We start from the raw sequence: 72,089 nt of genomic DNA, 5'->3' as shown, positions 1-72,089 counted from the left end.
ATAACAATGTACCACAGTCTGAGAAACCTGAAACAATATTTATTATGTCACATCTCTAGAGGACAAACATCCAAAAGCATGTGGATTCTGTGAACTAGAGTCTGGCACTTTTCATCAGCCTCTACATGGATTAAATCATGATCCACTGCAATTACCTCCTGACCAGAAACATCCCCTGAGTAGAGCTCAGGGTGGAGGTTAGGAGTGAGGCACTCTGTTCTATGGGAAAACTGGAAGAACAGGTCTTCAAATAGGTATTTTTAAGAGAAGGTTTTTATGAGCCCGCTTCTTGAATTTCCTTATATGTAGAAAAATACTAAAATCCTCCATGGAGATGTCTGCTCCTAATGACTAGTAGTAACCTTCACAAGACCAGAAGCAAACTTTTGTAAAATGTGTGCACAGCTGCATGCAGCTCCTCCTTCACTTTATCACGTATACACTGATATTCCCCGCCCCCCGCTTTGGTATTTCAGAGCTATATCCCTGCCTGCCTGGGCTATTCTTTTTAAAAATAAAAAGATGTCACAGTCATTTGTGAATGAAGCCACTCACAAGGGTGAGGTGGTGAGCCCTGAGGAAACTCAGGAAAGATACAAATACTGGCTCCAAACAGCTGAGGTTCACATTAAAGGAGTGATTCTAGTAAGCCCAGACCTTTGCATCTTCCCATAGAAATGCTCTGAATTCCTTAACTTGAGATATTTGGTTTTCTGTAATCTTTTAAATCCTACTCCTACTACCTGCTCTTTGTTGAAAAAAAAAAAAAATCCTATATATCCTAGCTCTCCGTTTGCTTCCTCAGAGTAGTTTTCTCAGGGCTACCTGAGATGCTATCTCCTGGGCTCAAGTCTTAAATTTGCCCCAAATGAAACTTAACTCTCAACTTTCAGGTTGTGCATATGTTTTAAGCCAACATTTCCTTATGACGGCTCTGAGGAAGAATCTCTTCCATGCCTCCATCCTAGTTTCTGGTGATGGTCAGAAATCCTTGGAGTTTTTGGCTTTTAGATGCATTACTCTAATCTGGCCTCCATCTCCCTTTATCTCTGTGTGTTCACATCCTGTCTCCTTATAAAGACATTTGGTGTGTTGGAGACAATTTTAACTAATTACCTGCAACCCCCCTATTTCTAAATATGGTCATATCAGTTAAGACTTCAGTTTAAATTTTTGGTGAGGAGAAGGCACAATTCAACCCATAACACTTTCCAATACTCTAAATTACATCCATAATACCTCTCTTATTATCACTTCAAAAGACAGCAAATGCAAACTGTGTGAACCATATCACAGTGACATCTTTAGAACATTGGTTAAGGTTGAGCATTGTGCTGCTCATTCAAATGAGGGGACATTAAGGGTTTTCCAGGAGTAGAATTCAACTCTGCAGGAACATTAGCTTCCTAGAATTGTTTATACAGAGGTCAGATCACTACTGTCTTGTTATGCAAGAAAACCATACGGTGGGTTGTTGGCTATACTGGATGATCTTTTCCTTCTTATAATAGGGGTCTTTCTCCTTCAAGACAGTGTTTTCTAATTGCATTTTTAGAGCCTTAGTTTTCCACCAAGTAACTGCCAGGGTAGAACTAGCTTAGCCCCAGCTCCAGTTCAAGCTGAGTAGCTCCATCCTTACCCGTTCTATATATTAGATTTCTAGATCAACAATTTTTAACAGACATGTTCCAAAGAAGTATACTTTAGAAGTATACTTTCTTATGAGAATGCCCTGGTGAACAGTACATAACACAGGTTTTTTTCGTCCATATTATAAGCAGGGTTAGTGTTTGTGTGTGAGCCTTTACCCTTTACTTCAACAAGTAGTAGCTCGAAACACAGATACTGTGCTGGATGTGGGAATTTGACTGGAACAAATCAATATAACCTCTGGCACTTGGCAATTGCATATGCACATTAACAAAGGAACTTAAAAGCAGTTTTCATTTGCATAGGAATACAATAGTCCATTTTTCTGTCAAGCTTTGGGGCTATGTTAACCCTCTTCATAAAAATATAGTCCAAAGGAAATTTAACATTTTGAGATTCTGTAGAACATCATAGTGATCAACTCTAGTGATGACATCTTGCTAACTAGACATGGAGAGCAGCAGTCGATAGGTAGTCTAATACCTCAGAAGACAGCACTTGCGCCGGAGCATAGGAGACAAAAATCTGTGAGGTTTCAGAGTGAGGTTTAGAAGATTAGGTTATTTCAGGGCATGTTAACCTGTTCATTCTAAGAGTAAGAATGCATTGTTCCCCTTTTATCCTCCACCATCAATAAAGAGGCATAGCATTTGGATTTTTAAGACAGTAAACACTACCTTGCATATGGTGATATTTTTCTTGTTCATCACAATGTAGATGACAACTAGTTTTGAATCTAGACAGTGGTGTGAGTTTCGGTGTTGAGTAGGCCATACAACAAACACATAGTGGGAAAGGATGCTGTGTGGAGTCTCTGACAAGTTCTAATAAAAGAGCCAGAGCAGAGATCTGGAGCAAGGTTACATATTTTACAGTGTAATCTAGTCATCATTTGAAAAACAACTCCAAGTGTGAGATTGGGTCTTAGTGGAGACTGAGTGCCTGGATGTGGGACACCAAATATGTGTAATACCTGAGGTTCCTGCTGAGTCATACTTTTTGAGGAGTAGGGTACAATAGCAATCCCTTGTACTATGAATTCATAGTTGGGCCTGAAAAATACAAAAGATACAATAAACTACATATGCAGTGACCTAGGCTCCAATGGCATTTATGAAGTTGTAATGACATCTCTCCGTCAGTTCCCATCTATGACTTTCTGGAAGTTTCCTAAGAGTCACTGATAGATAAAGAAAAAACTAGGTCTTGGTTCACAGCTAGTCATAAATCTAGTGCTGCCCCATTACAGCCCCACTGAGAGGTGACCCCAAAAGACATGGTAAAAGGAAATCCTCCCAGAGGGCAGAATGCTGGAAACAAAATAAAATTCAAACACGTATTTAGTTTCATTTATTTTGAAAAGTTACTATTAACACATATTTAGTTCCCATTACTTTGTAATGTCACCAATAAGTTCGTACAGTGACATGATTGAGATCTATATATGTAATTTTTTTTTTCTGCTTTTTAGGGCTGCACCCATGGTGTTTGGAAGTTTCCAGGCTAGGGGTCCAATCAGAGCTACAGCTGCCAGCCTACGCCATAGCCACAGAAATGCTGGATCCTTAACCCACTGAGTGAGGCCAGGGATCGAACCCATGTCCTCATGGATCCTAGTCAGGTTCTTTAACAGCTGAGCCACAAAGGAGACTCCCTATGTATATAAATTTCATTATGGTACTTTAATGGTATTGATTTCATAGACAGAAAGTGGCTAAAACTTTACCTGAGGTAACTGTGAACTCAAGAACTGATGGCCAAAAAAACCCCAAAAATACTCATTCAAAAAGATACATGCAACACAATGCTCATAGCAGCATTATTCACAGTAGCCAAGATATAGAAGCAACCTGTGTCCATCAACAGATGAAGTGACAAAGAAGATGAGGTACATATGTGATAATGGAATATTACTCAGATATAAAAAAGGATGAAATTTTGCCACTTGCAACAGCATAGATGGACATGTAGGGTATAAATTAGAGAAAGATAAATACTGCATATTATCACTTACATGTAGACTCTAAAAAAAAAGAGTACATATAACAAAATATAAACAGACTTAAAGGTATAGAGAACAAACTAGTAGTTACAAGTGGGGAAAGGAAAGGAGGAAATTGTAAGATAGGGGTTGGGGATTAAGAGACACAAACTACTATGTACAGGAGTTCCTGGTGGCCATGTGGTTAAGAAGCTGACATTGTTACTGTCATAGCAGGCTCCATCCCTGGCCTAGGAACTTCTATATGCCACCAGCATGGCATATGGAAATAAAAAGAAAAAGACAAACCACTATGTATAAAATAAATAAGCTACAAGGATATATTGTATACCACAGGAAATACAGCCAATATTTTATAATGAATTTAAATGTAGCATAATCTATAAAATATTAGGTAACAATTTTATATGCCTAAAACTAATATAATATTGTAAATCCACTGTATTTCAATTAAAAAATGATAGCCAAAGGGAAGCAAAGTACCATGTGGTTAGTATTGAATTTTCAACTTACTAATTTCATTCAACCGTGCTTTGATTAGGTAGTTTGTAATTGAAGACCCAAGGGACATTTCCTTCATTTTATTTACTTATTTGCTTTGGGACCCTGTTGGTTGGAGACATGTCATAATCTTGAGATTTCACTTTAGGTTCTGCTATGCAGGTCACTCGCTGTGTGACTTCAGACAAATTATAGAGGCTTTCTGAGCCCACGTTTCTAAAGTGAGCACTAAATGACTACTCACATCAGAGCGTTGCCACGAATACTAAATCATGCATGTAAAATTACTTAGAGAAGTGCCAACCACCTCTAAGTCACAGTGATTCTTCTACTTCTGAGGAAAACCGGGGGTCTCTATAGCGTGAAGTGCATGTTACAGATTGAAAAGTCACATTTCCGATGTCTATCCTTTGTCTGCATTATTCATCTTTGTCCCATTGGGAGAGCAATGCCAACCAACTGTGCATGGTCTTACACCTCACTAGCACTGCTGCAAAAAATGAACTTAATGTAAGCTGAAACATGTGCTGGGAAATAAATGGGATGTGACAAGGAAAATGCCAGTTCTGCTTTGATCCTAGGGAAACCAAAATGAGACAGCGATGCCTGTAAATGAGGCCAGATGAAGGGTTAACACGGAAGGAAGCCCCCAGAACTGGGAACTTCCCTGGGACTACTTCAGTCCATACTCTAGAAATTTACAAAAGTACTGAAAAGGATGCAAAGGATATTAAACATTCAAGAATGTAAAGAAATTAATTTTTCTCTATGGTCAAATAGCTTTGGATCCAAAGTGTGTTGCCTCTGCTCATGCTTAAATTGTATATGTAATGGTTTATACCAAGGGTATGTAGGATTTCAAGCCAAAGCAGGGTAAAATAGAGAGCAATCACTCGGGTGAGTCTATTGGGTAAAAATACAAATGGAAAAAGGGAAAACATAGTAATGAAACATAATAGGAAAGAACAGTCCATTATGTTTACCACTAATTTGGAAGCTAACACACCATATTAGTTAACCTGTCATTTATTTACTTCCATAAAAGCTATCTTTCCCACTGAGCAATTTTTTCATTCATTCATTAATCCATCAAAAATGTTGAAATTCTTATATATTCCATTTATAGATCTGTAATCTGAGGCATATGCTGCCAATTGAATTTTCACATTATTTTCAACAGGTCCAATAATTCTGTTTTACCTCTAAAGAATCTGACATGTAAATAGCATGTCAATCGTAATATATTCATGAAGAGATAAACAGGATTTGCACTTTTTTCCATTTAAAAATCAAATTTCCCTTCACTGACTTTCTGCCCTGTATTTTGTTACACTAACAAAAAAAAATTTTTAGAAATTTCTTAAAAGCCTCTGAAAATTGAAGGTGTCAAAATATAGTGATTACATGTATCTCTATTTTTTAACCTGAATGAGGGAGGGGGGTTAATAGGAAATTTGGTCTTCCCATTTTTGCCCTCGAGAAGTATTTTGTTAAATTATATATGGCTCTTCCTGCCAGTTGGAGATAGACTTTGTATACTCTTTAAACTCATGTTTACCTCCTAAACCACACTTTATAAATCCCATTTGAGTTATCTTGGTGTCTTTTTAAAATAAAGCTTTCTAGGTCACTCCAGGCTGTATCAGAATCTCTAGGGTTGGGCTAGAGAAGCTACATTTTTAAGAGGCAGACGTATACATTCTGACACATGCCCAAGTTTGAGAACCACTATTCTAGATGACCTGTACACAAACCTGTACACAGTGGTTGGTGGCAGAAGAGCTGGCCCTCTCAGAACCTGCAGAAGTCAGTTAACTTCTGAAATTCATACTAAGTCAAGCCCTTTGACCAACCACATCACAGGAAGTGACATCAAAGCACATCTTTCTTTTTTTTTTTTTTTTTATTATTTTCCCACTGTACAGCAAGGGGGTCAGGTCATCCTTAGATGTATACATTGCAGTTACAGTTTTTTCCCCCACCCTTTCTTCTGTTGCAACATGAGTATCTAGACATAGTTCTCAATGCTATTCAGCAGGATCTCCTTAAAAATCTATTCTAGGTTGTGTCTGATAAGCCCAAGCTCCTGATCCCTCCCACTCCCTCCCCCTCCCATCAGGCAACCACAAGTCTCTTCTCCAAGTCCATGATTTTCTTTTCTGAGGAGATGTTCATTTGTGCTGGATATTAGATTCCAGTTATAAGGGATATCATGTGGTATTTGTCTTTGTCTTTCTGGCTCATTTCACTCAGTATGAGATTCTCTAGTTCCATCCATGTTGCTGCAAATGGCATGATGTCATCCTTTTTTATGGCTGAGTAGTATTCCATCGTGTATATATACCACATCTTCCGAATCCAATCCTCTGTCGATGGACATTTGGATTGTTTCCATGTCCTGGCTATTGTGAATAGGGCTGCAATGAACATGCGGGTGCATGTGTCTCTTTTAAGTAGAGCTTTGTCCGGATAGATGCCCAAGAGTGGAATTGCAGGGTCATATGGAAGTTCTATGTATAGATTTCTAAGGTATCTCCAAACTGTTCTCCATAGTGGCTGTACCAGTTTACATTCCCACCAGCAGTGCAGGAGGGTTCCCTTTTCTCCACAGCCCCTCCAGCACTTGTTATTTGCAAAGCACATCTTTCTTGATCACATTCCATGATTCCCAGTTCACCCAAGTCCCTACTCTGGTCCTGAGTCTAGGCTTCCGTGGACATTGGAAATCCTGGCATTTTTCTCACCATGCCTTAATTGGAGCTGTGGTTTCTGCTTCCTTCTTTCCATATCCAGTCCTGTGCTATGTTCTTGACACTGGGCCTAGACTTTTCCCTGTTTTACCTCATACCACCTCTCCACCAGAAATCTCTTACCCCAGAATGAATAAAATCATCTTTTGATCTTAATTTAGGGACTAAAATTACACATGTAAAATATTTCTTTACTTGGCTAATGATGACTTAATGCCTTGCAAGAGTCTGGACTAATTTTTGTCTATTAGATGTGGTTATCACAATGACTCTGCTAATAGAAAGTATGATCAGGTGAAATCAGTGATCAAGTTGAATTTTGCTTATTAGAAGTTTCTGGCTTTTATATTTGAATGACTTGATTGTATGGTCAGGCCCCATAATATGGCTACCCTCTTGTTCTCTGTACATCTCCTGCCCAACTCAGCCCTGCTTTACCCTTACCTTATGGACATGCATGTTTGCCTCTCTCTCCAAAGCTGAAGTTTAATTAGTAACTACCAAACCACCAGCTAACTATTGTTCTAGCTCTGGAACCACAATGGCTCCAGTACGTTGTACCATCATAGAATACAGCGGCCAACACAATAGTAGCTAACCAAAAGAGCTAGTGGGGGAAGGAGGCCATTCCAATGCATCCCTCAGAAATCAGGGAGCCTTTCTGATGTCATGCTCCCTGCAACCAATAGCTTCCTCCTTGCCTGTGCAGAGAAAATTGCTACTGTGCCCTGCCTGCCATTAGCAGTACATGGCGGGAAGTTGTTCTAGGACTTTGGCCTCTGACTTGTAAATCCCTTGTTCAATAAATCATTGATGTCTCTGTTGCTGACCCTGGGTTCTTTCTTTGGTCTCATGGCTGGGCAGTTGCAAAGATGGCATGACTGTGGGGTACATTCCAACGATGAGATACCACCACTCCACAGACAAAAATGCCTAGATGCTTCCCTGCAAGACATAGGATGAGTCCAGGAAAATCATTTGCACTAGCTAAGAAAAAGGTAATAAAACTTTCTCTTAAAACATCTACTATTTCATGAGAAATAAAGCAATCTTAAAAATTAACCTTTTGGAACCAAAGCTTTTAGTACTGCATTCATAAAATACACAATATTAACGGAGACATTTCCCTGCTTTTTAATATACTTTGAATGATAAAAGGTATTGTGAGCAACAGGAAAACTGAAGGTAAATGAAACCACCTAGGTTTTCCTCCTTGTGTCAGAAGCTACCTTTACTGCCCAGTAGCTCTCAGGGGAAGTTCAGCAGTTATAAAAGCTCTTTTTTCCCCCCTCCCTCTGGAAGTGAGAGGTTGTTTTTACTCGTCTCTTTTTGTTTCAATCTGTATTTTGCTCCCAATAGAAACAGTAAGGCTGGTAAAATATGTCCTAAAGGATCAAAGTGGTCAGGCGGTGTTGACTCTAACCTCACTTCTGAAAGATGGGAAAACAGTGTTTATCCCTCAACCATTCTAGTACGGTACTTTGACAAAGGTAGAATAAGCACAAATTTTTGGTTAAAATTGGATTTGAGTCTTTTTTTTTTTTTTTTTTTTTTTTTTTTGCTTTTTCAGATGCACCCGTGGCATATGGAAATTCCCAGTTCCCAGGCCAGGGATAGAATCTGAGTCACAGCTATAAACTACACAGCAGCAGAGGCAATGCAAATCCTTTGAAAATTGTCCTTGTCTGGGGATGGAACCTGAACCTCTGCAGTGACCTGAGCCACTGCAGTTGGATTCTTAACCCACTACACCACTGCAGGAACTCCTGGGTTTGAGTCTTGACTCAAATATTTACAAACTATCAGATTGGGAAAAGTGATTAAACTTTGGGTTCCAATCTCATTTTTACCTGGTGATTTCTCAGTGAACTACTCTTGCCTTCCTTCTTTGACCTGACTCTTTGAAGAGGGCAGGTATTCTTCATGCTTTAAGAATCAACTAAGCTGACCTGTCTTGCTGACTTTCTTCTACCTCTAGTTATATTAAGTTAGTACTTCTCAAAATAATGTGGTGAAGAATTAGTCATTTTCTTTGTTTAAATCCCAGTCTATCCTGGACCAAAACTTTTGTAAAATAGAATAAGAATGAACCATCCCAATTATCAGAATGAGCTCAAAAGTGATGAGGTTTTTGGATATCATTTCAATATTGAATTGCTGTAAAAGTTTCCTTATGCTTAATCACAATGTCTGTACTTAATTTAGACATTGTGTACTTAATTTAGACATTTAGATCACTTCACAGTTTGCAGATTGTCCTAGTCTAAGGAGCACATGTTTATTGAGATGCTTACTGGATTAGAAGACACTCCTTTCCTTTGTTTCATCCTTCTCATTGTCTTCTCAGATGTCTCTCTGTCTTTTTGCTATAAACATATTGAGGGCCTGTTTCCTTTTTCATCCATGCATTACAAGTGGGCAACTCTCAATGAGTCATAGAGTAGAGGCTTACAAAAAATATATTTTGGATGAACAGCTCTGCAAATATAGAAAGAAATATTTGATCAAAATATTTGATTCTAAAGCTCGAAGAGATGATATTTGTGAAGTTACTGGTACATAACTGGGGCTCAAAAAATGGTAACTTGATTCTCCCCAGGATCCCCCTGACTTCTCTCCCCAACTCTGCTCCCATCACCAGTTGCATAAGTCAATTCTATCTGGTATTTCTCTGAGCATTACACCACTTTTGGAAATGCTATCTAGTGAAATCATTATTTCATCATCTGAGAATTTAGAGTCTATTTGGAGGAATAGCATTTCCAGAGATGCTGCATGTTTAGTTTCAATTGAAGAAGATGCCTCATGAGATGCAATATAGCTTTTGTCACTCTGAGATGGGTGAATATGCGAGCTGGAAGTCTTTTAATCCTCTTTCAGGGCAAACTAACCAACTTGTCAGGATCTAAAAATGAAGCTGTGCTCCTTTTGTGGGTGCGCCCCTTCCTTCATATCTTGGGTCATTTCTTACAGGGCAACATATATATGGGATGAAAATGATCCACGTAATCTGGATATTTACTCCGCAGGGTGGAGGGATGAGTATGCAAGGTTGTAATTGCAGACATCTTTATCAAACAAGAGGATAACACATCTCCATCAGTAAGTATGAAAGAGACTGGTATACACAGTGCATTTTATTTTCAAATGATGATGACAGACAGAGCACTTATCAACATTATTTTTATAGCCCTGGGAACTATATCTAGTCACTTATGATGGAACATGATGAAGGATAATGTGAGAAAAAGAAAGTATATATGTATGGGTGACTGGGTCTCTTTGTGTACTGTAGAAAATTGACGAAACACTGTAATCACCTATAATGGGAAAAAATCATTTAAAACAAAAGAATTCATCCAAAGTTTGCAATTTAGGGAAATTCTTTTTTATATAAGACATTATATGTGGTGAATATCTCTCCCAAGATCTTCTAATAGAATATATTAATAGAATATAGAGAGAGTGAAGTTAAACTGCAGACATATTGCTCTATCCAGGACTGGGTTCATAATCAAACCCAATTAGCAGGGTATTCTGGCAGATTTTTTTAGTCAGTGGAGGCTCCCAGGTTCATTATCCCTAATCAGTCACAACGTAGACAACACAAGTACATAGGTTATTTTGGAAACTAGTCTTTATAAATTTGGTAATATATAATTCCAATACATGCTGTGAAAAACAATTGCCAAAGAATGAAGTAAAATTGAAACAATGCTTTTGTTATATTTAAGGCAACTTCTCCAGATTTAGAAGATTTGAAGGATTTTGTACAGTACATGATACAACCACTGATGAGTTGTCTATGCTGACAGAGCCTAAGACAATATCAGAAAAGAAGGAAGTACATGACCTTAATTTGAGTCCAACAGGCTTGAGTTCTATGGTTAACTATGGAAGGTATAATAGTCTTTATGAAAAGTCAATGAAGCATGTCATTGCAAGATGTGTTTTGTTTCCAATAGTCAAGTAGGGAAAATGAGCCCCCTTAAATAAGGACCAACTTTGCTTCAATTGTCTAACACCCTCCTTGAAGTTAAATATCTGGAAATGAAATGCTTGCCACAGTTTCTTGCTGTGGCCTGGCTCTGCGATGTTAGAGGCTGAATGCCCAAGAGAATCAACTCAAGTTGAGAGTCAGCTTTCTCTGGGGTGAACAGAAGGGTCAGAGGTAAAGCATTTCATGTTTCACAGGAATATCTCACCAAGGACACTGGTTTCATTCTTCACAGGCCGTTTTTTCAGAGGTCTTCAGTTTATGTAATAGGAATGTTGTGGCATCAACACTGACTGGCTGAGAAAATAAATAAAATGCACTTCTTTAAGAGCAGAAAAAGGATTTTAAAAAGCTGTAAGAAAATGCTTTCTCAATCTTTGAACTATGTCAGATGAGTGTTTGTATTCTCAGGAAAAATATAAATCATTAGAAGCATAAAAGGGGTTTGTTTGTTTGTTTCCCCCATATTGTCATCTATTCAAAACATTTGTTCTTTTTGTTTCAAAATCCTCAGCTAAAAATGGTTTTTGAAAATAAGTATAAACAATAAAAAAAATAGCTGATTGATAAAAAGTATTAAAATTTGAATAGCATTTTCTGCACACTGTGGTAAGTAGAATGATTTGAACTGCTATATAGCACAGGGAACTCTACCCAATATTCTGTGAAAATCTATATGAGAAAAGAATCTGAAAAATGAATTGATGTATGTATATGCATAACAGATTCATTTTGTTGTACAGCAGAAATGATCACAACATTATAAATCAACTATACTTCAATAAAATACAATTATCTTACTTAAAAATAAAAATAGAGACAAAAATTGATTGCTTTTTCTGATCAATTTTGATTAAATCATAATTTTCTAGTTTTAGATAATTACCTTGTGGTCTTTTTTTTTGTTTTCTTTTTGGCTTTTTTAGGGCCACACCCACTATATCTGGAAGTTCACAGGCTAGGGATCGAATCAGAGCTGTATCTGCCACCTTACACCACAGCCACAGCAACATGGGATCTAAGCCGCCTCTGTGACCTGCATCAGAGCTCACAGCAATGCCAGATCCTTAACCCACTTAGTGAGGCCAGAGATCAAACCCATTTCCTCATGGATCCTAGTCAGGTTCATTACCATAGAGTCAAGACAAGAACTCCCAGCTTGTGTTATTTTATTTAAGTAAAATAACAATATGTTACAAGTAAATTTGAAATATTTTGTCTTTTATTTATTTTTTCCTTTACATATATTTATAATATAATGGTCCATGTTTATATATCTGGATATATAAATATATGTATATATAGTTTATCATGAGGTTTTTATGGATACTGTAAAGTTTTATATATATCACTATATTTAAGAAAGATGATGTTGAAAATTGAATTAACTTTTTTCTAGTAGTAACATTTAAAAATATATTTCTAATTATACTTTTAGAGATGATAAAATCTTATAAAATGCAATATATAACATTATAATAGCATTATAACTGTTTTCTAGAGACTTCAATTAATAAGGGAAAGAGACTCATGGTCACATGTTGATCAAATTACAGTATCAGTTTCATTACATTGGAATCCAGGCTGCCTAGTGTAAATATAAGAGAAAAATAATTTGTTCTAAAGCTAAAATGAGGCTTTCTTTTTTTTTTTAATTTATTTTTTTCCCACTGTACAGCAAGGGGATCAAGTTAATTCTCCCCAAACCCCACTCAAAAAAGTTTTTAATCTTCCTTATATGTTCAGTTTTGACTTTCTTTTAGAGAAGATATTGATTCTTCATTATTATGTCAATATTTAGGACTTATGAAAATAAGTACATAATGCAAATACATAGATCAGGTCTGTAATACAAATTATAGAATAGAGTTGTTATAAGATGATATCAATTGAAATTAAAACTATGTTGATTTTCAGATATATTTCACATGGAAATATTTAGGGAAAAAGCTAAGCAGCTTATTCAATGATATATTTATACATAAGTGACCACCAAACTTGTGGTTTAATTGGAGTTTATACAAGATCTTGATAAATAATATTTGAAATGAATCAGATTTTTAGTTTTTAAAATTACAAAAAAATATAATTTATATTTTAAAATCTGTAAATTTTCATAATTTGCTCCTATGAAGACAGAACAATTTGAAGGATTTTAGTGTTTTATAAATGTCCACAGTAAAAGCTTTTATAAAATTAAATATTAATGCTTTTTTGTGAACATAGTGCTTTTGAAAAGCACAGAAGCATTTCTCGTTGTCCTATACATAAGAGTCCTAGGGAATTTCATTGTATAGATGATTTCATTTCACAAAAAATTATAGAATCATAGATATTGGTAAAAACAAAGGCCCAAAATGTGATTTAGTTCATTATTATTTAAAACTTTATATCTTAAAGTTCTTCAGCTAATTCTTTTTGAATATCATAAATGGCACTGTTTTTATTGATTTTTATTTATTTTTTGAAATGATTTTTATTTTTTCCATTATAGTTGTTTTACAGTGTATGGAAAAGTGACCCAGTCACACACACACACACATTCTTTTTCTCACATTATCCTTCATCATGTTCCATCCCAAGTGACTAGATGTAGTCCCCTGTGCTATACAGCAAGATCTCATTGCTTATCCACTCCAAAAGCAAAGAAAAACTTCAAAATCTTTTATGGATTTAGTTATTTTACATACTATGATAGTGAATCATGCAATACTATACAAATACTTACAGTATTATACTTACTAAAATAAACCTGAGGACATGGAAATGGCAGAGCAATACTTGCTAGTCACCATTAAAAGAGTGTATGTTTAATACAACTGTTTATAGTAGGTATTGTAGAATTAAAGATACATTTTTTCAAAAAAGCAAATAGCATATCATGTTATCAATTTAAAATAAATATAATATGAAAGTTAATTAAAAATTTTTATATTACTGTTAAGAAGTTGGAGACTTTAAAATAAAAATCACAAGACACAGATTCAACAATCTAATAAATAGGAGTTCCCATTGTGGTGCAGTGGTGAAGAATCTGACTCGTATCCATGAGGATGCAGGCTCAATCCCTGGCCTCACTCAGTGGGTCAGGGATCTGGCATTGCCATAAGCTGTGGTATAGGTCACAGATGTGGCAGATACCACGTTGCTGTGGCTGTGGTGTAGGCCAGCAGCTGTAGCTCTGATTCTACCCCCTTATCCTGGGAACTTCCATATGCCTATGCTTTGGGTGTGGCCCTAAAAAGCAAAAAAAAAAAAAAAAAAAAAAAATCTAATAAGTAAAAATGAATAAATAAATTCCTTCTAAAAAAATTAGAACAGGAGTTCTATACCACTTGAAAATACAATAAGCAATATGTATTTTTAAAGACAGAGTGGTAAAATCACACATTTGTCAAGATGGGAAGGGCTTTCTAGACCTAAACCATCTTGACAAATTTTTTTTTTTTTTTTTTGCCATTTCTTGGGCCGCTCCCATGGCATATGGAGTTTCCCAGGCTAGGGGCTAGCCTACGCCAGAGCCACAGCAAGTCAGGATCCGAGCCGCGTCTGCAACCTACACCACAGCTCACGGCAACGCTGGATCATTAACCCACTGAGAAAGGGCAGGGATCGAACCTGCAACCTCATGGTTCCTAGTCGGATTCGTTAACCACTGTGCCACAATGGGAACTCCCAAAATGTTATTTAATAGATATTTACCTAGCATCTACAATATTCTAGGAATAGCCCTATACACCAGGGGTGCAATGAATAACAACTACAGAGTAAGGATGAGTGAAATGAAACGACACTTGATCAGTAGGAAGTAGCCTCAAAGAACAAATGCTGCCAGGACATTAGCAGTGGGAAAATATCGATGGGTTTTAAACATGAGGGACATTATATCACTCGGACCACAAGATGGACAAATGATAGGCAAGGGTGCCAGGATGGCTTTGGCCAAAGCACTCAGAAGGCCATCACAGAGTTCCAGGTGAGATCACAGTTGGACTAGAGAGGGTATTGGTGGAAATGGAAAAAGTTAGAGTGGCTAGAGAAATATTCAAGTGACAAAATCAACAGAACTTGATACCAGAGGGAGAGATAGAATGTAAAGCTTAGCATTTAAATTTCTGGTTTATGTAAATGGATAGGTGAAGTTGCCATTCCCTGAAATAGAAAACACTGGATGAGTAACATTTTGAGAGGTGGTTGGAAAGCGGATGAACATAGGAGAAGGTGGAGATCATTTGTTCACTTTTGAACATGTTTGTTCCAGTGCATTTACCAGTGTCACCAGCTTGAATAACTCCAGGGTTCACCTTTCACATTGAACATAATATGTTTCTACAGCTGGGTTTTCACTGAAGACTACTGCAGACATTAGAGTGGAAATAATGAATAGCTATATGCGTGTGGGTATCAGAAAAGGGATTTACAAAAATTAGATATATTTGAGCAAGTTGAAGAAACCACAAACTTAAGATATACATTATTCATGTCGCTGAGTAAGAATAAACTGTCAATCAAAATGTGAAATTCCATCTTTTGTAAGACACATCTTCTAAGATATATGTTAAAATGTGAAAATAAAGTTTGTCTTAGAATTGGTTAAACACTAAGTAGCTTTAGCCATATACATCATTTAGATTGCTATAGATAGAGCTTAGGTGAAGAGTAAAAAACAGCCTACGAAATAGCAGAAGAAAATCCAACATTTAATGATCTGAATAAAAGTGAATGATTCTATAAAGAGATAGCTCTTTTTAGAGCTAGGTAGTGGTTTGTTATAGAGAATTCCAGAAACAGGAAAAAAAAAAGTTTTCTTAGAAAGTAGAAATCAGCATTACTATGTTTGACTGAAATATTTATAGACTATCAACATGGAAAACTTTGGTTACCTTAGAAAGAAATTCTTGGGAGTTTCCTATTGTGGCTCAGCAGTTAATGAGCCCAACTCATGAGGACTTTCGTTCCATCCTTGGCCTCACTCAGTGTGTTAAGGATCCAGCATTGCTGTGAACTGTGGTGTAGGACACAGATACAGCTCAGACCCTACATTGCTGTGGCTGTGGCATAGGCTGGCGGCTATAGCTCCAATTAGACCTCTAGCCTGGGAACCTCCATATGCCATGAATATGGCCCTAAAAAGACAAAAAGATCAAAAAAAAAAAAAAAAAAAAAGAAAAGAACAACTTTTGTTGAATGGTAGGAATAGAATCACATGGAGTGAGTTGAGGAATTAGGGTTGAATGGAGATGTGGACATAAAAGAAGAAACCAAACATTTAAAAAAATTTGGTCATGAAGGGAAGAGAAATATAGAATAGTAGCTGGGAAATGAATGATTGTGGGAAATTTTATTTTGTTAAGATGAGCAGTTTGTGAGCACGTCAAGAATTAAAAAAAGGGAGTTTCTGTTATGGTTCAGTGGTTAACGAATCCGACTAGGAACTATGAGGTTGTGGGTTTGATCCCTGGCCTCGCTCAGTGGGTTAAAAATCTGGGTGTTGCCGAGAGCTGTGGTGTAGGTCGAAGACGCGGCTCAAATCCCATGTTGCTGTGGCTCTGGTGTAGGCTGTTGGCTACAACTTCAATTGGACCCCTAGCCTGGAAACTTGCATATGCTGCAGGTGCTGCCCTAGGAGGGGAAAAAAAAAAAAAAAAAGAAGCACAACTGAATGTCCTAAAATGAAATATAAATAAATTTGAAGACAGAAATGTTAAAAAAAAGAATTAAAAAAGGAAAATTTGATTGACAGTGTAAGATTTCTTAGAAGATAAATTCTGATGGGATCCAGAACACAAGTGCAGAGATTGGTGTTTGAAAGTGGGAGGGATAACTTCCAGTTTTCACTGGAGGCACAGGGAAAGCCTGACCATCTGGGACTGGATCTTTCCAGATGACTGAAAAAAAAAGATATAGAGGATAGAGAGTTTAACCTAGTTTTATCCAAATGGTGGTCCAAAAATGTGTTCATTCACAAATGCATTGTTACCAGCATATAGCAAGAAAAGTAAAGAAAATGGGGTAAAAGTTAATGTTATTGAAAATTGATATTTTATCTGTGGAAACTAATCATATCAAATCAATGGGTTGTATCTTGTATGTTTTCGGGGATTTTTAATTTAATTTTTTAATAATTCCTCTTTATTTTATTTTATAAAATATTGGCCCACAATGCATTACAAACAACACAATATCACCATCAACAACTGCAATGTCTTTTATCACAGATCATTTGATAAGCACTACTTCATTGTGATTTGCTGGCATCTTATTGCAATCATGAACCATAGGATCTAAGTTAATGGTAGAATAAACAAAAGAGAGAATTGAGGAGGGGAGTGACAACAGTCAGAAGGCTTAGTGGACCAGAGGTTCTTAAGAGAATAATGGGTCTTGAAAGTGACATTTTGGAGCACATAGACTTCATGAATCTGTGAGAATCCAGTAATGAAGACCTAGCTGGCGTGTGGTCTGGACCTCATGGGAATTTGATGACCTTTTTGTCCTTTCTCCCTAAAGATGATGGAGGACGTGCTCCACTTAAAATTTTTCCTGGTCTTGCTCATTTGATACCCACACTGAAAAACAGAAATAAGCCCACATAGAAAGTGAACTTGTGACTTCCATTTACTCTTCTCTTTAAGAGTTTTATAGTCAATTACAGTGGTTTTATTGTGAGCCCTTGAGAATTTTTTTTTCCCTTGATTTATCCAAGAGATTTTTTTTTTTTTCCCTTCTTAAGTAAGGTAGGAGGAAAGTAACTGCTGTGGCTGAGAAGTAAATGAAAGTCAGAATCTTGAGCTTTCCTGAGGAAGGATTGGGTCACCAAATGGGGTTTAAAATTAGCCAGTCTTTCAGATTTAAGTATTTTGAGAAACTTTGAGTTTTGCAGAGCATTTATTATTTATTAAATCACCTGTAAGATGAGATGCAAAATGATTTTTCTGAGATTTACCTTGGATGAATAATTTAGGGGATTTGGTAATACTTAGCTCATTTTAGCTTCAACAGCCTGGCATTCAGGGGGTTGCTGATCATCACCCCTTTACCTGCACCCCAATATTATATTTTCTATGTAATTAGCAGATATTTTGAGATGAAAAAGCTAAATTGAGTGTGGCACCATTAAATCTCTTTAGGAGATGATGTCTGAAATGTATTTTTGTTTTATTTCCTCTTCTGATGATATTTATGTTCACTTTCCCATAAGAAATTGTATTGTGGCTATTTCATAGGTATGCATGTGGATTCATGTACTACTTTTGTTTGTTATTTCATTATCATATTGTTCTTTGGGTCTCAACCAGGGGCAGCTGGCCCCACCAGGAATGTTTCACAATGTCAAGAGAAAAATCAGTTTGTTAGAATTGGACTGGGTAGGATGTGTGTATTGCCACATAGTGAAAAGAAGCCAGAGATGCTGCTAAACATACTACAATGTACAGGACATGCAATGAAGAATTACCAACACCAAAATATCAACCACTCTGAGGTTGAGAAACCTTGCACAAGTTGAACCAAATACTATCTTAATGCTTTTGCACAAAGACCAAATAATCCCAGTCTTGCTCTATTATTGCAATGAATAAACATTTTTCAGTAAGGTATTTCTAAGTTTTCGATATTTCACCTCCAATTCCCAAGCTCTCTGATGTTGGCATAACCATTAAATCTTTCTGAACATAATCTCCCTTCCGCAAAAATGGAACTAGCACTACCTTCATCCAATGGTTGCTAGAATGATTAAATTACATGCATATGAAGCATTTAGCAGTGTGTTTAAGATCTATTAGATGCTCGATAGTGTTCTCTCCATCTCCCGTGACGTTATAAGACATTTCGGCAATTTCAAAAGATTACCTTTTTTCAAACATTTCAGTCAGAAGAGGGAATACCTATGGATTTTTAATCAAGGTAATAGTAAAGAAAGGTGTTATTTAGTGCTAGATTAATGTCTCCATTTTCTTTTGTACTTTAAACCATACATAATATACTTTAGGAGGAATTGTGTTAGTACTTTATTCCTAGAGGATTTTGGAAACTGTAGATTGGGTCAAGAAGTAACTCTACATACTTCTTTTCATTATCTTTAGGAAACTATTTTAATAAAAGTTTTAATTTTAAGGTAATTATTTTTTTAAAAAGGGTATGCGTGTTCATACACATAAATTCCATATATTTAAACATACCTCAGGATATTCTATGAAGTATCTTTAAAACATAAAGCACAGTGAGCTTTTTTAGCAAGATTTTTGTATCTGTTTTTCTCCCCAATATAAGGAACAAAATATTCTGGCTGAGATTTACTACAAATATGATATGGAAAACTGGAATCATTTAGAAATTCATGCTTGCATATTGATGGAAATGCAGTCAAATGAGTGAATGCCTAAATTCCAGGTAGTCATACAGAATGTAATCTTGAATCCTGATTTTTTTTTTTTTTTTGGCAAGGAAGAGATCAAATGTTTTCATGCGATTCAGGCATTTCAATATGCATACCCTTCCCTTTCATTTCTTTCCTTTCCCCAGGCAAGCACACAACTTTAAAATAAAATTGCCTGTTTAGTAGTTTTCATTTCTTTCTAGAATCCTTCAGAAAATGTTAAAAGTTTCTCTGACAAGGTTAGCTATTTTTCAGCAAACATTATAAATCCAGGTTTTAAGTAGTCATCGACTTTTACGATGCATATAAAAACAGGCTTACCTTGAATTTATGGATTTTCTATGCCGTGAAATACTTGAGAGTTAATAAAATTTTTCTTTTTTTTATCACAATGTGTGAACCAAATTTACACGAGGATGAGATATCTGTGTGTTCCTTTGAGGGAGTTAAAAGGCGTGGTAACAATGTGAGGCAGACTCAAGTTTGTGCAAGATTATCCACTGAGGTGCAGGCATAAAACTATAGCACTTCTAATTTTACATATATATATGTATATATATATATATGTATATATATATATATTTTTTAGGGTTACACCTGCAGCATATGGAGGTTCCCAGGCTAGGTGTCGAATCGGAGCTGTAGCCACTGGTCTATGCCACAGCCACAGCAATGCCAGATCTGAGCCATGTTTTTGACCTACACCAGAATGCACGGCAAAGCCAGATCCTTAACCCAGTGAGGGAGGCTAGGGATTGAACCCATGTCCTCATGGATGCAAGTCAGATTCATTTCCAGTGAGCCACGATGGGAACTCCCTAATTATATTTTTATTTTAAAGCTAAAAAAAGGCTAAGCTTCTGAATATAAGACGTAAGAACTTACCAAGTCCCACACGCAGTAGTAAGGTGCTGGTTGGGACACGCAACATGCCTGAGAACTCTGAGACAGCTTTAAGATCACAGGCTTCCTCAGAGTTGCTTTCACTTTTCATTTGCTTTCACAGTAATGCTGCAAACTACAATTTCCCTTTGCCTCTTTAAGTAAAAATGTCTAGTTTTGAGTGCAGTATTCTTCCTAAATGTACAAATCCTTAAAATATTCCCCAGTGGAAACTGTAGTTCAGAATTAATAGTAACATAACAGAAGTGAGCCCCAAGAAGATGGCAGAACTAGCTCTACGCCTATTACGAGTAGGAGATCTTTCGAGGCACCCCTGGAAGAAAGACAAGGATGGCTTAATGAGACATGGCAAGACACTAAAAATTAATATCATCATCTAATTGAAATATGAATTTTTATCCACTGCTATAACAATGAACCATCCCCTAAGTGTATGTACGTGTGTGTGTGTGTCAGTGTGTATGTAATAAATACTGTACATTTTTTAAGGTATCTTTTAATTTATTTTAGTTTTTTTTGGCCCCACTGGCAGCAAACAGATGTTCCCAGGCCAGGGATCGAACTCATGGTACAACAGACTCAAGCTATAGAAGTGACAATGCCAGATCCTCAACCTGCTAGGCACCAGGGAACTATAATAAGATATCTATTTTAAAAATTTCACATCCAAAAACAATTATGTTAAACAAAACCAAATTTAGAACCAGGCTTTTAAATATCTGTGTCCTAAATTGCTAAGGCAAATTTTTAGAGAGAAAAATATCCATAACATAAATCCCACTATTATTAATATACTAATAAATACGTGTAATATAGTATTAATAATATTGTACATAATTATACTTATCATCCTATTATATAAAATTCTATTATATAATAGTCAAACTTTTAGCAATATGTTAGAACAAAAATTTAATCTATCCCTAATAAAGAAAATAAAAATTTTTAAATTTTATTTAATTTTTTTTTCTAATGGCTGCACCTGCAGCATATAGAAGTTCCCAAGCCGGGGATTGAATCTGAGCCACAGCTGCAACAATGCTGAATCCTTTAACCCACTTCACAAGGCCAGGGATTGACCATGTGCCTCTACAGTAGCCCCAGGCACTGCAGTCAGATTCTTAACCCATTGTACCATAGAGGGAACTCCAACTTTTCTTAAATTTTTATATCATCTATTTTAAATGCATTATTAAATTTTAATTTATTATTAAATATATACTATATGTAATAACACAATATATAAATATCTGTATATACATATATATGCATATGCACATATCCACACATAAATGGTGAAGTTTAATTTTTTTTACTAATGGAAATGCACTAACAAACATGTTATGTTAAGAATGGAAAATTAATATGTTATTTTCCTTCAAAGAATTTATAAATAATAAAAATGATAAAATAAATAATAATATTTTATTATCATTTAACAATGTAAAAATAAGTCAAATAGAGCTGTTGATTATAAAGCATGAAGCATATATTTGTTCAAAGTATTATGCAAAATTTTAAGACATAACTCAAATAATAACATGCACAGTTATGTAATCTACCCTTTGTTTTAGAATTTTAAAGAAAATTATTAAAATGATCAGTATTTTATGCAATGCCTTATTTCTCACTACATTTGACAGCAAAAACTCTTGCAGGTTTTCTATTTACCTCTCAGGCTTTTCTGCTAGGCTTGCTCAATGTATTAATTGGCACAGAGAGATAAACTTTAGCTTACATTTTAAATCTCAAAGTTTATTTGATAAACAGAGTGAAAATTGTGAAGAAGTACTAAACTGCACAAAATACATCAATTTTCCCTACCCCTTCATTTTAAAGACTCTTATTAAGACCTCAAAAATGCTGGAATGGAGATAGTGCTCATATGAAGTTCTCTTCCAAAGTACAACACATAACCCATTAGATAACCTTCACCCAAAGAAATCACATGCTATATAGACGTCGTTCTAGAAAGTAGTTATGTATAACTGACTATATTACTAATTTTATACCTGCTTTAGAGTCTCTGGTTATTATGGGTCTTATGAGTGACTCTAATTGCTGAAAACTAGAGAAGAATAGATCATTCTGGGACACCAACTATAGTGCCAACTTCCTTGTCCCTTAGAAGTCTAATTCAAGGCTCATTTCCAAGATTTAGAAACTTTTCTTAAAGTGATTAGACTAAGAATGCCTGCATTTACATAAATCAAATTCTACTCTGTAAAGTAAATTTTTCATGATCCCATGGTGACTCACCATTTGTTAGGTTAGGAATTACAAATAACACTCAATTAGAAGCTAGAAGTCTAATACAGTCTGTACAACTGGGTTTCTGCTCAATTATCTATCCTTCAGTTAATTAATGAGCTTTTCATAATAAATTACTGTACAGTTTAATACAATTCTAAGAACAGAAAGAATTTGGAAAATAAAGTTTTGAATAATTTGGAGGCAAAAAACACATACATATATATATAAAGCTACAGTAATCAACCATAAATAAGATGTGTATATATATATATTTCAAGAGTGTGCAAACTTTTCCTAAGATTACTTCAAAATTGTGCACACTTACCTTGTCCTGGTCATATCCTACTTGTACCTGTCATCTGTCACATCAAATATTCAATATTTTCTTAAAACTTTCTATCCTTACACTAATTAGATTGATGTTGGTAACAAAATACAGATGTAAAGATGAGTAATCCAGGCTGTTTCAATGTATATAAAAGTCAGTGTAATAGTTAGTTGCATTGTTTAAAAAAATACACATAGGAGGAAAAAATGAGCTCCTTTGTCTAATTAGCCACAAGCCTTTAGAGAAAGCACCTGTTACAGAGCAAGATCGATGAATGTGTATAGGTTTGTGTGTGTAGAATGTGCACATGATATCCAACTTTAAATAAAACAAATTTTCACTTGAAATATATTTATGCTTAGTCAACTCTACTGTGTGAGATGTAGCATTTTGTGATTTGAAGTTATGGATGGTGCAGGAAATTTAAGTATCTGTTGCAGAGGAGCTCATATATTCTGTATTCTTTTCAAATTGTGAGTATTAAGATCTTTATTTATTTATTTACTTATTTATTTATTTTGTCTTTTTAGGGGTGCACACATGGCACATGGAGGTTCCCAGGTTAGGGGTCTAAACGGAGCGGTAGCCGCTGGCCTACGCCAGAGCCACAGCATTACGGGATCTGAGCCTGTGACCTACACCACAGCTTAAGGCAACACTGGATCCTTAACCACTGAGCAAGGCCAGGGATCGAACCCACAACCTCCTGGTTCTTAGTCAGATTCGTTAACCATGGAGCTACGACAGGAACTCCAGGATCTTTTAAATTTTGTTGCATGTGATTATTATAAACTCCCATAGAAGTGGACACACTGATGACTTGAGAAGTTGTGGGGTTTAGTCAGAAGTGGGCGGAAAGGAGAGCTGGGCTAAACTGAGGATTTTTTTTTTTTTCCTGGCCCATTCACCTATCCTGTATGGCAAAAATGCACATTTTTCACCTACCTTCCTAACATAGTTTTATTCTCCTCATCCTCTTCTCACTACTTAAAAGCAATACAACTTAATGTAGGCAGTTTCTCTCAAGGATATTTTTCATGAGGGGCAGTTTTGGAATTTTGCAAGACTAATTCTTTTGCTTTTGGGGTGGTTGGAAGGTCTCTAGTTCCACCAAGTGTGTTGCTAAATGATCCAGGCTTGTAATGTAGACTTCTTTGCATCTATGAAGACAGGCATGGGAGGTTTTTCTAGTAAGTGCAATTTTAAGAAAGTAGTTGCCTGGGGAAAAAGATTTACTTTATCTTCTCAGCATCCTCTTAATGCTGAGGAATGTAGTTCTTGATGCAATAAGAACAACAACAAAAAAACAGCCTACATAACATTCAAACAGTCACATGAAGATGAAAAAGTTTCAATAATAAAATAGACTGTAGATAACTTAATTTTTTCATATTTAATACAAAGTACTTTTAATAAGCTTTTACTTAAGATGAAAACCTGTAAAAGAGACTTTAGTTCTACTTATCTATTAATGAATTCAGTTTTTTCATTTAGTCTTAATACAAGAACATACACACATTGTTTTCTAGGATTTGCCTTCCATGAGGAAATTGCTCTGATCTGCATATTTTGAAAGTGCACTGGGAGTTAGAAAGTCTGGGTGGCATTCCTAGATTCACAATGAGAGCATTGTCATGGACAAGGAAAATCTGAAGTCTACATAAATATTAAAGCATTACCTAGGGCATACGCTACTGTCCTCCTTAAAGAATTATGCTAATTGAGGTCAAAAATCTATTCTCACATATTTATAGTGCCTCTAGAGTACCTGGCAGAATGCTAGACACTTGGTATATTTTAATAAATATTTGTTAAACAAAAATGAGAGATTTGATACTGTGAACTGGCATTTGCCATCAGCCTCTACATGGAGTAAAACATGAGCCACTGCAGCTACAAACACATAGCACACCCTGAGAGGGTCTCAGGGTGGAGACCAGGAGTGAGGCGCTCTGTGCTTTGGGGAAACTGGAAGAACGGGCCTTCAGAGAGTCAGATATTTTTAGGAGAAGTTGTCATGTGCCCACTTCTTGCATCTCTTCATATCTAGGAAAACGCAAAAATCCTTCAGGCGATATCTGCTCCTTGTGACTGGTAGTAACCTTCAGGAGATCAGCAACAAACTTTTGTAAAAGCTGTGTGTGCTGCATGCACCTCCCGCTCCCCTGTATCATATCCTGATATTCCCCTTTTTCCTCCTTGGGTGGTATTTCAGCCAGCTCTGTAGTTAAGGATAAAAACTGTCTCCAAGGGTGAGAGTCCTGCAGGCCCTGAAAACTCAGGATACTGGCTTGAGAGCAGAGGTGCATCTCAAAGGAAAGATTTCAGTGAGCCCAGGCTTCTTTTGTTCCTGCTCCCCTCCCTTTGTTGCAAAAACTTCTCTAGATCCTAGCTCATCCCTCACTGCCTGGAAGGGATTCTCAGGGCCACCTGAGATGTTGTCTCCCAGGCTTAAGTCCTAACTTTGCCCCAAACAAAACTTAACTTTCACCTTTCAGGTTGTGTATTTTTTTTTTTGTCTTTTCTAGGGCCACTTCTGCGGCATATGGAGGTTCCCAGGCTAGGGGTCTAATCGGAGCTGTAGCCCCTGGTCTACACCAGGGCCACAGCAACACTGGATCTGAGCAGTGTCTGCGACCTACACCACAGCTCATGGCAACACCAGATCCTTAACCCACTGAGCAAGGCCAGGGATCGAACCCGCAACCTCATGTTGCCTAGTCGGATTCGTTAACCACTGAACCACGACAGGAACTCCCAGGTTGTGTATTTTTTTAGTCAACAATACCATCAAAGCCAGCAGTTCATTTAAGATCCTTTATTAGATTTAAGTTTTTTGGGTAACCAAACACCTATAACTTAGGGTTTTAAAACTACAGTCATTGTCTTCTGTCTCATGAGGCATCTGTGGAGAATTCTTCAGCTCTAGGTCATCCTCAGCTATCTTGGTGCTTAGGGAGTGAGTCAGGTGGGGGCTAGCTGGTCTAAGACTGACTCAGGGTGGGTCAGCACTACTCATGGTACTCTCTCATCCTGCAGCTGTCTAGTCCAAATTATTCTCAAGGTAAGTGGGCAGAGTTCTAGGACAGTGGTAGCAGGAAAGAGCTTCCGAGCACCCTACACGGAACACTATACTACGACTGCCCTGTACTCTATTGGCCAAATTAAGTCATAAGGGCAGCTCTGATTCCAGGGGTAGAGAAAGCAAGTTCGCTTCTAATTGGGAAGAGCTGCAATATGCATATAGGAAGGGATGGAAAATAGGGGTTCTTTTTGCCACCAATATCTGAAATATTGAAGCAAACCAGAAAGAAATCAGAACATGTTCAAGGCTCAAAATTCCTCCATGATGAATTTGTTAGTAGCCACATTTTTTTCCCTGTCAGCAACTCTAAATGACAAGGAAAAAATCCGCAATTGATGGCAGCAGAATAAGCTTTTCAGATGAATTATGTTATTTGTCAAAACAGAGTAGTTATTCACACAAACAACCTAGCTGTGGATTTGTCAAAGCACTGATTTTCATGATCAGAACATTGCTATTTATAGTACAATGCTTTTACTAGACAAGATTTTTGGTTCCTCTGCTTTATTTATTTATTTTTTTTTACCTTTTCTGCCATATTTCCTATTTAAATTTATATCAGTTGCTACAAAAATCCCTTTGTATTACAAAGAATGATTGGTTTAGTTACTCTGATAATACTTCTTTTTCTCCAAAGTGATGCCCCAAACAGCAAAAGCTTTTGAGAAATACACGTTGGAGGATTATTTATCTTTTTTTAATTGTTACACTTCATTTTTTTACAACAGTTTTAAGTTCATAGAAGAACAGAGCAGAAAGGACAGAATTGCCTACACACCCCTCCCCGCAAACACACACCCTCCCTCATTATCAACATCCCCTTCTAGAGCAGTATATTTGCTTACAATTAATGAACCTATGCTGACACAACATAATCACCCAAAGTCCATAGTTTACATTGGGGTTTGCTCTTATTATTATAGATTTTATGGGTTTGAACAATTGTAGAAAATAATTTCCCCATCATTAAGTATTATACATTGTTACTACCTTAAAATTTTTCTGCTCTGCCTATTGATCCCTCCCCTGCCCCACCCCCGACAACTGCTGCTCTTTTCACTGCTTCCAGTTTTGTCTTTTCCAGAATATTATACAGTTGCAATAATAGTGTATAGCCTTTTCAGGCTGCCTTCTTTTACTTAGCAAGGTGCATTTCACATTCTATGTCTTTTTGTTTTGCTTTGTTTTTGCCTGCACCTGCAGCATGCAGAAGCTCCTGCCTAGGGACTGAAATTGTACCACAGCAGCAACCACAGTCACACCAGTGACAATGCTGGATCCTCAACCCACTGAGCCACCAGCGAACTCCCCTCTTCTGTGTCTTTTAATTGCTTGATAACTCATTTCTTTTTAGCTCTGCCTAATATTCTATTGTCTAGGTTACCATAGTTTGTTTATCCTGCCACCCACTGAAGAATATCTTGGTTGTTTTCAAGTTTTGACAATTGTGAATAAAGCTCATACAAATATTCAACTGCAGGTTTTTGTGTGGACATACCTTTTCAATTCATTTGTGTAAATATCAAGAAATAAAGTTGCTGGATGGCATGGTAAGGTATGTTCAGTGTTGTACAAAACTGCCAAGCTTTTCCAAAGTACCATTTGTATTCCCACCAGCAATGGATGAGCATCCCTTGGAGAGCTGTTTCATATTCTCACCAGTCTTTTGTGTCCTTGGTGCTTTGCATTATGGCATTGTTAGTTTTTAAATATTATATTTTTAAATTCTTATGTCTCTTTATATTTTTGACCTTTTACTTGTAAAATAGTTTAATATTTATTTAGTTATAATTTATATAAAACTTTAGAGCATATACTTTTTTATAACATTGATCATATATAAAATCTGATTTTCTTCTTTTGCCAGAGTCAATATATTTATTGTTATAAAATATCCGTATGACAGATATTAACCTTAATGGAAACACTTTGAGAATAAAAGAGGCAGTGAGCCACAATAAGAACCTGATGCTCCATTTTTGGGGACTCTTAGGGTCAAGGGTGAAACAGACTTCAAGAGACTTGGCAAGGGGCTGAGTCCTCCAGTGTCCTGCTCTAGCTCGGGCCTGACCTACCTAGAAGAATGAGATCCTTATTTATTCTTCTTAGGACCTTGCTGCCGGCTGTGTTTCTGGAATGGAGTGTCCAAATCTATTTCCAGGAACTCTCTGTGACAAAGAGCAGGCCAGAATTTTGAGTTAAAATCAACAACACATTTCTTGCATCTCTGTCTTCCTTCTCTCCTCTCTCCCTCTCCCCCTTTTCGTCTTCCCCCTCCTCTTTTTCCTCTTCCTCTCTCTCCTCCTCCTCTTTCTTCTTTATCTTCTTCTTCTTCCTGCTCCTTATGATTGTTTAGTAACTACTTAATTTACAATCTCAGGCACAGTTCTTTTTCTCTAAGCTCATTTATCAAAGGAGTGATGAAAGATATGACAACCAGAACTTTAGCAGATTAAAGTACATTTAATCCATATCAAGTCAAACATGTACCAAGAGATGCTTAACGAATATTATACACACCCTAGAGCTGAAGCGGGGCCTCTCCTTCAGAAATGTCATTGCTTTCATACTTTAATAATTTGTTATGAAAATGTTTGATAGTCTATTTAGAAAATGGATCATTAGAGAATGTCAATCGCTTAAGAATTAATCATAAGTGCTAATGCTGCCTTGAGATAAAATGAAGTAAATTATTAAAATTTAAGGCACACATTTAACTTAGAGAGTGTAAAAAATATTCAAATTTAGTTAATTCTAGAAGAGACCTGATAGAAGCCTACCTGCTGTAAGAAATGCATTATACTCCTGCCCTTGCCCCCCAAAACAATACTTTCCTCAAATTTCTATTGTATAAAGTCCAGCTATCTGGACCACTGAAATTGACTTAAAGCTTCCACATAGGACATACTTTACAATAAGTCACACCTGATGATAACATCACATTATTCTCAATATCTTGTCTTTATATTGGTCTTCCTTAACTTTGGTTAAAAAATACAAGTCAAACTGTGTTAGTAAATACTAAGAAATGCTAGTTTAAATACAAAAATTCCAGCTAAATGTCTCATTTTATTTCTCATCCCTAACCAGTATTAATTCAAAACTCTGATGTAACTGCAAAGTAACAGTTGATTTTTATTTATCTTTTGATTATTAGTTTGTAAATATGCAGTTGTTAACTCTCTTCATCCTGGAAATTATTTTGTCTTTGTGTTCTAATTTGCATGTCCTCATTACTTAATATCCATATCCTAATTACTTAATATCCTGAACTTTGATAGTCATCATGAAAATTTGTTGAATGAACCAGTGAATCAATAACAATGAATCCATGTGCAGAATTTATAAATAATAAATAAGGATGAGAATGAATAAATGTTACGTCTGAGAGTGTAGATTAGACTGCCCAAAGAGGGAAGATTTTTACATAAGGTAATCCAAGTGCATTCAGAATGTTTCAGAAATATGAAGGAATTCTTTTGTTGTTGTTTTTTGAGGATTGTTTATCTATTCTCCATCACTTCAATCACCACTTAGCATCATGTTATGTAAACAGTGTGACTTATTGGACTATCGGGGTGCAGGTATCTTTGAGCCTGTAAATGAACAAGATCACTTAAACTTTCTCATTTCCCCAAATACTACTTAAAACAGCATCATAACCACCTTCAATAACAAAGATCTTAAACCGTCAAATACTCAGCACCTAACATATATTTCCATGGGCCTTGCCTTTGGCTTTATTGATTTCATTGACAAAACAGCCATTTGTTTTAAAAAGGGCAATGCCATTAGCTTAAGACAAGTAGGAAAAATGATAGGTCTTGGATATTTGGACTTAGTAAAAATACTGCATGTTTTAATCTTCCTGCATTCTTGTCAACTTTCTCTTTTAGAGTCTGTCGATTTAACTTAAAGTCACAAGTAAATGCTCTAACTTGGTAACTATTTAATCTTCTGTCTTTATTTTCTCTACATACATTAATTGTAATAAGTATTGCCAAGCCCCTCTTTCCTCAGAGCTTGTATCCCTAAAGATCTGCAAATTTTTATTTGTTTATTTATTTCTTTTTAGGCCTCACCTGTGGCATATGGAAGGTTGAATTGGAGCTGCAGCTACCCACCTACACCACAGTCACATCAACACGGGATCTGAACTGCATCTGAGACCCACACTGCAGTTCATGGCAGTGCCAGGTCCTCTAGCCACTGAGCAAGGCCAGTGCACAAATCTGCATCCTCATGGATATTAATTGGGTTTGTAACTTCCCAAGCCACAATGGGAACTCCCTGCAAAATGTTTAAAATAAATAAGTAAATACAAAACTGATGTTAGAGAAAGAGTAAGATTTTGATCTCAATGATTAGATAATCTAATTCCTGGGTGTTATGCTGCTTAAAATCATCAGATTCTTGTTCAAACCTCTGCTTCTATTTGCTTGTGTAAACACAATACATTGTTTTAGATACGGCTTTATGAAGAGAAATTGCTAAAGCTGCAGAGACTAGATCAAGCATTTTATCTATGTTTGCATGAAACCTAAACTTAGATTGAGGGTCTCCCTATTTATATATTTTGCTAAAGAGTCAAGCAGGCCTGAATTGTCTCAAGAGAAACACTGTGTATTTCTCAAACGAACAGCATATACTTAGATCAGATGTTTTGTCTTACAAAATTCAATATTTTGTTTCTTTAGGAGGAGAAATAATGATTTAACAATGCTTTGCAGCAAGCAATACTTCGGATGGTAATAAATTCATACATTCTAGTAGTCTATCTTGCAAACGCCTTCTAGTATTTCAGACAATCGATGTTTTTTATGTTTCTGTTTATACAGTTTTTCAGGGAAACGTTTATGAGAGCAAAAATAATTCTACACCTTTTTTCCTCATTATCGTCTTGCATTTATTTTAAGTAGAAGTGCAACTTTTCTTAAGACTGTCTTCAACGTGTCTTTTAATATTAGCCATACTCTTGATACGTCATTCTGCCTTTTAAGCTGAGAGGTTGAAAGAGAGAGTCAAGAAATTTATTTGAAAACATTCACATGTGTGCTCTTCAAAGGCCATAAATATAACCTCCTGGCCTGGCAATAATACGTCTTGGCCAAAAGAACAAGAGACAGGTACTATGGTGACAGCTCCATTCCCTATGGTGCAACTAAGTATGCACTGTGTTTTCCACTTGTGCAAGGTCATATGCATTATTTTGGCCACCATGTGCATTTTATAATTAAAAGCAAATCTTTATTATGTTTGTACCAGATAAAGCTCCAGTAGGAAATGGGACTCATTTAAACTTGGCACTTAAAAGATAATTGAATAATAGTATTGTTATAGGTATAATCAGTGTTTAGGTCAACCAGCAGGGGACAGTCCAGTGCTTCAAGATGACAAACAGAAATGACACTTCACCAAGCCTGAACTTGAACAACTGGGGTGAGTTATAGGAATCTAGAAAGAAGAGCTACATGGTGAGAGGGGACTTTGGGTAGAAGGATGCAGCTGCCCCAGTGTGACTTAGTAGGAAAGCAGCTAGGGTCAATGAATGGCAATACCTCTTTTTCTTCTTGTCCTCTGGATCTCCTTCTGGAGATGCTAGTTGGCCAAACGCAACTAGACAAGAGAGCATAGATCAAAACACTGTAGCCATGTAGACAGTTCAACCTCCAGATGCGCAGAAGAAAGGAGAGAGAGGAGTGAATGGATGTAGAGGGGCAAACACAGCCACCCATCACAGTCTACAAAGTTTTACGTGATCTGGCCATGCTGGTTTCTACCACTTCTGCTGTGTGCCATTGCCTCCCACTGATCCCATCACATACTTTCCTCTGACCACCACAGCCTTCTTTCTCTTCCTGCCAATGAAACAACTGTACATTCTGGGGCTTCTGAACACTGTTTCATCTCTCAGGAAAGACCTTTCCAGATCTCTTTTCTCGCTCTCTTTCTTCTTCTTACCCCACACCCCCAGATCTTATGTTGGCTGACTCCTGCAATTTAGGGGCACTGCATTAGTCACCTCCTCATGGAAGCCTTCTACAACAACCTGATTGGAAGTGTTTCAGTCACTTTTAACATATCATCCTTTTCATTTTCCTCATAGCAGACACCACACCATAAAATCACCTTTTTCATTTATGTGTTGCCTTGTTCATTTAAGAGAATTTAGGTTTCTAGGGAATTCCTGTTGTGGCACAGTGGTTAATGAACCTGACTAGGAATCATGAGGTTGCAGGTTCAATCCCTGGCCTTGCTCAGTGGGTTAAGGATCTGGCGTTGCCGTAGCTGTGGTGTAGGTTGCAGACGTGGTTTGGATCCCCTGTTGCTCTGGCTCTGGCGTAGGCCAGGGCGACAGTTCCGATTAGACCCCTAGCCTGGGAACCTCCATATGCCACGGGAGCAGCCCCAGAAAAGGCAAAAAGCAAAGAAAAAAAAAAAAAGAGAGACTTTAGGTTTATAGGATAAAGACATTGTCTAGCTTATAGATCACAGTATGTCCAGTGTTTAGAAGAAACTGTGGCCTGAATATAATTTCATTCACATATCCAGCTTCCTCTTTTTGTGGCTAAGGAAGCTATGTCACAGGTCTGTCATAGGTAGTTGAGGATAAAGGACAACTGCAGTTATGCCTAACTCTATTAAGTGTCACTGTAAATTATACTGCTTTTTAACACTGCAATTTGATGGAGTGCACACTGTGGCTCAGTATAACAAAACCAAATAGTATCCACGAGGATGCAGGTTCATCCCCTGGCCTCGCTCAGTGGGCAAGCAATATGGTGTTGTCATGAGCTGTGGTATAGGTCACAGACTCAGCTCATATCCCACATTGCTAGGGCTGTTCCCTAGGCCAGCAGCTACAGCTTTGACTCAACCCCTAGGCTGGGAACTTCCATATGCCTCAGGGGTGGCCCTAAAAAATAAAAATTAAAAAATTAATACTGTAATTTGAAAAACAGTAGTTTTTTACTCATCACCTGTTAGAGTTAATGAAGCATTAGAAGTTGACTCATTTGAGAATAAGCCCTTAATTACGTGGATGTAGAAGATCCTGAGTCAGTGCTAGTGGTAGCATGGAGAAGAGAACTCAAAATATTAGCTCCATGTCAATAAGTCTATATAAAATTGTTTAAGTTTATGCCTTTAGATTTTTAATATATTCAAATCTATGCCATTACACAGAAAAAGCATCTTCTGCTCTCCCTTTCTATTCATGACACTTTTTTATCCATAATGCATTTCTATTCAAAAAGAGTTTATTTGATGAAATGCTTCCTCTTTTGTTAAAAATCCACTTTCAATCCATGTTGAACAGAAACTACATGTTATATTCCCTCTTAATTTTACATTTCAATTAAATCTCATCCCTCCCTTTTCTTTTTATGACTGCTGAGTCATATCCAATGGGAATATGGAGAGTGATGTCAACTTTAGGGGAATAAGTGGGCTTGTTTTTCATCTATACAGCCATTCCCACGCTTCTCCCCTAGCTTCTGTTACATATAATGAAAACAAAAGCTGATAAAGATGTTTTTAGGAAAGGTCAATTGGGTAGCAGTAGAAATGGGGAAACAGGAGTGAGAAAACAAAATAGCAGAATATTTTAAGCATTTACAATAACACTGTTTCCACAATTTCTTTTCTTGTATAATTCCATGGGGAGCAACCCTTTTGCTTGGCATCCTTTATTCCCTTGCTGTTCACAATTGAATCTCACATCCACTGCTCCTTATTTTACAAAATAAAGCTATGTGCAGAGGAAAAGATAAGCCCCAGTTTTTTTGTGTTTTTTTGTTTTATTTTGTTTTGTTTTTTACTATTTTGTCAATTTCTTTGCTGTTTCATTCATTTTATAATTTTGTGTCTTTGTTGGCTTTGGAAATGAGGCATTACTTTTTTCTTTCATTGCTTCATTCTATTTGTTTTTGCTTCCCAAACATCCAAGTTTTTTCTATTTACCAGCCTTGTATTCTTTTACCTACCTAAGGTGGGCACCAGAGGAGCCAACTATTTTCATACTCACCTGCTGGAGATGAAGACAGTAAGAGCTCCAAAATCCTACCTTGATGAGTCGTCTTGTTGACAGTTTTAAAACCTTTCCTTAAAGAATTCTACTCTTTCCCCCAATGGCTACTTATATTTTTACAAGGAAACTGTGATCTCAGACTATACTTCAGCATCTTTTTATTTGAATTTGAGTTACTATTTAAAATATGGCTGAAATATGGGAGTTCCCATCATGGCGCAGTGGTTAACAAATCCGACTAGAAACCCTGAGGTTGTGGGTTTGATCCCTGGCCTTGATCAGTGGGTTAAGGATCTGGCATTGCCCTGAGCTGTGGTGTAGGGTGCAGACGTGGCTCGGATCTCATGTCGCTGTGGCTCTGGCGTAGGCTAGTGGCTACAGCTCCAATTCGATCCCTAGCCTGGGAACCTCCATGTGCTGCAGGTGAGGCCCTTAAAAAAGAAAAAAAAAAAAAAAAAAAAAAGAAAAGAAAAAAAAAGAAAGAAAGAAAAAGACAAAAAAGAAATAAAAAACTTTAAAATGGTTTTGTTATGTATCTGTGTTGCACTGTAAGTAGTGTTTTTTGTTTGTTTTCTTTTAATTGTACTGTTATTTCATTGTATGAATAGACTGCTATTTGTTTATCTATTCCTCTCTTGATGGGTATTTGGGTTCTACTTTAGGGGTATTATAACTAAAACTAGGATGAGCAGTTTATGGACAGATGATTTTGTTTACTTTGAGTTGATGCTAAGAAGGATAATTGCTATGTCCTAGAATAGGTGTATGTTAAACTCCATGAAAAAGCATGAAAAGTTTTTTCCAAGTTTTGTAACACATTATATCCCTATCCATGGAATGTGTAGGATTCCTGTTGTTCCACATTCTCACCAACCATTAGTATCATCAGATTTCTGTCTTATTCATTCCAGTGGGTATTAAATGATAAGTCATTTTGATTTTGATTTGTACATCCTATTGTATAGTCTTTGTACATGATTATCTTAGATTACCTTAGGTGTTAATTGACAATTCCTATGACTGTGTGGTATCTGCTCAATGTTTTTGGCCAAATATTTCTGTTGTTGTTGTTTTTTTGTTTTTTGTTTTTGTCTTTTTAGCTATTTCTTGGGCTGCTCCCGCGGCATATGGAGGTTCCCAGGCTAGGAGTCGAATCGGTGCTGTAGCCACCAGCCCAGCAACGCGGGATCCGAGCTGCCACTGCAGCCTACACCACAGCTCATGGCAGCGCTGGATTGTTAACCCACTGAACAAGGGCAGGGACCGAACCCGCAACCTCATGGTTCCTAGTCGGATTTGTTAACCACTGCGCCACAACGGGAACTCCTCTGTTGGTTTTTAATTTATGTTTGATTTTAGTAGTTTCTATATTGTGGATGCAAGTTCTGTGTCCTAAAGAAGAGTATTGAATTGTATTACAATTCTTGGCCTTGTCTTTAATTTTCTGAATGGTGATTTCTAATGAGAATTTCTTAACTAGAAGATAAACTTTAAAAAGTTTTCGTAATACTTAGCAGTTTCCGAATCTGCTGAAATCAGTCTACTTTGCTGAAGATATTATTCCAATTTTTCTTCCAGCAACTTTATAGTCTCAGGTTTAAATTGTAGGTAGGCCAATGATCTCTCTAGAATTAATTTTGAGTTTATAACATGAGATTGATGTTGAGGTCCATTTTTTTTTTGTATTTATTAGCCAATTGTTTCAGCACAATTTGTAGAAAAGGTCATCCTTTCTCAGTTGCTTTGATGCCTTTGCTGAAATCAATTGAGTGTGTGAGTTTTCCTTTGGATTCTCTATTTGGTCCTATTGATCTATATATGTCCTTCTGCCACTTCCATACTCCCACACTGTCTTAATTACTGTAGCTTTGAAACCTTCTGTAGCTTTAAAGTCTTGAAATCAAGTAGTATAAATCTTCCAAATATGTTCTTCTGCTTAAAACTATTTTGGTTAATTTTGATCATTTTTATTTCCATATATATTTTAAGATATACTATCCAATTCTCAAAAGAAGTTATGTTGGAATAGTAATTAGAGTTATACTCCATCTATGTATAGATTTTAGAAAAATGAACCTTTTAATATTATAATCCAAGCATATTGTACACCCTTTCTATGTATTTTTTATTTTTTTTTACTAGAAGCTAAGACCAGAATAACATTTAATATAATTGAGGACAGCAGAAATCTTTGATTTTGTTTCTCTATCTTAGGGTGAGAGGAGTGTTCACTATTTCACAGATAAATGTGATATTAACACTAGGTTCCTTATAGATTCCACTTAGATTGAAGAAATTCCCTTCTATTACTAATTTTCTGATCATACTATTTACTGATTTCATCTAATAACTTTTATGTCTATTGGGATGGTTATATCATTTTTGTTTTTAATTTAGTAATTAGTAAATTATATTGTTTGATTTAAAATATTGAACCAAAGTGCATTTCTGAGATAAACCCAACTTGATCATTATGGTATCATGTATTTTTCTATGATAAGGGTGAATTCAAATTGCTAACATATTGGTAAGGATTTTTCTATCATTAAGGGTATATCTGTCTCTAATTTTCTATTCTTGACATATTAGTTGGGAATTTTTCTCTTCCTCTGTGTTGTCTGAAATAACTTTTCTAAGATTTCAACATTTTTTCCTTAAATGAACCACAGAATTCACACCTGACACTATCCAGGTGGGGGTTTTCTTTGTGGGATTTTTAATATAAGAACCTTAATTTACTTCATTGTTGCACTCTTACTCTGATTGTTTATTTATTTTTGTGATAATCATAGTAGAATCTATTTTCAAAGAAAATTTCAATCATTATCTATATTGTTGAATTAATTGCCATAGAGTTTTAAATATTATTTTACTGTATGGTAATTCTGGTATTATCTCTACCTTATCACTTCTTTCATTCCTGAGAGTAATCGTTTTATTTTCTTCCTCTGTTTTTTTTTCCTTTCCAATATTCCTTAAGTTTCTCATACCAACAAACAAACTTTGGTTTTGTTAATATATTTTATAATGTTTTGTGTTTCATTGACTTATGTTCTTATATTAATTATTCCTTTTCCTTATTCTCACTTTGTGTTTTTCTCTTCATTTTCTAGATTTTTATGTTGAAAACATAATTCAGTTATTTTAAAACTTTCTTATTCTTAATATAAAAATGTAAAGCTATGTATTTAAAGCTATAGAAGCAACCCACACAGTTTAATATATTTTCATTTCTTTTCATTCACATTTTCCAAATCCTTTTTAATTACTTCTTTAATTCATGGATCTTTTAAAAATGTCTGTGCACTAGCCTTCTTTAGCCCCTATAACAAAATACTATAGACTGCAAAGATTATAAACAGACATGTTTTTCTTAACCATTCCAGAGACTGGAAATTTAATATGAGGGTGCCAGTATAGCCAGTTGAGGGCCTCTTTCAGGTCACAGCTTTCCTCATTGTATCCACATGTGGCCGATGGGGCTAGGGAGCTCAGTGGGGTATCTTTTGTCAGAACACTGATGTGACTGAGTGCCTCCCAAAGGCCCCAGCACCTAATATAACCACCAATGGGCATAGGTTTTCAACATAACGAATTTTGAATGGAACAAACATTCAGACCATAGCAGAATATGATGTGTGTGTATGTGTAGTACAGATATTTGGTTCTCTTCAAATTGATTTATTTTTGTTGATTCTAAATTAATCCATGGGTCAAAGAACATATGATGTACTATTTATTTTTCCTTTCTTTTCTTTTTTAAAGGTATAGTATGGTTCATTGTATATAAGGGTATAGATGTAGTACAATAAGAGTGGATAAAAGCAGAAAATTCAACTGAGTTAGGATAACACTTTGGTTAATATTTCTTCAGAAAAAATACTTTCTCTCTCTTTTTTTTTTTTTGTCTTTTTTTCTTTTGAGGGCTGCACCCATGTCATAAAGAGGTTCCTAGGCTAGGGGGCAAAACAGAGCTGTAGCCGCTGACCTACATACACCACAGTCACAGCAACACAGATCCAAGCTGCATCTGTGACCTACACTACAGCTGACAGCAACACCGGATCCTTAACTCACTGAGCGAGGCCAGGGATTGAACCCACAACCTCATGGTTCCTAGTCCAATTTGTTTCCACTGTGCCACGACGGGAACTCCAAGAAGAAATATTTTCTTAATATTTTCTTAACATCTCCTTATTGTCCTCCACTCAAATTTTGTACAATACTTCACTTTTATCACTTTTTCTCATAAGCTTTAAAATTTTTTAAACACTATGTCCCTAAGAGTGAATTATTGGAAAATGTCAGCTATAGCTTTGCTATTCTAATAAAAGGATTTCTTCATATGTGTTTTATGTCTTCTTATTCTGCTGTCAAAGCCATATGGACAAATTAGTTTTTCTAATTTTTAGAATGTCCAGTGTTCTTTTCCACTGAACTTTCTTCTTTTACAAGAAGATTATTTAAAATGTAATAAAGAGTATTGGGGACATAAAATATTTCTCTAACTTATTATATTTCTTATCCTCTTCAAGTGATTTTACTTTCCTAGGTTTTCCAGGTTTAATTTGCCCATAAAGAGATGTTTTAAGCCATGGCCACTTTGCAGATGTAGAGTCTCATTCTCAATAGTCAGGAAAATGATTATGGTATCAAAGATGCTTGATTCAAGTCCCATTATGTTACCTTTTGAGCAGTGCTAAACCAGAGCAGGTAACCACACTATGATATTCTTTTCAGGCCCCTATTCCAACTGTATGTACTATTGCATAGGTAGCCTCAGCTTTGAAACCTATAAAAAAAAATGAATATTTTGTTGTTCTTCTGGCTACATATACTGTGGGCTTTTTCTGTATTTTTAATTTTTCTCTGTCACATATTTTTCATATCAATATCTCTCATTCAATTATTATCCTTATTTTTCAAAAGAGAAACATGAGATACATAACAACCACGTATTTACTCTGAATTTCAAAGAGCTTTGTCTGATTCAGAGACTCATTCTGAATCAAAGTATTTTGTTTTCTGAGTTACTAATAATATATTTATAACCAATATCCTGGACATGATCCCAAGATTGGTAAAGGTTAGAGATGGCAGAGAACTTCTTAGTTCTCTTTTCTTGACTCAGCACCATCCAAGGTCATTCCTGGAGGAACTTAGCTTGAACAAAGGGAAATAAGAATTCTCACAAAATGACTACAGACAGAGCTTGTTGCAGGATGGCACTAGGAGGAGATTCATATGTGCAGGAGCAGTACAAATATCTATGTAGGCATGCGTACTTAAGTAATTTTAGCATTCATTTGGAAGCAATGATATGACAGTTCCCTATTTAACTCTGAGAATAAAGGGGAAGTGAATTGATTCTTGTTGGAACCCTCACATTTCCAACTGCTGAATAAAATGACAGTTAAGCCACAAGTTACATATAGCAACATCTTACTAGAAAAGTCTCAATTCATTTCAATTTTGTGACAAGATCTAACATCTCAGGTCTTACCCCAAATATTAACACTCTGTTACAGTTGTGAAAAAGAGAAGTTGTTCAGTGACCAGCACATCATGATATCATAGCTGTGAGAAAACTAATTTTTAAATGAATTAGACACTTTAGCTGTATTTTTACCAGTTAGCTTTCAACTGCATATCACATTATAGTTAACACAGTGATCTAGTTAATAATTTAAGGAGTGCTGTGATTTTTTTTTTCGGTTCCTTGATTTCTTTGTTGATGAGCAATAGCTCTGATGCATGTTTACAACATCCTTAGTAAATCACTATGTTTTACTCCCAGTTTCATATGCTAAAAGCAATGGAATGTTTCACTTCTAGAGAAATATTTGATGTCGTATCTCTCTAGGTGAGCTGAGAGGAAAAAAAAAAAATCAATGTACATTTTTCACTTTATGACTTTGTGATGCAAAGTCCTGAGGTATATTCACTGTTTGTCATGAAATTTTCTGACCACATTCTGTTTTCTCTCTTCTAGTTTTTTTGTATCAATCTATTTGTTTTTGTTTGTTTGTTTTTGTTTTTTTCTAGTTAGGGCTCCACCTGCAGCATATGGAAGTTCCCAGGCTAGGGGTTGAATCAGAGCTGCAGCTGCCAGCCTACACTATAGCCACAGAAACACAGGATTTGAATTGCATCTGTACCCTATGCTGCCGCTCAGGGCAATGCTGGATCCTTAACCCACCAAGTGAGGCCAGGTATTGTACCAGCATCCTCATGGATCCTAGTCGGGTTTTTTACCTGCCCCTGCCGAGTCACAACAGGAACTCTATTCTCACAGTTTTTGATTGGTTTGCAAGTCAATTTATCTGTGTCACCCAGGATGATATAAATAATCTATTGACACAATGATATAAAGTTCTTACTGGGAATTCCTGCTGTGCACAGTGGGTTAAGAATCCAACTGCCACAGCTCTAGTCCCGCTGCTGAGGCATGAATTTAATCCACAGCCCAGCGTAATTGCCGCTCCTGTTGCATAGGTCATGGCTGCGGCTTGGATTCAATCTCTGACCTGGGAATTTACATATGCTATGGGTGCGGCCAAAAAAAAAAAAAAAATCTTACTTTTTATTAACATCAGCATGGCTCACTACCTGAAACATTTAAATTTATTTAGTAAGATTCTTTTTAATACTTAATAGAATTCATAGAGATGTTGAAATTTTAAAATATTTCCCTTGCTTGAGTTGTATAATAGAATAGGTATTTTGTTTTGTTTTGTTTTGGCTTGTTTTGCTTACTTTTTAGTATTTGGTTAAGATATATGAGCACTCAATTGAAAATACATAGTTTTTATTGCTGAAAAAGTCCTGATTGGAATACTTGGGCATTTATTTATGGAAAGTTATTAAAGCATGACCCCATAAGTGGCAGATGAGACCACATGAACTTTATAAATCCCTTCCAAATTTTCAAATTCCTTTAAAAAATCAGTTCCATTAGGAAGCGTATACCTTTGACTCATGCAGTCTTCCTGAACCCTGTAATTGTTATATATTATATATATATACATTTAGATTCTTTCCTGGGAAAGTCTAAGCCTGAAAGATATTTCAAAGTAGATAATACCTAGAAGAACATTAAGACTTAGGAGAGAAAGCTGCTCTAGGTATCGAATCAATCAGCTCTATCAACCTGGGATAGGAAATAAAAAGCATATGAGAGAATTGAGAAAAACTGTAATTAAAAGGGAAAGTCCATTTAAACTTTTCCAAAGCAAATACATTTCAAGTCCAAGTGCCATTATTTGATGCACTCATCTGAGTTACTTTGCTGGCTGAATAGGATAAAGCTCCCAAGGCTAACTCTATCTAAAGGTTCCTTGAAATTATCATAAATTGGGCTTATCTACATTTGTATTTATTTCTAATAAAAATTAATTTATGCCAACTAGGCTTCTGTTTAAAATTACAGTATAATAATGCCTATAATTTGCAGATGTTAACCCTTAGGAAAACTCTACGAGATTTATCTCCATTTTAATAGGAGAGGGGGAAGAATCATGAGAGATTAAATAATATACGCAAGGTCCTGTTAGAGGAAGAATCAGAGTTGAAACTTGAGCTGAATGAGTCTGATTCATATTGAAGTTGCTTTTTTTTTTTTTTTTTTTTTTTTTTTTTGGTTTTTAGGGCTGCACCACAGCACATGGAGGTTCCCAGGCTAGGGGTCTAATCAGAGCTACAGCTGTTGACCTGTGCCTCAGCCACAGCAACGCAGGATCCAAGCCACATCTGCGACCTACACCACAGCTCACGGCAACACCGGATCCCCAACCCACTGAGCGAGGCCAGGTATCGAACCTGCAACCTCATGGTTCCCAGTTGGATTAGTTTCCGATGTGCCACAACAGGAACTCCCGGAGTTGTGTTCTTTAACATTATCTCTAATAGTCGAAGGGTCAATATTCTTTATTGTAGTGGATAATGTGCTTCAGTATTCTTCCAATGCTTTTGACATATTAATGAAAAGGATATAACTTATCAGTATATTTAGACAAAAAAAAACATAACTAATAAAACTAGACACAACTACATGAAGAAATTATTTTGGCAACAAGAAAAATTAAATATCTATTCCATGGTGTTTTATGGTAGAGAGCCTACTGTTTTGATATGTTTGCTTTGAATATTCAACTTCAACAAATATCTCACTGATAGTAACATATTCTTAATTGTGTGGATAATGTTTAATATTAAGCAGCAGATCCACCATATCATAATTAGAAAAACTGGAAGAATATTTAAAGATGATTTTATAATTGTATTTTGTTTAACCTGATAATTCAAACTACCTATAGCCTTTGAGAGGTATTTTTATTGTGGTGTGTTTTATATAATACATAGGCAATCTTCCTCTACTTCTGCTTATTAATCTCCATGTGTATGAGGTAACTAGCAATAATCTGCAATCGAATTCTCATTGTGTCATTATTCAGAGACTACTTTCATATAAACATCGAGATCAAAGTTCTTGAAGTTTGTTTGTTTCTTTTTTTGTTTGGTTTTTAGGACTGCACCCACAGCATATGAAAGTTCCCAGGCTAGCAATCAAATCGATTTAGAGCTACAGCTGCCGGCCTACACCACAGCCACAGCAAAGCCGGATTTTTAACCCACTGAATGAGACCAGGGATCGAACCTACATCCTCATGGATCCTGGTTGGGTTCATTAATCTCTGAGCCAACTCCCAGTTCTTGAAAGTTTTTAAAGAAATATATAAAATTCTAGGCTATCTACAATCAGGGCTGGTTGTAATCATACTTTTCTGATTATCTGCAAGCCTTATTCTTCAGTATAACTATCTGGAAAACATGCCACCTTTACAATTTTTGTTCTCCTTCTCTTGGGCACAAAGAAAAGGACATGTCTTAGTGCCCAGGAAAACTGCAGAGGGCAAATATGCCTAGGCTTTTAGTTTGGGATACATATTATTCCTCCTAAGGTCAAACATAGAAGTTTAGTAATTGGTTTACTAAAGTTAGTAATTGGTCACAATTTAAAAATTGTAATTGTTTCATAATGGTATTCCATTTACACAGTGAATATCAAAATGAGTCCAACAGAATTAACTAGATATTTTTAGTGAAAAATATAATCTCAGCAATAAACTTCACACCTAGAAACGCATATAAATATTTTGACTGAAGTCTCTCTACAATTTGAGTTTAGCCATGTTACAATTTCTCCGATCCATTTTTTGATACCTGAGTGAGTAGACAAACAATATGTGGAGAAAACAGCACATGATGACATGTTAAGTTTTCCACGTGGAGAATCTCCTCTGCATGTATTTAAAAGACAGAGCCCCAGATGAATCCCAGATGAACTGAACCCAAATATTTTGCTTTTGTTGAGGCTGGAAGGGATCCTTTATAAGGCTACACAGTTTGTTCTGGATCTCACAAACACTGAGATTCGGTATATCAGAAACACTTTTTGGTATTGGGAAACAAAGAAGTCAAAGGCCAAGCATTTGGGGACTCAGACTTTAGACTGAGCTTGACCACTGCTGAAGACTGGCACCAGAAGTTCCAGATGAGTCAGAAAATATGGCTTTTTTCCTTTTCCCTCTCTCTTCAGGGCTGTCTAGGGTCCAACATAGGGTAGGGTTTCAATATGTGCTGATTAACTAAATTAATACATTGAAAAATAAATTGCTTTTTCTTTCTTCCAGAGAAGAAACTTTAAGAAGTAACAGAGATTCTTTGCTACCACTTTTTCCTGGAAAGGACACATATTTGTGCAATTTAATCAGGACCACTTTTTGAAGGTCAGACTGTCGATTAAATTCTGTACGAGGAAAGGCATTCGGAGTGTCAAATAGGAGTTTGTTCAGGTCTCTGGCGAGCGTTAAAAAGAAGTTTGTGGGAGGATTTGTAAGAAGATGATTACTTCTCCTTGATATCTTAGAAGGAGAGTTCAAAAGGAAATTGACTTTGATTTTCTTGATTTCTTGAGGAAATAATGCAGGTCTTTTTCCCCTCTAGGGTAGTGAAATGAGGTTGCAAGGGTCAAAGACAATGATTTATGGACATGGTCTTAGAACTAGGTGTCTTGAATTTAAAAAAAAAAAAAAGGTACTGTATTTCATGGTCTCTCCTGATAAACTACAGAAAGAGGTGTTACTGATTCAACATACTGCTTTCTGATGAGTTGTTGCTAGGACAAATTGTTCAAAACAGACTTATGTTCCAGCAGTCTAAGTGTCTTCTAAAAATGATCAGAATTGACTTCCTGTTTGTTTGCTTGTGAGTTTTTTGAAGTTATACCCTTGGAATGAGAAAATTTATAGGAGATTGTGTCTCTTAGGTGTTTTTCCTAGATACAGCAAGCTTTGTAGTCAGATTTTGGGAACAAGGGTTAATGTGAAATATCTTTATCTTAGCTTCTGCAGTAGGATTTGGAAAAAACTGAAATATTGCATTTCTTATAAGAGGAAATGATAACTTTAGGTAAAAATGCATGGCAAGTAATTTAAACATATTTTGTTATCTGCAAACTCACATATCTGGAAGGTAAATCTCTTGTTTAAGTAAAAAGTAAAGGTCTCAATAAGCTGATGATTTGCTAATGAATGTATATTATATAATGTTTAAATAAAACATCAGAATTATTGCTCAAATTCCACATCTCTTTTGATGGCTTTGAGTGCTATTAAGTATATGTGGAATGGTCTGTATTGACTTGAAAGATAATATTTATACGTCATCAACTGACTTGTGATGAATACCACCAATGAAGTTTCTATATCTTGACTCAAAATCCTGATGAGTTACTCCATCTGTTTGTCAGAGAATATCATGGCCTGCTCACCACAAGCAGTACTACAGATTTGCTATGTGCATCCAGCTAAAATTAAAACTTAAGCCCTGGATGCTTTAAGTGAGGTTCCTGAAACTTGTTAGAAAAACGGTAATTCAGGTCTGTCCTTAGATCCTCAGAATTAGAATCAGCATTTTGACAATGAATGCAGGTGAATAATTGGATGTTTGGTAAAGTTTGAGAGCACTCTTTCAGGCTTTTAGAATGTAAAATAAGGCAACCAATGCATAGAAAATCAAACTCATAGAGACCATATTTCATTATTGCAGAATTAGAAACTAAGAAGCAATATTAGTCTTGCGGTATTTCTTTACTAATAGTTTTAAACCTATTAGAGCATCTAAAATAATGTAATCAAATACACTCCACTCTTATATGAGATCATATAGTACTTTTAAATTAGAATTGCATCAGAATTTTAGAAAGTATATGACAGTGTCTTCATTTTATAGATGAAGGACCCCTGAGACCTTGAGAGATAAAATGACACATCCAACGCTTCGATAGTGGCACAGTTTTGACCACTATGATGGGTTCTGGAATCCAGTCAAGTATTCCCCAAAAAGAGATGCTTTCTTTGCTCCACAAATGCATTTATCCAGTTTTTTGTATTGAATTAAAATTTAAACTTGCTATCCATATGCAAAAAAAATCTGTGCATAAATATGGGTAAATGACACATACATCCGTATTTAATGATGGTTATACAGAAGAAAATAATTACAGGTTATTTCAGTTTGTAGGACAAGCAAATATACGCAAGAAATATTTGCAGTTATTATGCAACAAAAGATTAGCTGTGACTGGTACTTTTAAGTAGTGCGTGATATATAATGAGGTATGTGATTTCTAGGTCTATGCCTGGTTTTGTGTGTATATGGGGGGTAGAGAGCTTAATTCTTATCTTGCATTATAGCAAGTCAATAGAAAATGGCTAATTTGATAAAAGGAAAAGAGGGAAAGAAAGTTGGAATAATAAGTACATTTTTTAGAAATATACAGGGGGGTTTCCAAGCTGCAGCTCAAAGACACGAACTATGATGTTCTGGGAACATGGGTGGGGAAGGATGTGTGAATGGATGGCCTTTTTCCTATATTTTGGTAGGTTTTTGGGCCATATCCAGGGCATGTGAAAGTTCCAGAACAGGGATAGAAAAAGGCTATATTTTGGTAGGCCTACCTATCTTCTACCGAAATCTTACAATAGCTTTTATTATCATTATTATTATTGGCCATGCTGAGACATGTGGAAATTCCCAGGCCAGGGATCGAACCTGCATTATGGTAGCAGACGGAGCCACAGCAGTGAAAATGTTAGATCATTAATCCGCTATACCACCAGAGAACACCTAAACACCTATTATAGTTTGTAAATACATGTTTAAATGTTCATAAATAGAGAAAAAAGAAAACTCATCACTGGCTGACCTTACAGTTCAGAAACAATTCAACAAAAACACAAGTAGATCAGTTATTCTGAAAATAGTGCTTTGTCTTTAACTGGCAACTTCAGGTGGGTTGCAGCTGTCTGGATTTTGTCTGGAAGTGTGTCTGGATTGTGTCTGAAAGATTGCTGTCTGGAAGTGCGACTTGAACTCACCTCTATTCAACATCTTGACAAAGCTCAGATGAGTAAAACAATGTTGGTTGTAGGATTACCATAATTACCATAATAGAAAATTAGTTCTCTAGAAAGAAGATCAGAAATATTAATCTAAAACATTTTTTGAGTATCAGCAGGGGGCACTAAGATTCCACTGAAAAGAAAATAATCACCCTGGAGCAGTCATAAATTATTTGTTCTCTAACTTTAAAGGGAAAACATCATAAACTCTTTTAAGCTTTCTTAACTTAAAAAAAAAAAAAACAGTATAGCTGGTAGAAATGCTTTTCCTCTTAACCCTTTTAACAAGAAGATGCATTTAACTATTTTCTTTAACTGGAAATGTATTGTTTCTCTTATTTCCACCTCTTTCGGGTTTGCCTCTTATTCAACATTCAAATGCATCGTTAGCTCACTTTGTCAAAAATAAAGCAATTAGGATTTTTTCACAGATAAATAACTTCCTAATAAATGACCTTCTGCAGGAAGCTTCTTTAAAATAGAGCAAAGGTATGTTTACTACAAGTTGGAGGAAGGAAATTGCAGCAGCAAAAACATGCCTTATACAACCAACCCTCCTGACCCACCCTTTAAATAATGAGAACACCATTGGAAAGCTAGGACCACACTAAAAATAATTCTAAACATGAGAAGAAACAAACTATAAATATCAATTTGGGTTGGCATTAGATATTAATCTCACAGTTAAAATATATCATATTTAAAGAGGACATTAGTCAATTTGGAAAAATAAATGTAGATAAACTATGAAGGGGTGAAATCATATTGGTGAATATTCATGTTTGCTTCAATGCCTGGCCCTTTAAGAATTAAGAAAATGTGAAAACTCTTAACTTGTCATCCTAAGTTAGAATGAATCCCAGAAGAGAATGAGGGTTATTTGGAAGAAAAACAACAGCTTTATTGTTCGTAAGGTTTGCAAACCAGGGATAAAAGTCTTCTCTGTAACTGAAAGTGCATTCTCCTATTTTTCATCATGTGAAAGGGGTGAGGCATTTTTAAAAGCAAACATCTCGGAAGCCATAGCTGGGAGACTTGTAAAGAGTTTGGATGGTCCTTGCAACCTGACCATAAGTCCATGCTGGACCACAAGTTTTTGATGGCTGGCTGTCCTTGGACCTTCTCCTTAGGGAGTTTTCCAGGAAGGACCCTCAGTCGAATCTTCAGAAGTCCTTATAGTTTTCATCAGAACACAGAGTATGTAACTGAAACCCAGATCTGTAATAGCTGCTTGGCTCCATTTTGGGTCGCTTTTGGCCATACCAGTACAATTTTCTACGTTCTTTCCTTAGGAAATTGCTCTCACTTTTATTTTTTCAGGGGATTTAATTTTATTTTTACAAAGTAGAATGTTTTTGGAGTATATTGCTAAAAGTATTCAATGTAATATTTCAGACCTACTGTATTTATTTTTCTCTATATAATTTTGTGCTTGTAACTACCAAAATAAATAAAATTAAAAAAAAACAACAAAAACTTAATTTAAAATGCAGTCTTTAGAGTTCCCTTGTGGTGTAATTTGTTAAGGATCTGGTGGTGTGACTGTAGACACTCAGGTGGCTGCTATGATGTGGGTTTGATCCCAGGTCTGTGAACTTGCACATGCCAAGGGCGCAGCCAATAAATGAAATGAAATGAAATAAAATGAAAGAAAATAAAATAAAATACAGGCTTTAGTTTGGTCATAGTGACCACTGTTTTAGGTAATTTGCAGATTCCTAATGAGTGACATGAGCAATGGCATTGTTAATGGACTTATGCTGATTTTGCTTATTATAAATCTAATAAACCAGGCTGAGATCATAGAACTGTAGAGCTGTGAAGAAATCTTCCAACAACACTTATTTTACAAATGAGAAATCTCTGAGTACAGAAAGGTCACTCAGAAACCTTTAAAAACAGAGGTGAGTAATTTGCCTTGGTACAAAACTGGCAGAAAGTTCCAGGTCTCCAGACTTCAATCCAGAGTTACTCCTCTAAGCTATGCTGTCTTTCTGTGTAAAGGATAATTGATTCACTCTCAGTGTAATAGATTTCTTTAGTAACGATTTGAAGAACAACCCAGACCCTAAGGAAAACAAGTGGATGTTGATCTTATCTGCATTTGGATAAGCAGCCTTGTACTTAGAGGTGGAGGATATTATACGCTGACACAGAAAAATGGATTTCTAAGACCATTAAGGAATGACCCAAAGTAATGAGCATGCTGCTTATTGGATTCTTTTATTGGTTTCGTCTGTGAGTGCAATTGAAGTACTGTTCCAAAGAAGCCATATCAGAAATGAGGTAAGATTTTCAGCAAGGACAGGTACTCTTAAATAAGACCGACATTGCTTTGTGTCACCCTTAAGAATCGTGCAACGATGAAAACCTTAGCTCTAAACCTAAGGCATATTACTAGCCACCAGTAACACAATTTGAGTGGTGTGTCTTGTTTGCATTTGGCTGACGGTGCTGGTTCAGTCCATTTCTGCCCTCCTTCTCTTCAGTATAATTACATCAAATTTATATGCAGAGTCTGTGGTGATTCAGTGTGGCTGTGTTAGCTGCCAGTAAAATATTGTACTCTGCATTTCATGCTGGTTCTCTTTCTATTAACAAAAATGGAATTTTCAGGCTTCATTACAAGATTAAACTCCTGATAGAATTAAAAGATTGTTGATCCTTGCTTACCACTTCTAAAGCAATTTTCTTCTTAGGACCTACCACCTTGAAAACTAGAATCCCAAACCACAGTTTTTCTAGGGTTACATTTTTTTTCTCTTGCCCATTGGGAAAGAGTTTAGTCGTCTATCACACACTTGGCAGAGGAATTAAACAATGTAAAATTGAGTGATTTGAAATGAAGGAACGGGTCTAATATAATTGTGCGTGTAACCACTTCAAAATACTTATGAAATGTGTTGCACTGCATTACCTGTGACCTAAAAGATACACTTTTTAAGATTTTTGTTGATCAACATGGAATATTCTCCAACCTTATAAACAGAATACTCTCCAACCTTGTAAAACAATTATTTTCTTTTACTTTTTGACATTGAAGATGCACAGTAAATTTTTAAGAGGCTAGGAGATTGGTTTCCTTCTCCTTCAATGCAAATATATTAAGATAGTATTAATTTTCTTGTTCACATATGTATTGAATTTCCAGTTAATTTTTGTCATGCTCAGTGTATGGGCATCTCTGGTTCTGAAGGCTAAGAAGATCAAAATGAATTTCCCTAAAACGTTATCGATGCACACTGCAAAATAATGTTAAAAAATATGGTATTTCACTCATTGGATATCCTTGAGATTTTACAGGTTTGCCCTGTATATCTCTCAGCCATCAGTTGTTTGTACGGCTTCGTAAAGAAAATAATCTTGTTTTACTTTATTAACTTTATGCGTTTACTCTCTTTTAACTAAAATGAGCAATGGGATTTGAATCTAAAAACATCCACGTCTGTTCCACTCAGCAAGTTAATTTTCAAGTTCATCAGATGTGTATTTATATGGTGACTGTGTCTGTCACATAAACATTTTGTCAATCACTGCCTTCCTTCTGTTCTGATGTGCTGTAAAGTTGCATCTAAAATGGGATGAATGTTTTTACATGTTCTAAGTAAAAATTAATTTTGGCAATGACAAATATTTTGCCAAATCACACATGTTCTATTATAATTTTGTATTAACCAAAGCAATTATTGAAGTTGTAAGTTAAAAAAAATAAATGTCAAGGTAAAAATAAATTATGAAATGATTTTGCTTATTCTCTATGATTTCTTCTATCTTTTGAAGAAATATTTGCCTAAAACTGCCATAAAGATATCAACTAGCTCAGGATCTTAAATTATAAAACCAATCAGAATGTATGAAATAGTAATAGAATGTAATGAATAAATCACTTTATCCTTCCTTTTTTGTATTGGTATTTTGTTGGTTATACGATGTATGAAAGAGCTGATTTTTTTTCCTTTAGAAGATAATGGCCTGTCACATTTGACACTCATCACAGTCATAGTTCCTTTGAGTAAAAATTGCCAATGAATGATAAAATTAGTGAACAAAAGTTTAAGAGAAATTAGAATATTTATATGGTCTCAAAGTATCTTCACTTAAATATGTATTAGTTATAAGGGTATAAATATTAACTTCACAGTGGAGAAATCTGGCAGGTATAACTTTAACCAAGTGATCAAAATTAACATTACTGGTAAGGGGACAAATTAACATTATGAGCCTCTTGACATGATACACTGAGAGGAACACACATTATTTCTTTGGTATCATTACAAAAGTGTATAACCTGAACCTATTAAAAAAAAAATCACACAGACCCAGAATGAGGGACATTCTACAAATTAACTAGCCTTAACTCTTCATAAGTGTTGAGAAAAAAGCAAGACCAAGGACACGTTCTGTATTTAACAGACATGACAATGAAATATACTTGGTGCTATATTGGATCGTGAATAGAAAAAGACATCAATAAAGAAAAGCCCAAGCCCAGATAATTTTACTGGTGAATTTTACCAAACTTTGTTTTTTTTTTTTGCTTTTTTAGGGCTACACCCATGGCATATGGAGGTTCCCAGACTAGGGTTCCAATTGGAGCTACAGCTGCTGGCCTATGCCACAGCCACAGCAATATCAGATCTGAGCCACATTTGTGACCTACACCACAGTTCATGGCAATGCCAGATCTTAACCCACTGAGGGAAGCCAGCAATTGAACCTGTAACCTCATGGTTCCTGGTCAGATTTGTTTCTGCTGCTCCACGACGGAAACTCCTCCTTACCAAACATTTAAAGGAGAACTAAAACTCATCCTTCACAAACATTTAAAAATAAAAATAAAAAAGAGGGAATGTTTTTCAATTTATTCTACCAGTCCAATATTACCCTGATATCAAAATCATACAAAGATATCATAAGAAAAGAATATCACAGAGCTGTATTTCTATGAATGTAACACAAAAATTTCCAAGAATGTAGTAGCCAGCCAAATCCAAAAATATACCAAAAAATTAAACATGGTGACTGAGATTTATTCCAGAAATGAAACATAGGTTCAAAATATAAAAATTAATCAATGTGTTTTATTAATAGAATACAAGAGAAAAACATAGTCATTTTAGTAGATGCAAGAAAAGCAATTGAAAAAATAAAGCATCTTCTCAGGATAAAAACTTTTTAACAGAGTAGAAATAGAAGACTTTCTTAAGCTGGTAAAAATAATATATAAAAATTCAAAAGCAACTTAATTCTTTTTTTTTTGGTATGTTTAGCTTAATTCTTAATGGTAAAATGTTCATATTTTCCCCCAAGATAAAGAAAAGATAGATGTTTATTCTTAGCACATTATTCAGTACAGAGGTTATAGACAGACTAATTAGGCAAGAAACTGAAGTAAAAGACCTTCAGCTTGGAAAGAAAAAAATAAAACCCTTTCGCTTTGCAGATTACATGATCATGTATATAGAAAATCCTAAGGAATACACCGCCCCCACACACACACAAGTATGAGGATTAAATGAATTGAGCAAGTTTGCAATATTAAAAATTAATAGAAAATAATTAATTGTACTTCTAAAGGCCAGCAATAAACTATTCAGAAAGAAAGCACTTCCAGGCAACAAATAAAATGCTTAAAACTAGCAAACAAAAGAAATACAACATTTGGAGTTTCTGCTGTGTCAGAGTGGGTTATGAATCCAATTACAGTGGCTTTGGTCACTGTGGAGGCATGGGTTTGATCCCCAGCATAGTGCAGTGGATTAAAGAATCTAGCATTACCAAAGCTGTGGCATAGGTTGCAGCTGTGTCTCAGATTGGATTTGATCCCTGGCCAGAGAGCTTCCATATGCCATGGATGCAGCTATAACATTGAAAACCTAACAAACAAAAAAATAAATGCAACATTTGCACAGCAAATCTATAAAATATAGTTGAGGGGAATTAGAAAAAAATCTGTATAAATAAAACACAACTTGTGTTCATGGTTGGAAGACAATATCATAGTAAGACATTCTAAATTGTTCTATGAATTGGATGTCATTTCTATAAAATCCTAGATAGTGTTTTTTCTTTTTTTTTTTGTAGTAATTGGCAAGCTGATTCTAAAATTCATGTAGAAATTCAAGGGATTCAGGATAACCAAAACAATCTTTAAGCAGAACAAAGTTAGATGTTTTACATTTAATAATCTTAAAACTTTCTCCAATGTTACAATAAACAAGGCCATGTGGTGCTGGCATAATAATGGACGTATTAGATCATTTGAAAAGAATCAGTAGTCTATAAGTAAATGCAATCATATGGCCAACTGATTTTCAGCAGAGTGTCAAAGCAATACAGCATGGGAGAAACAGTCTTTTTAACAAATTAGACTGGGGCATTAAATACCCAGAGGCAAAAAATAAAGTTAGATCTCTGTCTTACTAGCATTTACAAAAAGTAGATCAAAATGGATCACAGAATTAAATATAAGTGATATAAAACTATATAAAAAATGTGCAAACCTTTCTGACCAGGGGTTAGGGAACAATTTCTTATAAGTGAAACCAAAGTACAAGTAACAAAAGAAAAAATACATAATCGAGTTTATCAAAATTAAAACTCATGCGGTTCAAAGGACACTATCAAAAAATGGAAAAGAAAGTATGCATAATGGGAGAATAAATTTGAAAATCATATATCTAATAAAGGTCTCATACCCAGAATACCAAATTAACAATAACTTAAAAACAAGAAGATGAATAATTCAGTTTTGTTCTTTTATTGTTAAGTTGTAAGAGTTCTATATCCATTTCTGGATGCTTAAGGATTAATGATCTTGGACATGTTTTATGTGCTTATTAGCCATCTTTATATCTTCAAATCTTGTAATTAAAAATGAGAAATATGTTTGAATAAATATTTCTATAAAGAAGATATCTATATATCTGTACCTATATCCACACCTACAACTTTATATGTAAACTATGAGCCCATGAAAAGATGCTCAGGATTATCAGTCATTAAGAGAATGCAAACCAGAATCACAAAGAAATACACTTCGTCTTCACTGGATAGCTGTAATCAACACTAAATGTGGATGAGGCTATGGAGAAACAGGAATACTAGTAAAATGTAAAATGGCTCAAACTCTATTGAAAACAGTTGGGCAGTTCCTAAGAAAGTCAAACGTGGAGTCAACATACGAATCAGAAATTTGTACTAGTTATTATATACAAAAAAAAATGCCCACATAAAATTTGCAAATGAATGCTTATAGTAGCATTATTCATAAGAGCAGAACAATGAAGACAACAAAAATAACAATTAACAGATAACAATGAAAAAATGTAATGTAGCACACAATGAAATATTACTCATCCATAAAAAGGATGGACTATTGATACATGGTATAATGTAGATGAATTTTAAAAACATTATGGTTTGTGAAAGAGTTCATACACAAAGGCCACTTGCTTCAATTACAAAATAGTCAGAATAAGATCCATGAGCTCAGAAAATAGACACATGATTGCACCCTTGCCACAGGAGAAAGAGCAAATGGGGAATAAAAGCTGTCAAGTATGGGTTTCTTATTGGAAGAGATGAAAATATTCTGGAATTATTAGTGATGAAGGTACAGCATTGTGGATATACTGTACAATTATAATATACTGTACAATATATAAATATGTGAATGGTACATTTTAAATAGATGAATGGTATGGTACATGAATTAATGTCATTACAAAAATTAATAATAGAATAAGCTGAAACCAATCTCTCTCACTGCGTAATGAAGAGCTGCCAAATCAATCCAGATGAAGAGTGTAGTGATAAGCAGAGTGTGAGGACTTTAGAAGGGAGATGAGCAGAGTTCTCTTGATTGGTCAGGCAGGTACGGAGATGGGGATGGAAGAGGCATTGTCTTAGTCCTGAAGGACCCTGGAGTCCATGCCATCTGATCCAAGGCCTGAGGCGGTGGTAAAATTCCATCCCTGCTCTGTGAACTAATTCTGTTAAAAAGACTATGAGCCAGAGGAGCCCAACCAGACCTCAAGTCACTGTGCAATTGGGAACAAAGAATGAGGGACCTTGAAAAAGCCAATGGAAGAGGAAGGTTCTTCATGACTCAAGAAGTTGGGTGCATAGCATATAGTTCATAGGTCCGGCAGCTCAGCTTAGAGCCATGGAGCTACAAAGATCTAGGGCCTTGGGTAACTATTGTGTCCTAACTGGATAAGGCTCCATTTGTCCAGGCAAGGCTGGGCAGATTCCAAAAGAAGAATGGATATTGTGGGCAGCAGCTATCTATATGTGATTTCCTACTTGACTTGTATATTGGAAGAGAAAAAGTTTAGAATAATGTTCCATATTTTTCGAGTAAGAAATGCTCAGAACTCTTTGGGCCATTGGTAGGAGATCTGTGTACTCTGCAAATACTCTCAAACTTTCCTGGAAATTTTGCAAATTAGGCCATTTTGCTATGTCTAGGAATTGTAAACGTTAGTGAGTTGCTACCATAAGATAACATTGAGTTAGAAAATCATGTTATAAATGTCCTTCAAAAATCATAGAAGAAAAATGCATTCTCAAAAGAACTTTTGGAAATGAAATTTTTAGACTATCACCTCTATAAATAATACAAGGAGCATCAAACCCATGTTTGTTCAATGGGTTAGAGAGATGGAGTAAAAATTTTCCACAACAAAAAAGGTTCTATGCCAGATTGATCATATTTGAAAGACATATTTTATTATAAACATTATTCTGTGTGTGCAGTTTAGTCATCACTATGTACACATAGTTGACGATGGTAAGTATTTTTTGAAATAACTAATGTTTCTAGATGATCTGAGGTACCTAATGTGTTAAAAGTAGAAATAGTAAAATAAAATATTTATCAATTTTTGCTAAAATTCATATGATATATGTATATATGTGTATATAACATATATTAATATTACATTATATTACATATAATAGTGTGTGTGATATATATTAATATGTGTTAATATATATATATACACACATATATACATATTATTATATATATTTTTTTTAATGGAGTGGGAAATCCTGCACTGTGTTTACACTGCTTGGGAGAAGAAGGAGGAAAAAGTAATACAAAGGGCTCTCTGCCTGTGTTTTTATAGAGAGACAAAACTAACTACTGTTCCCTACGTTCTGTGCACTTTGTTTTACTTTGCTGTATGTACAGTGGGCATGTGTTGATTTGAAACCTCAGGAATTTCTTAGATGAAATCTAAAACTGGCCCCCTTCCATGGAGGCCAAGGAGAGACCAAAGAAAGGTGCGGATCACTTCGGATTGGTAAGTGGCAAGTTTAATAAGCAAGGGAATTTTCATACAATGTTTGTCTTCGGTGAACACCAGATGAGGAGATCCCCACACCCACCACCTTAACTGGGTTAGTCACATATACCATCCAGATGGTCTCAACAACGCATTACTCTCGTAAGCTTACATCATTGAAACTGGCTCCTAGTGGGGGACCAGTGGGCAGAACATACATCCAAGGACAGGGAGAGAGTAAGGAGTCTCCAGTTGCCTGGTACAGCTCATGGGTCAACTGTGGTCACATCCTTCTGATGACCTCCCTGCACAATATAATGGACAAATGACTAACACATTTATAACACTTAATCTTCAAAGACTCTAATGAGGTTGCCAGGATGTGACAAAAGTAATTAAAATTCATAGGCAAGATGGTCTTCTGAAAATGATGTGTGGAAGTGAAATTATTAAAAACACCTCCATATGTTTAGTAGTGCTTACAGTCCATTGAGTTGATAGAACTGAGAAGAAGCGTTCTAGGCCAAAATGCTATTTAAAAAACGTTCAGATTATAGCTTCTGCTATCTGTGTGTAATTTATTCAATGAGTCTGATGTGTAATGGACAAGTTTGAGTTCTTATATGAGTTCTTATACTCTTTGTAGATGTTTAGAAATATACAAAATAGAGAATGTAGAAAATGTGAAATAACACGTGTGTGTGTGTGTGTGTGTGTGTGTGTGTGTGTGTGTGTGTGTGTGAATTCACAGAAATGTTTGTGTTTTGGAAATGAAATTGTACAACTTGATCTTTTACTTTTTTTGTCTTTTTGCTTTTTCTAGAGACAAACCTACGGCATATGGAGCTTCCCAGGCTAGGGGTCTAATCAGAGTAGTAGCTGCCAGCCTACACCAGAGCCACAGCAACACGGGATCTGAGCCACGTCTGCGACCTACACCACAGATCACTGAAACGACGGATCATTAACCCACTGAGCAAGGCCAGGGATGGAACCTGCAACCTCATGGTTCCTGGTCAGATTCGTTAACCCTGCGCCACGATGGGAACTCCACCTTGATCTTTTAAAGCAGTATAAGTGTTACTGGGTATTGATAGAGAGGAAATGCAGATAGAGGGTTCTATGTGCTTAAGTTCAGATGATCTAACCATTGCTCTATATTTGTGTTTCAGTTACTATTGTGTGTAAAAGAGACAAACAGATTCTAAGTGCCAGAAGTAAGTAATCAATTTCTATAATTATCATTTATAGGGAGGGCTGTCTTCTGACTATGGTTAATCATCTCTTGGAGCCAGATATATTGAAGTATTTAGTCTTTGAGATGGTGGGGGAAGGAGAAGAGGATGGACAAGGGGAAGGGCTCTTTACTAGTATTTCTACATCTAGAAGACAGTTTTGGATTATAACTCATTTCTATATATGTATTTTTGCTAAGTACTTATGTTTACCATGGACAAAGTTTATTTTTTTTTCAAAGTTCATTCTTTATTTCATAACTTCCTTATTAAGATGTTTCAAGGAGTTCCCATTGTGGCTCAGCAAAAATGTATCTGACTAGCATTCGTGAGGACACAGGTTCAATCCCTGGCCTTGCTCTGTGGGTTAAGGATCTGGCGTTGCCGCGAGCTGCGGTGTATGTTGCAAATGCAGCTCAGATCTGATGTTGTTGTGGCTGTGGTGTAGGCCAGCAGCTGCAGCTCTGTTCAACTCCTAACCTGGGAACCTCCATTCGCCACAAATGCAGCCCTAAAAATGCCCTCCCAAAAAATATATTTCGAGGTGATGATTGAGGGTGAAAAGCTAGAGCTAGAACATTATATTAACCAATTTGTAACTAACTTTTGGATACGTTTGAAAGGTAAGAAATCATCTTGGGCATGTAGACCACTGCCCAGCATACAGAAGAGCTGAGTATTTGGGGTGATATTGGGGACAGACTGTTCATATAAAGATTTTGATGATAACCATTCATGCCTGTGTACATCTGTTTTGGTTGTGGGAACATAGATTTATGTTAATGTTTTAACAGTGTATGCCTAGTAATGGACTCCCTTAGAAGCATCATACTTATTACACTCTTGTTTATGTCTCTGAGAACTCCCCACACTGCACCTCCAGCAGTTTGTCAATCACAGTCCGTGTTTTCCTGCACTGGCACCTGTTCCTATGGAGGTTTCTGCTCATGAAGCCCAACTTCAGTAAGCCATGATTTCCTATATTTGCCTGTCTGTCTCTCCAGCCTGGAGAGAGCAGTTGGTCCTCTGTCTTACCCTGTTTACGAATCCAAGAAGAATGTTGATTTTTAAGTCTGTTTGGGTTTTTGCTTGTTTTTAGGATGGAATGGTCAAATCAAGCTCCTGACACATGGAACCAGAACGACAAGTTCTTAGTCTTTTAGGAATATCTTTAAGACATTATTTGAATTGAATGTTTAGTAAATATTTTGAGCTTTAAAACTCAAAACTGGATGACATAGTGACCTAGAAAAAGTATCTTGTGAAAAGTAATTGTATATATTTACTCTGATTAACCTAAAATTTCTGCCTCTTAGAAAGATTCTTCAATCACCAACATTATATTTAACAATTTGCAGCACTGGTCTCTAAATTTTTGCTTAATGTAGGAGATTTCCACTCTTGCTCAATGTCATAATAGACAGGTAAAAGAACTGGAATCTTTAAAGCATAACCCCAAACATGCTACCTCATCTAGAAATTTGGAAAAGTGACTTATTTGGGGAAATTTCCACCCATCAGCTACATCTTTTAGTGGCCTTGTTGATAGGCAGATAAAATATTCTTCCCAACTCCTAATAGATAATAGGCATAATTTTAGAGTTAAGAAATAACTAAATTGAAATTTTCTTGAACACATGCCATTAAGAGAAACACATATTCAAATGTAACAGGATTCAATTTGCCTCTAAAATAAATAATTTTAGCTCAAACCACATCAATTGCCATATCTGATGGCTTTTGACTTATGAAAATGTGTATTCTATGTTAAAACCTAAGGAACATATAGGGAAGCTAATATAAAGATGAAAACATATTTTTCTACTCTACCAACAATAAAATAGTTTCCTGTTAATATTAGAATCTTAAAAGATATTTAGACTACAGATTTTGAGGAGTAGCATGCACATTAAAGAAGAAATATTGACAAAGTAAAAATAGACTTTGTGAAGTTATACAATGGCTTTTCCATTTAGCATTTTGACTCTCTGGAAGAAAGAGTATATAGAGAAGTAAGAGCCACCAGATGATGTTAGTGAGTTAAAGGTATTCAAAATAAACTCAGACGTAATAGGCATAAGCCATGAGGGAAGAGTGCATTGAGGAAATGGAAGTCAGCATAAAGATCTCTAAATAGGAGTTCCCGTCGTGGCGCAGTGGTTAACGAATCCGACTAGGAACCATGAGGTTGAGGGTTCGATCCCTGCCTTGCTCAGTGGGTTAACAATCCGGCGTTTCCCTGACCTGTGGTGTAGGTCGCAGCGCGGCTCGGATCCCGCATTGCTGTGGCTCTGGCATAGGCTGGCAGCTACAGCTCCGATTAGACCCCTAGCCTGGGAAACTCCATATGCCGCGGGAGCGGCCCAAGAAATGGTAAAAAGACAAAGAAAAAAAAAAAAAAGATCTCTAAATAGAATGCACAATTCCATTGCTTGCCTCTTCACACAAAAAACTTTACTGATTTTTACGGTATTTCTAATTTTAATGTAGATTTATCAAGAGAGAATACACATATATTATTGATTCAGTTACATGAAGTATCTGAAAAGTGCTTAAAAAGTAGGTATAATGGAGTTCCCATTGTGGCTCGGTGGTAACAAACTAGACTAGGATCCATGAGGACTTGGTTTGATCCCTGCCCCTCCTCAGTGGGTTAAGGATCCAGCATTTCTGTAAGCTGTGGTGTAGTTTGCAGATGCAGCTTGGATCTGGTAGCTGTGGCTGTGCCATAAGCTGGAAACTGCAGCTCTGATTAGACCCTTAGCCTGGGAACTTCTATATGCCAAGTTGTGGCCCTAATTAAAAAAAAAAAAAGTAGGCGTAATGATTTTTTAATTATTCATAGGCAACATATGCACACATACCAAGATTTTTAGTAAAAAGAAAACGAGAGCACCAAGAACGACAAGATAGTCTAGAACTTGAAGTCAAGTCTAAACTCTAGAGGTGCATTTAATAAAATCAGCCTATAATGTGTAAAATCAGGTGGCAAGACAAAGAGCAAAACCCCTACCTGTCCCACTCCCCAAGATTCCCCAATAGCACAGCATTTATCTTTATGGGAAGTGATGGGGCTAATTTACCGTGTTCATTGCTATCTTAATTTTAAACAATATGCCAAAGCTTCTGAGGCTTCTTTATCTTTCTATTTAGAAAGAATGCTGGATTTTTTTTTTTTTCAATAGAGTATGTTGAGCTCTTTGCCACGTCTCCCAATTGGAGACCCAAAGGAGGCAAGGAAACTACTTGGCCAATCATTTCTGTTTTGAATAGAGTAAGAAGAAGAGAAGACCCAGTTTTGCTCTTTGCCAGAAGCTGAAGATAAAACCCTCTGTTGCTAGCTCCAATCCTCACCATGAACAAAGCCAGCTCTTAACTTAATGGTATTACCTGCTTAGGGATGTTATCTGCCTGAAGAAGTGATCCATGCATTGCCTGACACTGCATTTGTATGGAATTTTGAATTTGAAATTCTTAACCCCACTTTTAGCTTCACTTCAGTTTCAAGGTTTCCTGAAATCTCTGATATTCTAATTTAATAAGAATAATAAAATTAAGTATGTTCTGGTGTTCAAAGTAAATCAATCTCTAAGAACTTATTCTTAACTCATGGCATATGAGTTAAACATATCTGTCAATGATTTTAAAGAATATGCAAAATGTGTGTGCATGTAATATATCTGTTACTCTACAGAAAAGACCAATTGAAAGGAAGTTTAAGATAAAAGAACATATGTACTTCAGTGACAGTGATGGGAAATTTATAAGATAAACAAAAAAAGTAATAGTACTGCTTAATGTGTGAAGAAATTTAGTGATAGTGTTCTTGAAAGTGAAATCAAACAATGCATAATTTCTCAATAGATCTCTAGTAAATCTAGGAGAAAGCAGATCTAATTCAAGAACTGAAATATCTATTACAAATGGCTGCATAAAGCTCTTTGTGTAATGAAACTAGCCTGTAGACCATTCATCTAATTTTTGCTTTCTTTGTTGATAATCATCAAAAATTCTTTTGCCTGTTCTATTTGATCGAAGTAAAATGATGGAAAAGAAGTCATGAAAATACAAGTAATACAATTTATATCAAGTTTAGAATATGTAAAATCATATAGCCCATATATATATTTTGACTATATTTGACTGTTTTGAGCATAGTTATTGGCCAGCCCTAAAGCCTCTGATGTTGAAAGATTCTTTAAGTAGATGAACCTCCAATTAGCTGAATAAGACTTTGGGAAAGACATTTATTTTATCTACTCTGAAATTTCTCATAGTTTATGAATTGTCAGAGATTTCTAAGAGTCTATAAAATCCGGAGTTCCCGTTGTGGCTCAGTGGTTAATGAATCTGACTAGGAACTATGAGGTTGCAGGTTCTATCCCTGGCCTTGCTCAGTGGGTTAAGGGTCTGGTGTTGCCGTGAGCTGTGGTGTAGTTTGCAGACGCGGCTCAGATCCCACATTGAACTGTGGCTCTGGTGTAGGCCAGTGGCTACAGCTCTGATTGGACCCCTAGCCTGGAACCTCCATATGCTGTGGGAGCGCCCTGGAAAAGGCAAAAAGACAAAAAAAAAAAAAAGAGAGTCTATAAAATCCTCATTATATTGATTGTATATAATACTAACTTTAGCTGAAGTTTTCAGAGTCATTCGAATGAAAAACAAACAAAAGAAGTTCCTTGAGGTAGCTGAATTTAATAACCAATTTGATCACGTGCAGATAATGAAAGAGAAGTAAAAGTTCAAGTTGATACATGTGGGACAGGAAGCAGAATATAGGACTGCTACAGTACTACAATAGAATAAGTGTGTGCTGTGCCTGATGGATGCCATCTAAAGTACATGATGTGTTCCAGAAGAAAAGAAACTCCTATTTTAAAGTGGTAATGACAGAACATGTAATTGATAGAAGACCTCTCTCAGATGCTAAGGAAAAGCTTTATTTCTGCCCCACTTTCTAGGGTCTCTCCACAATCCTATTGCCCATATTTTGATTATTTCACATTGGCTAATACAAAAAATCTAATAAATTGCAACAAGCAAGGTATCCATTATTACAAAAAGTATGAAAATAAAAATCCAACATTGAGTTCGTAGTAAACATTTTAAATCCTTTTTTCTGTTTATCAGTGTCCCAGTTTATTTTTCCACTTGCTAAATTGGAGGAGGAGGTAAAAAATGACATAATATGTCAAATAAGATAAAAATTAGGTAATGAATGATAACCCCTTACAACTTTGACATTAGTTGGAGAAATCAATTATTCTCTATTCTCTATATTTTTACAATATTGTCTAGTTACTCTTACAAAGTGATGGTGGCTTATAGTAACTATTAGATGTACAGAAGTGAAAATGTTCCAAGTTGTGCCAAATTGATACCCTTATGTTTTAAAAATTATAAAATTATCTAGATTATATGATTATTCATTATCTGAAGGTGTGGTCTGTTTTTAATAGTTTAAAACTTATATTTGGGGAAACTAAGAGTGGAGACCATTGTAAAAATTAGCATGGATTCCTTCAAAGAAAAGAAAAACAGTTCCTGTGATATTTGACCTGGAGAAGATTCTTCTGTACACTCTGTGAAAGCTAGTAAGCTATCAGTTTCTTCTCTTTTTTTTCAGTGGTTGCTGAAACCTGTGTCATGTGGAAGTTCCCAGTCCAGGGATCAAACCTGCACCACAGCAGCAACCAGAGCCACACCAGTACAACATCAGATCCATAACCTGCTGAGCCACCATTAGGGAACTCCAGCTATCAGTTTCTGATACGACAACAAAGGGAAAGAGTGTTTTTCTTGGGATGTAAAATAAAATCACACTGTTGGAGTATGATTCATTGTAAAAACACTATGAGAAGGGTTGGGAAAATGAATGTTGGCTATGCCCATCTTGCTAATTTTTGGGTTGCTTCTTTCATTCAGAAACTGATTTTCATCTTCTGTTTTGGAGTCAGTAATAATAGGATCACCAGCCGTGGGAAGGAATGATTATTTTCTGAAAGAATAGGGTGAATAAAATGTGGAAGGGAAATTATGCCTTCACCTGGACATATTTATTAGGTCTTTTCCAATACACTAATCTAAGTCATTAATTCAGTTACTCCAAAATACCTGTTGAAATCTAATTATACAGAAGGCTCACATACTTGGGCTTATCAATTTCTACTGGGAAAGTTCATGAAAATCACATTTTTCAAACCCTGGTATGTCATCGAATGCATTTTTATTGATTATGATGATAAAAATGGTGAAGACAATTGCAGATGTTACAAATAGTGATTCTCTTGGAGTTTCTGCTGTGGCGCAGTAGGTTAAGAACCTGACTGCAATGTCACAGTTGCAGCTGTGGCTCAGATGCAGTCCCTGGCCTGGAAACTTCCATATGCTTTGGACGTGGCCATTTAAAAAAAAATAGTAACTCCCTTTCATACATAATGTAAAATAAAGCAGATAAGAAAGTTAAAAAATATATAGGTGTGGATTTTGTATCTTTTTTCAAGAAAGGGGATAATTATGGGGAGTTCCCGTTGTGGTGCAGCAGAAGTGAATCTGACTAGTATCCATGAAGATGCGGGTTTGGTCCCTGACCTTGCTCAATGGGTTAAGGATCTGGTGTTGCTGTGAGATGTGGTACAGATTGCAGACACAGCTCAGATCCCGTGTGGCTGTGGGGTCAGCCAGCAGCTACGGCTCTGATTCACCTCCTAGGCATGACTCTGAAAAGCAAAAAAGGAAAAGAAAGGAAATATTTATAAATAATCAATAGACTGTATGTATATAAGAATAGAATTGTTTAACATAATCATTCAGGAGCTCTGCAAAGCCCAGCATGGCTGCTTGGCATGTCCACAACCCATACATGGTTCACTATGGGATTCTCCAAGTATTTGGGCATAATTTACTTAGTTATTAGGCGATGGGGAGATCATTATCTCTACATTTGCTTCTCTTCCAAGATTTTTCTCCTATTTTCAATGATACGCCAGCCTCAAACACAATTTCTGAGTTCTTATTGTGAATAAGCCAGTTATTAGCACAACTTAACATTCACACTATATCTTTACAAACTAATGTCTTACCATGTCCTGTTCCTGTAGATGAACTTTGAAAGACAGCACAATTTTTATTAAAGAGTCCATTAAGAGCTCATGGCTCTCCATTAAGATTATCACTTATTCAATTGATTGTGATTTAGGAAATTAAGCTTGCAAGTTTTCTTCAGCATAATATCCTCTGCAGTTTAATGTTCTTCAAAATTTGAATATAGCATGACTTTCAATGAATAGATGCTTGATCTTAATTTTGTACCTCGCCTCTGTCTTTTATGTTCTGATTCACCAAGAGAGATTTTTTTAAACTTGAAAATTGAACACAATTCTGACAAGAAAATTGGGCGAAAGAATCACCAGAATTCTTGCCACATTAAACAGCACCTTGTTAAAATTAATATGGCAGTTCAGGAAATAGCAGGGTTTGGTTGTAGCATTCTAATAAGTAAAAAGGTAAAACTATAATTCATAACGTAAACTTGTGTCAACAAAGGCTTTAAAGATATTTTGTTCTATGTTTATAAAATCACAGATGCATACCTACAGAAGTTATGGAGCCAGAGAAAGAGCCAAATACATTACTTTAATCTAGTTTTGGAGATTGAGAACTTCAAAATATTTTCAGTTGCATTTCACATAATAACACTCCATCCCAGAGAAAGCAGGCAGCACTGACATATGATCTTCACATCATATCACACACAGGAGTGGAGAATTTGAAGGCCATTGAGCACTGAATTTTCCCATTGTACTGCAATTACAGGAACACCTGTGCTACCTCGCTGTGCACAGAGCCCCGTGAAACGCAATGTTCCAGAGCTGTCAAAATGTCTCATTTCTTGCCTTTGCTGCAGAGGCCAAATTGTACTGGATCTGGCTCTTATTCTGGGCTAGGTTTCAGTTATAAGCATAAAACAGAAGGTCTAATGATTTTTAATTGGACCACAAAAGTTGCTATAAACATTCAGCTTTATACCATTCTTTAAATAATGCCTTTGGTACATTCACAGAGAAAAACAGAGGAGTTGTTGTAATAATTCTTAAATCATGCAACTGTAGTAACAGAGCAATTGATCTAATGTTGAGATGCATCTCAGCTCTAACATTAGAGTTATGTAGTTTGAGCTCTGTATTTGCAGGAATTGTGGTGGCTTAGAAATTGCATTTTTTTTTTCAACCTGCTGCTCATGTAGATGAATCAGTAATTGAATTTTTTGAGTCCCAAATCAGGACTATTCATCTTATATATTGAAGAAATTATTTACATGAACAATATAAAAGGGTGGAACAATAATCATATTGTCTTTAGTACTTTATTTTATTTTTATTTAAAAAAAATTTTGGCTGCACTTGCAGTATATGGAAGTTCCTGGGCCATAGATCAAATCCAGCCACAGCTGTGACTTATGTCACAGCTCGAACCCATGCTGCTGCAGAGACGAGGCGAGATCCTTAACCTGCCATGCCATAGAAGGAACTCCTTAGTGTTTTATCAATATATCTCATATTTAATCAATTAGTTCAATGGAAAAGGAACAAAATATTGTACTATTTCTGAGAGGCTAGACACTTAGAAGTTCCCCTAGAAACAGAATGTATGTTTTCCAAATTTTACACATATCTTGAAAAGGATTTAAAAAAATAGAAGTTATGGATTGGTACATGTGGCAATAACTTGTTTTGAATAGAGAAAGTTTTGAATAGAGAAAGATTACATTCTAGAGAAGTGAATTGCATAAGAGATTGAGCTCTCACTGTTAGAACTGTATAACACAAGCTCTGCCTTTCTATTGAGTCTCATGCTTGATAGAAAATTCTCTTTGTGTTTAATCTCTCTAAAGTCATGAACTTTGTCATAGTTGTGTCCATGCTCAGTGCTCTTCTGAGGATCTTACATAGTATGTTCTCAAATGCATGCTAATTTTCGTGACTTGAAATAAACTGTCCTTTGATTTGTAAATATTTCTAATGAACATATTTACCTCTGGATTTTTTGAAACCTGATTTTAGCCATATTAAAAATATGCTTTTAATGTTTATTTTGAAAATAAATATTGGAAAGCATGGAGTAGTCTAGATTTATATTTATTAAAGCTATACATTGTAAACTTAATCATCCATATATGCCAGGAGAGAATTTGGATAGCTAAAATAAAGAAAATACAAAATGGCTAGTAAACAGAGCATAACAATTAAAACTATAAAATATTTTTGCATGTGGAGATAGAGAAAGCTCAACTAAACTTACTAAATTGAATGTATTAACATTCTAAAAGAGCAATAAAGAACAGACAAGTGCAGTTTAACCAAATAATGCAATGTCAGTTTTGATTCAAGGGGAGAGGATGGGTAGATTTGTGGAATTGCTTAAGTGTATTTCTCCATGCATTTTACCAGGATTCCTCTCCAACCATTTTGACCATAGAAATCTTATCTATCAATCATGCACGTTATTTATTTATTTACAGCAAGAAGCTGGTGACCACAATATAAGCAACATAAGCCAAAGAAGTATATTTGATTTTTTTAAATTAGATTTAAGGTAATATCAATTTGTTTATTTAATGTAGAATAATCCCAGTTGACTGATTTGGAGGTCAGAGTAACCATTAAATTTTTAATGCATTATTCACTTTGCTTATCATAGACAAACATAGTAGAATAAAGAATATTTTTCATATAACCTATATAGTCTATTGGGTAATTTAATAACAAAATTAAATTAGACTGTTAGAGTATATATAAAGAGTGTATTCACTCATAAATATACCAAACACATGTTGAGTCTTTACCCTGTGTTAGACACTTTCTAAATGACTACATTGGTATACTTGTTTATATCATTGTCCCTAATCTTCATTATTAGGATAAACCACAATATATGTTAAAGATCAGTTATATGCCTGGTCCTATGTTAGGAAATTTTGTATGCTTTTCAAACTTAATATTTACAGCAGCTCAAAGAGATACAGTATTATTCACTATCTAATTTAAGAAAACAAGTTCAGGAAACTAATAAAACTTACTGGTTAAGCAATTACAGACAGCATTTGAACCCAGGTTGCTTTTCTTTGTGCATGTTCATACTTAAAAATAAATTTTTTGTACTTCAAAATAAATGCATTTCCTTCTCTATCTTATTGAGTATTATCAATAATACTCTGGACTGGAAAGTCTGCCTATGAATAGTGACATTTACAGAAATGAGAAAGGCTGAAGGAGAACAAGTTCAGCAAGGAAAAGGAAGAAATTATTTTGGACACAATGTATTTCTTAGATGTTCAAGCATAGGTTTTAAGCAGATAGCTGAAAATATGAATCTGTGGTTCAATTTGAAATGATGGGCCTGGAGATACAAATATGGGATGTATCAATTGATCGGTTTCATTGAAAGAAACTGAGCTAGAAAAGATGAAAAAGCATATATTTAAAAAAGAAGAGCCATATAAGAGTGGTTATCTAAGGAGCCAATTGAAGAAAAAATATTTTAAGAAGCCTTCTGATTGGCTGTGATAGGTGAAGTAAGAAAAGACCTGAGGATTGACCACAAATTTGACAAGGTAAACATAATGAATGACCTTGAAAGAATTTCCAGGGAGATGAGACCATGAAAGCTTGATGATAAAAACGAATAGTAGGAGTTCCCGTCATGGCACAGTGGTTAACGAATCCAACTAGGAACCATGAGGTTGCGGTTTCAATCCCTGCCCTTGCTCAGTGGGTTAATGATCTGGCGTTGCCGTGAGCTGTGGTGTAGGTTGCAGAGGTGGCTCGGATCCCGCATTGCTGTGGCTCTGGCGTAGGCCAGCAGCTACATCTCCGATTGGACCCCTAGCCTGGGAACCTCCATATGCCATGGGAGCAGCCCAAGAAATGACAAAAAGACCAAAAAAAAAAACAAAACAAAACAAAAAACCAATAGTAAATGTGAGGAAAAATGAAGATGAAATATAGAAAACTCCTTTGAAAGGTTTGCTGGAAAGTAGTGCGAAAGAAGGGTAGGTATATTCAGGGTGAATAAATGGAAATATTAATACATGTGTGCATACTAATGGAAAAGTTCCAGTAAAGATGGAGTATTTGATAACCTAGAAAACAAGAAGAAATAATTACAGATGCAGAGTCTTTATGTAAATGGGTTGGAATAAGTCCAGGTCAAAATGAAGGAGCTTAATTTAGATGTGAACATGGATAGTTTATACTAAAAATAAAGTGAAGAAAGAGCCTACATATATGCAGATGCAGGTAGGTTGGTAACGTTTGATGCGAAATTTCTCTAATTGCTCCTATTAAGCAAGCTTAACAACTAAGTGAAGAGTAGGAGGAAGAGATGGGGCTTTAAGAGAGAATTAAAGATGTGAAAGTGTTTGGGAAGGGAAAAACTAAATTAACAAGAAAAGAAAAATCAGGTTCCTAAGGGAAACCTAGGAGCTCATCGCTGTGTCGCTGTGTTTTTCCTTGGCACATTCAACACAGGTAAAGTTGGAGAGCAAATGGTACGCTGAGTGAAATAAGTCAGAAAGAGAAAGACAAATACCATATGATATCACTTATAACTGGAATCTAATATCCAGCACAAATGAACATCTCCACAGAAAAGAAAATCACGGACTTGGAGAACAGACATGTGTTTGCCAATGGGGAGTGGGAAGGAAGTGGGAGGGATTGGGAGCTTGGGGTTAATGGATGCAAACTATTGCTCTTGGTATGGATTTACAATGAGATCCTGTGTGTAGCACTGAGAACTATGTCTAGATACTTACAATGCAGCACGACAATGGGAGGAAAAAATTATGTATACATGTACATGTAACTTGGTCTCCATACTGTACAGTGGAAAATAAATAAATAAATAAAATTTAAAAAAAAAGCATGCTGGATTTCAGCAACATTGTGTTTTTGCCTAGAGAATGCAACAGGGAGAAAATTGCAAAGAAGGGAAAATGTGCATAAAAGGAATGATGTTAGTGATGGCTTTTAGAGTCAGAGTTAGGTAAGAAGAGAAGAAAAATTTATAAGTCATAGAATTTAAACCAGGTAGGGAAGAGAAAAAGACATGAGTTTTGAGAGGCAGAGAAATATGAAGGAACTGATGGATTGGAGCTCTTGATGAGGTGGAAGATTTGAGGGGATTGAGTGGACCAAAGAAAGTGAGTGAAAATACTCAGGTGGAGTGTGGGAGACTAAAATGCTAGAAACAGAGATGACAGAGGGGTGCATTCCTGGGCACTTCTGATTAGGCTGTACTCAAATCCCTCTCCATTTATCTTCTACTTTTAGGGAATGCCCTATTCATGTGCATTTTCTCTACCAGTCTGACCCTATGTTCCCTTCAAGGCCCATTTCAAATTTTCCTCTATGAAACTATCAATTATAACGTGTTCTACAGTGATTTTTCTCTTTCCTAACGCAATGGAAGTAGGTGCCATATAACACAGCCATACAGTAAATAATATGTCCTGACTTTCTTTAGTAGTTTTATGATTGAAATGTGTTTCTTTATGCACTGTGGTCTCTATTACTCTTACTAAACACTTAACAAGGACTTATTAAGGAATAAAATTTGCTAACAGTAAATCATCCTGATTCCATATGTCTTATTAAATAAATTATCCTTTTGGATATAATATCTTGTGGCCATTTACAAGGTATGTGATCTTGGATATACTTCTAAACTTCTGAAGAGTTAAGTTTCCTCACCTTTGAAACACTCTTAATATTAAAAATTTATAACCTAAAATATTCAGAGCCCTTTCATGGTATGTAGGCCTCAGTTCATATAAAATAATTGGTAGTTAACCATATGATCCAGCAATCCCACTCTGGGGTGTATATCTGGAGAAAATCATAATTTGAAAATATACATGCACCCCAATGTTCACTGTAACACTATTTACAATAGCCAAGATAGAAGTGCCCTAAATGTTCATTGACAGAGAAATGGATAACGATGTGGTCCATTTATACAGTGGAATATTATTCAGCCATAAAAATAAAACAATGCCATGCAGCAACATAGATGGATCTAGGGATTATTATATTAAGTGAAGTAAGTCAGACTGAGAAAGACAATATCATATGATATCACTTAAATGTGAAATCTAAAAAATGATACAAATATGTTTATTTACAAAACAGAAACAGACTGACAGATGACAAAAACAAACTTATGGGAAAGATAGCAGTTGGGGGATGGATTGGGAGCTTGGGGTTGTCATAGGCACACTATTATATATGAAATGGATGGTCATTGGGGACCTGCTCTATAGCAGGAGGACGTCTACTCAATACTCTGTGACAATCTGTACAGGAATGGATGTGTGTATATGTATAACTGAATCACTTTGCCATACAGCAGAAATTAATGCGACATTGTAAATCAACTATACGTCAATAAAATTTTAGAAAAAGATAACTGGTAGTTAACTAAATACAATATAAGACATACTCTATCAAAAATATCTTATCAATACCAATATATCAATGTAGCGTTGGTATTCAACTAGTAATAACACAAAAAAATTATATACGTTATTTAGTTACATAGTCTTTCGATTTTAAAGGACCAAGATGCCTCATTTTAATGTTCAGTGATTTAAACCACAAACTCCTACATTATCTAAAATTATCTTCAATATTCTATAGAATGTATAATAGAGTGTATTTGAACATGATAGCACAGAGGGTTACCTTTCTTTTTCCTTTGGTTTTCATAATTCCCTTTGTAATGATCAAGACCAATAGTAACATTTAGAGACTTCATCTTATATACATGGAAGCTATTTAAGCTGTCACAATCATCTTTAAGATCTGACAAGTATCCATCACATGAGGCAGATATTTATTCCACCAAAGCCCCCATGATGCTTTCTTGTATACAGTTATTTAATTGTTGAAATTTTGGACACTCTAACCTGGAAAAATGAATGTATTTAAGAACCCTCCAATAATGTAGGAGGGTTCCCTTTTCTCCACACCTTCTCCAGCATTCACTGTTTTTAGACTTTTTGATGATGGCCATTCTGACTGTTATGAGGTGAAACCTCGTGTAGTTTTGATTTGAATTTCTCTAATAATTGGTAATGTTGAACATCTCTTCTTGTGCTTTTGGCCATCTGTATATAATCTTTGGAGAAATGTCTGACCATTTTTTAATTTTTCTTTTTTTTTGATAAAGCAGCATGAGATATTTGTGTATTTTGGACATGAATTCCTGTTGATCTCTTTGTTTGAAAAGATTTTCTCCCATTCTGATGCAACGAGTTTGGAGAACAGTATGGAGGTATCTTAAAAACTAAATATAGAACAACAATAGGATCCAGCAATCCAACTTCTGGAGTATATCCAGAGAAAACCAAAATTTGAAAAGACACATGCACCCCAATTTCATTGCAGCACTATATACAATAGCCAAGACAAGGAAGCAACCTAAATGTCCATGGAGAGGAATGGATAAAGAAAATATGGTGTATGTATATTTATTTATATATATATATATATATATATATATATACACACACACACACATATATATACACACAATGCAATATTACTCAGCCATAAAAAGAATGAAACAATGTCATTTACAGCAACATAGATGGACCTATAAATGATCATACTAAATGAAGTTAGACAAAGAAATTCAAATATTGTATGAAATCACATATATGAGGAGTCAAAAAAAGGATAAAAATGAACTTATTTACACAACAGAAACATACACACAGACTTCAAAAACATACTTATGTTTACCAAAGGTCAAATGCAGATTTGGGAATGATTGGGAGTTTGGAATCAGCATTTGGTCACCAATGTATATGGAATACAGCAGGGTCCTGCTGTAATGTGAAGGGAACTCTATTCAATATTGTGTGATAATCTATATGGGAAAATAATCTGATAAAGAATGGATATGTGTATACATATAACCAAATCAGAAGATACTATCACATTTAAAATAAATGCTTTTTCTGTATAGCAGAAATTACCACATTTAAAATAAATTAATCTTCAATAAAATTTTAAGAAATGAAAAAAAATAAAATTTTTAAAACAATGTTTGTTCCAATTACATTTCGTTCCTTGAAGGAGCCATCTGAGGAATTATGCTCTGGTTTTGTTCATTCTCCAGTTCCAGTTCTTGCACTGATATGGACATTAGCAACCAATG

The sequence above is a fragment of the Sus scrofa genome, chromosome 13 (assembly GCF_000003025.6).
Source record: "Sus scrofa isolate TJ Tabasco breed Duroc chromosome 13, Sscrofa11.1, whole genome shotgun sequence".
Lineage (NCBI taxonomy): Eukaryota > Metazoa > Chordata > Mammalia > Artiodactyla > Suidae > Sus > Sus scrofa.
This window is presented reverse-complemented; position numbering follows the sequence as displayed.